The 72,089-nt window shown below is 39.2% G+C and overlaps 1 protein-coding gene across 2 annotated transcripts; it reads right to left on the minus strand.

The window, feature by feature from the left end:
- Positions 1 to 28,789: 28,789 nt before the first annotated feature.
- NABP1 (nucleic acid binding protein 1) lies at positions 28,790 to 37,744 on the minus strand. Of its 2 annotated transcripts, none has more exons than XM_060302126.2 (6): positions 37,711 to 37,744; positions 36,714 to 36,852; positions 34,021 to 34,092; positions 32,356 to 32,431; positions 31,628 to 31,694; positions 28,790 to 30,655 (listed from the first exon to the last, which is right to left on the minus strand). In XM_060302126.2, the coding sequence occupies exons 3-6, from the start codon at positions 34,080 to 34,082 to the stop codon at positions 30,486 to 30,488; spliced, it is 375 nt and encodes a 124-aa protein (XP_060158109.1). In that variant the 5' UTR covers positions 34,083 to 34,092; positions 36,714 to 36,852; positions 37,711 to 37,744; the 3' UTR covers positions 28,790 to 30,485. The 2 variants fall into 2 exon arrangements, with proteins under 2 accessions (XP_060158109.1, XP_030711867.1); XM_030856007.2 differs by having other exon boundaries at positions 37,150 to 37,728.
- Positions 37,745 to 72,089: the final 34,345 nt, after the last annotated feature.

The raw sequence follows: 72,089 nt of genomic DNA on the forward strand, positions 1-72,089 counted from the left end.
CTTTGCTTAGAGACATGCAGTTAAACTTATATTAAAGATTTCAGCTCCGGAAGAAACGGCCTGGCCCTCTACAGCCACGGGACACTGTATCACACGTATAAGACTCCTGATAACAATAAGTCTGACACATCCCTTTTTTCTGAACGTAAAAATCAGCCTTCCGGCTCTCGTTTTACAAAGCGAAGACATGCTTTGTAACTGACTAAACACAAAAAGGACAGAAGGTATGAACCTGGAGCTACTGTTTCTAAGTAGTTGAAATACATGAGGCCAAAAGCTACAGGAGATCTTTAATATACCTGTCCCCGGTTCACATATTCCGCTGCTTCTGACTTGCACCACAAAACACAAAGAGCCCAGCAACACAAGAAACCCAGCAAATGTGCAGACGGCATGTCCCAGCAGGGGCCTCAGCCTCTCACAGCATGGGGCTCTGCCTCTCAGCGATGTGAAAAACCCGTCACAGACACAAGGTTTCCAGCTGATGCTGCAGCCTTCTTACATTGCGGATAAGCAACTTCTCTACTGCTACTTTTTTTCCCATGAATTTCACAGACGGTTCACGTAAACTTGGCACAACCTCGTCACCTGAAATTTCCTAAGAAATGACATCTCTACCCCTGGACAGATGAAGTAAATGTGTAAATGTATTTGAGGATTTTGCCTTAAACATCATGCTACATATTCTAGTTACATTGTATCTTGGCCATCATAATGTGTTTCTTTTTATACATTCTAGATTATATAACATACACTCTCTAAAAAATGTATCGGAATCTCTAAAACTGTTACTTACTTCCATCCATTCCTCTTAAATTATTAAGGATTTATTATGTACTCAATTTCTTGAATTCTGTACCAGCACTAATTATTTATTCCATTCCTCCTCTTTTGTTTTTCTCCCCTTTCAGTTCCCTCCCCTTTTTATTCCCTCCCTCTAGTCCTTCCTTCTTACTGTTAAGTTCCTTCACTAGGCCCTGGATTACTGTTCTATGTGTGTGTGTGTGTGTGTGCATGTGTGTGTGTGCGTGTGTGTGTGTGTGTGTATGATAGAGTTTAATGAATCTATTATAGGTGCATAATCTGTTAGAAGTATATCAATTTACCCTAAGGTTTTCTTACTGGGGGATTTAGGAATGGTGGAGCAGGTAAATCAAGTCTATCTGCAGCAGGGAAAAAAAAGAATTTCCTCAGAAAAATTCACTCTAAGGCGAGAGTCAAGATGCACAATTTAGTGGTAGGAGTGAGGGTGGTGAGTCCCAGAAAAAAGGGCTACAATAAAAGAGTGAGAAAGCAGGTGATGTCACCATCACAGTTGAGTAGGAGACCCCAGCTTCCACCGCCAACAAAAATCAACAATTAGATAGCTATCCACGAGCAAAATTAGCTCTGGGAGAGTTTAGAAGTCCACTTAAGAAACTTCAGCAACACAGTGGAAGAAAATTTCTTCTGAGAATAACCACACACACACAAAAGGAAGAAAAAATAGCTTCATTTCCCCTACATCATCCTATCCTCCAGGCTGACATTGCACAGTACCAAGAGGGAACTCTCTGGCTCAAAAGAGTGCCCCTCAACAGGAAAGCGGGAACAAGGTAAGTGACCAACTTCCCCAGACTTTCAGGATGCTTCATGAAAGACCCTCTTCAGTCTCGTCCTATCTAGAGACTAACAAAGCTGAGATATGTAGAGATGGCTAGAAACAAGGAAGAAGAGAAGAGGCTAACAGGATCAGACATGCAGTGGGAACCATTAAGTGGGGGAACCATGAAGTGGGGGGAGCCATGCAGAGCAGATTCCCAGTGACTGGTTCTGCAGAGGACCCTAGCAGCTTTCACTGCTGAAGAAACCAAGGCAACACAGCTGCCGCAGGCCCCCTACAGATCTCACCACTGAGGTTTTCCCCCAAAGATTTTTCCATTTGCAGACACCAGCTCTCTCCTTGCTCTCTCTCCAACCCTTCCCTCCCCTTTCCCCAACAAACATGGGATCCATACTGGTAGCCAGCGCTGGCCTCTGCTACTGTGTGAGTGTGAGACACCAGCCTAGATGCTAGCAGCTGGCCCCCAGAACTGTATGTGCTTTGAGGACTACCCCCTCCAGCTGTGCACCTGCAAGACCCTGGCCCCATTCCTGTCACCAGTTTCCAGTGCCATGCACATGCCCATAGGGAGACCCTGAAGCTACACGAGTACACACAGACAGCCAGGGTCTCCAAAGCTGACTGTGGGTCCAGACCTGACACAGTCTCCTGTCACTGGCCTGTACTGCTGGCTCACCTGTAGCTAACCCCTCCAGCTGTACACCTGTTTGCCCCTGGCCCAACTCCCATCACTGGCCTTCACTACCGTATGCATACCTGTGGGGATACCTACAGCCATACGAGTGCACGCTGGCAGCCAGGGCCTCCACAGCTACTAGCATGCCCACAGGTGGCCCCAGTACTTACTGCTGGCCCCGGCCGCAACCACTATGTATATGTCTGTATCCAGCCCCTGCCACTATACAGGCACCTGAAGTCAGCCTCCATGGTCAAGTGTATGCACACCACCAGTGCCGACCACCACTGATGCCCTGTTCTGGTAACTGGAGGCCCTGCTAAAGACCCAAATAGGCCTTACAGCCACTGCAGAACTCCTTCAGTGCCTGCCGAGGACCACACAGTTGTCAATGCCATGGACCTCAGCAGCCTAAGCCAACAAGACATTATACGTCCCCCAGAACCAGAATCACCACAAGCCCCCACATTCGGTGACCTATACCACTAGACTCCAGTTTGCAGCATGCTACAACATGCACCCACCCTGAGGTGAAGTACTTTCCATACCAAAGTTAGTCTATAACATCTGAAAGAGGTGACTGCTTCTTCAAATGTGCAGATACCTATGCAAGGCTACAGGCATCATGAGGAATTAGGGAAACATGACACCACCACAGGAACAGTTAACTTACAGTAACTGACCTCCCAAAAATGGAGATATATTAATTTCCTGATAAAAGATTAAAAATAATTGCTATAAACATGTTCAGAGAGCTATAAATGAACAGAGATAAACAATTTAACAATTATCCATTTGAAATTTTCCAGTCAGAGGAGGAAAGAGGAAAAAGAATGAAAAGGAATGAAGAGAGTCTATGGGATCTATGGAACACAATAAAGAGAAACAATCTGTGCATTACTGGCATGGCAGTGGGAGAAGAGAGAGAGAAAGGGACAGAAAGCTACTTAAAGAAATAATGGCTGAGAATTTCGCAAAACTGGGGAGAGATTTGGACATACAAGTTCAGGAAGCTCATAAATTTAAACCCAAAATGATTTCCTCCAAGAAACATTATAATAAAACTGTCTAAAATAAAAGACAAAGAGAGAACCTTGAAAGTAGCAAGAGAAAATAAGCTTGTTACTTACAAGAGAACCCCTATAAGTTTATGAGCAAATTTCTCAGCAGAAACCCTACAGGTCAGAAGAGTGAAATGATATATTCAAAGTGCTAAAAGAAAAAAAAATTCCAACCAAAAACACTTTTCCCAGCAAACATTGTCCTTCAGAATGAGAGATAAAGACTCCCAAACAAAAGCTGAGGGAGTTCATCACACTAGACTTACCTTACAAGAAATGTTGAAAGGAGCTCTGTAAGTTGTAATGAAAGGATGCTAATTAGTAACATGAAAACATATGAACATATAAAACACACTGGTAATGGTAAGTACATAGCAAATTCAGAATACTGCAATACTGTAATATGGAGGTATGTTAATCACTTAACTCTAGTATGAAGGTGAAAGGACAGAAATATTAAAAATAGCTACAATAATTTCTCAATGGGTACACAATAGAAGAACATGTAAATTGTGACATCAAAAACATAAAAGTTGAGGAGGGAGTAAAAGGGTAGAATTTTTTAGTACAACTGAAGTTGCAATCAGCTTTAAATAGATTGTTATACCTGTAAGAGGTTTCATGTAAACCTCAGGGTAACTGCAAAACAAAAACCTGTAGTCAATATGAACAAGATAAAGAAAAGGGAATCAAAGTATACCACTATGGAAAATTATCAATTCACACTGGAAGACAGCAGGAGAGGAAGAAAGGTACAAAATAATTAAAAAACCAGTCAGAAAAAAATTAACAAGATGTCATTAGCAAGTCCTTACCTATCAATAATTACTTTAAATGTAAACTAAATTAAGTTCTTTAATCAGAAGGCATAGAGTGGCTGAACGGATTAAAAAACAAACAAACAAAAAAAACCCAAACTATCTGCTGCCCACAAGAGACTCATTTCAGCACTTCAGCTTTAAGGACACACATAGGCTCAAAGTGAAGGGATGGAAAAAGATTTTCTGTGCAAATAGAAAGCAAAAGAGAGCAAGTATAGCAAAAGCTATACTTAGATAAAACAGACTTTAAATAAAAAACTGTGACAACAGAAAAGAAGGTCATTATATAATGATAAATGGGTTAATTTATCAAAAACTTATAACAATAAATTATATAAATATATGCAACCAATATCAGATTACCTAAATATATTAAGCAAATATGTAAAATATCTGAAGGGAATAATGGAAAACAATGGAATAAGAGTAGGGGACTCCAATACCTCACAATGGATACATCATCCAGACAGAAAATCAATAAGAAGCATTGGACTTGAACTACACTTTAAACCAAATGAACCTAACAGACATATACAGAACATTCCATCCAACAGCAGCAGAATACACATTCTTCTCAAGCACACACTGAACATTCTCCAGGACAGATCATATATTAGGTCACAAAACAAACCTTAGCAAACTTAAAAAGATTAACATCATACTGAATACATTTTCTTAGCAAACTTAAAAAGATTAACATCATAATGAATACATTTTCTGACCACAACGGTATGAAAGTAAAAATCAATAATAAAAGAAACACTGAAAAATTTCACAAATATGTGAAAATTAAACAACACACTCCTAAACAATGAATGGGTCAAAGAAGAAATCAAAGGGGAAATGAAAAATATCTTGAAACAAATGAAAATGGACACATAATATATCAAAACTTATAGGACACAGCAAAAGCAGGTTTAGGTAGGAAGATTATAGCAATAAATGCCTACATTAAAAAAAAATAAAGATCTCAAATAAACAACCTAACTTTACATCTTAAGGAACTAGAAAAAGAAGAACAAATAAGTGCAAAATTAGCAAAAGAAAGGAGATAACAAATATCAGAGCAGAAATAAATTAAATAGAAAATAGAAAACAAATAGAAAAGGTCAACAAAACTAAAAGTTGATTTTTTGAAAAGATAAACAAAATTAACAAAACTTTAGCTAGAGTAACCAAGGAAAAAAGGAGACTCGAAATAATAATATTATAAATGAAAGAGGAGACCTTAAAACTGATAGCACAGAAATACAAAGTATTGTGAGACTACTATGAATAAGTTAAGTATACACCAGAAAATTGGACAAGCTAGAAGAAATGGATCAATTCCTAGAAACATCCAACCTACCAAGATTGAATCATGAAGAAATAGGAACTCTGAGCAGACCAATAATGAGCAAGGAGATTGAATCAGTAATCAAAAACCTCCCAAGAAAGGAAAGCCCAGGACCAAATGGCTTTATGAATGAATTCTACCAAACATTTAAAGAATTAGTGCCAATCTTTATCAAACTCTTCCCAAAAAATGAAGAGGAGGGAATGCTTCCGAACCCATTTTATAAGGCCAGCATTACCCTAATAATAAAGCCAGATAAGAAAGTGAAAGGAAAAGAAAAGTACAGGCCAATATCCCTGATAAATATAGAAGCCAAAATTATCAACAAAATATTAGCAAACCTAATTCAATAATCCATTAAAATGATCATACACCAGGTCAAGTGGATTCATTCCTGGGATGTAAGAATGGTTCAACATATGTAAACCAATACATGTGGTATATCACATTTATAAAATGAAAGCTAAATATCATGATCATTTCAATAGATACAAAAAAAGTATTCAACAAAATTCAATACCCTTTCATAATAAAAAAAAATCTCAACAAAATGTGTATAAAAGTAACACACCTCAACATAATAGAGGCTACATATGACAAGCACAACTAACATCATAGTCAATGGTGAATGGTTGAAAGCTTCCCTTCTAAGATCAGGAACATGACAAGAATGTACACTACCACCACTCCTATTCAACATAGTACTAGAAGTCCTAGCCAGAGAAATTAAGCAAGAAAAAGAAATAAAAGGCATCCAAATCAGAAAGGAAAAAAGTAAAATTGTGTGTTTGCTGATGACATAATACTGTATATAGAAAATACTAAAGATACCACCAAAAAGCTGTTAGAACTAATAAATGAGTTCAGTAAAGTTTCAAGATACAAAATCAACATACAACAGTTTTATTTCTATACACTAACAATAAACTACCTGAAAAATAAATAAATAAATAAATTTCATTCACAACAGCATCAAAAACAATAAAATACTTAAGAATAAATTTAACTAAGGAAGTAAAAGATCTACACACCAAAAACTATAAGAAATTGTGAAAGAAATTGAAGAAGACACAAATAAATGGAAAGATATCCATGTCCATGGATTAGAAGAGTTAACACTGTTAAAATGTCCATACTACCCAAAGAAATCTACAGATTCACTGCAATCCTATCAGAATTTCAAAGGCATTTTTCAAAGAAATAGAAAAAAAATCCTAAAATTTGTATGATATCACAAAAGACCCTGAATAGTCAAAGCAATATTGAGAAAGAAGAACAAACTTAGAGGCATTACATTTCCTGATTTCAAACTATATTACAAAGCTATAGTAATCAAAACAATATTGTACTGGCATAAAAACCGATACATCAACCAATCTAACAGAATTGAGAGCCTGGAGATAAACTCATGTACATACAGTCAACTAATATTTGAAAAGGTAGTCACGAATACTCAATGGGGAAAGGACAGTGTCTTCAATAAATGGTATTGGGAAAACTAGATATTCACATTCAAAAGAATGAAGTTGGACCCCTACCTTACTCCTTTCACAAAAAATTAATTTCAAATAGATTAAGGACTTAAGTACAAGACCTGAAACATAAAACCCTTAGAAGAAAATAAAGGCAAAAAACTCCTTGACATTAGTCTTGACAAGTATTTTTTGGATATGACACCAAAAGCACAAAACAAAAGCAAATATCAACAAGTGGGACTACATCATACTAGAAAGCTTCTGTACAGCAAAAGAAACAGTTGACAAAATGAAAAGGTAACCTATGGAATGGGAGAAAATATTTACAAACTGTATATATGATAAGGGGTTAATATCCAAAATATCTATAGAATGCGTATAACTCAAAAGCAAAATAATAATAATAATAATCCAATTAAAAATGGGCAAAGGACCTGAATAGATATTTTTCCAAAGAAAACTTCCAAATGTCCAACAGGTCCTTGAAAAATGTTCAATACCACTAATCATCAGGGGAATGCAAATGAAATCCAGAATGAGATATCACTTCATATGTGTTAGAAAACCTATTATCAAAAAGACAAGATACAAGAGTTGGTGAGGACTCAGAGAAAAGAAAACACCTGTGCACTGTTGGTGGCAATGTAAATTGGTATAGGCACCATGGAAAATAGTATGGCGGTTCCTCAAAAAATTAAAAATAGAACTACCATATGATCCACCAGTCCTACATTTGGTTACATAGCCAAAGAAAATGAAATCACTGTCTCAGAGCGCTATCTGCACTCCCATGTTTATTGCAATATTAGTCACAATAGCCAAGACATGGAAATATTATTCAGCTGTAAAAAAGAAGGAAATCCTACCATTTGCAACAACATGGATGGACCCTGAGGGCATTATGCTAAGTGAAATAAGTCGACAGAGAAAGAAAAATACTGTATGATCTCACTTATGTGTGGAATCGTATAAAGCCAAATTCATAAAAGTAGAGAGAAGAGAACTGTAGTTCTCAGGGGCTGGGGGGTGAGGGAAATGAGGAGATATTGGTCAAAGGATACAAACCTCCAGTTATGAGAGGAATAATGCATAGCATGGTAACCACAGTTAACAATACCATATTTTATAGTTGAGAGGTTTTATGCAAGTAGATTTTAATTGTTCTCACAACAACAACAACAAAATGGTAATTATATGAGGTGAAAGATGTGTTGACAAACCTTATTGTGACTAACCTTATATATCTCCACAATATATACATCTATCAAATCATCACAGTATACACCTTAAACTCACACAATGTGTCAATTATATCTCAATAAAACTGGGTTGGGGGGAGAATGGAAAAAGTAAGAAATGCTAAAACAGACAGAAGTTCAAGACAGCAGAGTGATTAGCATTGAATCCATCAGCCTCTGCAGCATCAGAACATGGCACCCTCAATGTATATTATGCATGCTCTCACAGTCCTGGCTGCCTTGAGTCCAGACTTAGGGACAGACCCAGAGGCCTCACTACCACCTCTGGCAGTGCCCAATACTAGGTACTAAGGCAATGGAGCCATCAACAAGGAAAAGTGACCGTCACTGATGGACATCAGTGGACAGTCCCATAGGCATTGACGTTTGGGCTCCCATAGCAGCAGGAACTATCACCATCCCCAGGGCCTAGAGTGAACTCTTTCCCAGTACTCATCGTCAGAAGCTGAGAAGGGCCAAACTGTGACTCTATTACAAGTCGTTATTATCCCAGCATCTACCACAATACCTGACACAGAGGAGGCATACGCTGAATATTTATGGAACGGATGCGAGAATAAATGGAGGAGCAATGAATGAATGAACAAACGAGAAAATATTGAAGTCACTGGATACACATTTTCAACTATGGGAATAAGCTTCAAAGACTGTCTTTAAAAATGTATGAAGGGAATGTTTGTGAACAGTTAAAACTCCAATCAAGGTGGCGGAGAGCAGTCTCAAGGAGGCAGAACTGTAATTGGTTGTAAGTAGAACCCTAATCAAGTATATCAGACTCATGTTTGAAAGAAAAACCACACGAAGAGAAGATGATCAGCCACATGAGCAGAGAAAAAACAGGATCCCAGAGGAAGAAAATGTTTACAAATAACTATGCAAGTGTTACCTAGAGGAAAAGGAATTCTGACTGAACACTAACATTTTGAACTTCTTGGTAACGGTACCCCAGTCTGTTCCAGCTGGGGGATACTTCTTGAATCAAATCCCTCCTAATATTTGGATTCCTTGCTCACCAATCTTCTAACAATCCAGGCATTTTCATTTCTTGACAGTTATAATGCTTCCTAAAACTTGACAAATTTATGCATAGGAGACAAGCCTCTGAGAGCCGGGTTAATGGCACTCTCTTGGGGTGCTGGAAAAATGAGATTTCTGAGCCCCAGAGCTGAGGACTAGCTATGCCCTGATGGTAGTGAAACTCCCAGAGTGAAGGCCACAAGCTGTGGAAAGTGGTTGGTGGCTGGCTGGTCTTCTAGAAGTCACTTCTCTTCTTTGCCCAGTGCCCTTGCCAATATCACCTGTTCCCCCAAGAGAGTCAGAGGAGGACAGTAGGAAAATGGTGAATGCCACTTAGCAACCAGTGGTTTGTAATAAACATAAAAAAACACCCTGGAGTTCCCAAAAAAAGGGGAAAGAATTTTTAAATCTCTGGATTTTTCTACAAAGAAAATAGAAGCGGAACCAAAGAAAATCCATTTGTGTCTGTCACTATGACGCTGTACTTTGTTGGGCCAGTGTCTCTGGGAAACTTTGTTTACACCATATTTATCCCAAATCTAATAAAATTCAAAGTCACTTAGTATTTGCTTCTGTGCATCTCACCAAGTCGCCAATTACTTCCAGATTACCAAGTTCATCTTGTTCATTGATTATCTTGGTACCTCTGAAACATTTGACATTGTAGATCACCAGCTCTTAATGGAAACTTTTTCTATTAGACACAATGATGGGGCAACATGCTGCCTCTCACCCTATCTCTTCAGTGGCTCCTTCACTAATTGCAATTTTTCCTCCTTATACCTACTGGAGTTTGAGTCTTCAGACCTCTACTCTCTATCTTTACTCCTAGCGAGTCCTGACCCATTCTGACTACTCTAACCACGCTCAACCAATATTTATTTATTGAGCAGCTCCTGTGTGGTATGCTATCTTCTTCGTAATTGTGACTCAAGCCCAGCCCTGACTGGTGTCTGGAACATTAGAGGAATGCCTCTAACAGAACTTCCGGACATTTACGTGTTGATGGCCTACCTTCACCTCCAACAAAGCACAGTATTGGATATGCAAATCAAAATAGCTTAAATATAAATTAAAATCATTTGCTCAAGCCCAGGTGTCGAGTGAGTTTCAGGATTCTGGCTTCTTTTTTCTGTCTCAGTTCTGCCCTCTTCCATGGGTTGAATTAATGCTCAGGCAGGCTATTGGCATTAGCACCATCTTCTTAGAAACCTCCATGCCATGAGAGCCAAGCGGAGGAAGAAGCAGATGTGCAGGCTGAAGCCCAAAAGAAAAAAGAAAGATGAGTTAGAGGTCCAAGTAAACCACTACCTTGAACACCCATAAAGGCCACAAGAGCAAAAATATGGAAGGCAGGTGGCCAGGCACAATGGTACAAGTTGTCAGATTGCATGCCTGGAACTTGTTTCAATGGATCTAGAACTTCCATAGCCATCTTGTTGCCACAGTCCCCGCTGAGAGGCCCACTTTGCACACACCGAAACAAACTCTCTTGGTTCTGTGACATTCTGGACTAGTTGTATTCTCAGGTGTGGCTGAGTGTAACACGTGTACAATAGATCATCTCTTCTGCTGCCTTAAAAAAAATCCTCAGGTGGACTTTCTCATTGTAACGAGCGGCTGCCGCAGTTCCGGGACTCAAATGTACATCTCAGATTACAGGAGAAGAGAGCCTCTCTTCCACAGCTGCTGAACAGAAGCTAATGGCTTTATCCTGACTGATGAATTGGGGTCAACATCTACCTCTTAATGGTCACTGTGGCCAGAGAAATACTTTGAGCTGTTGGTTTAGGTCACAGCTCCAGGCTCTTTCCTGAATCAGTTACTGGGGCAAGGGGATGTGATTATCATGACTAGTTTGAGCCAAGCAGAGCCTTTCTCTGGAGAGCTAGAATTGTGTCAGCCCCACCAAAAGTATGGCTGCCAACTAATGGGAGAAGGGTGGGATGGACGCCAGAGAGGCAACCAATGGTTTTAGCTACATCTTGTCTATTTGGAGCCCATAGAAAAAGAAGAATTCTGTATAATCAAGTTTCCATACAGCTAAGGGTTTACTTCATTCCTTATACATATTAAACAGCTTGAAGGACATAGTTCAGAAGTGTATTCTTTATATTTTCTACTATTAACAGAAGTATACCGAATATAAATTAACCATTTAATGAGGATTTGAGGTCATCATGCTGAAAATTTATTATTGTACCGATTACAGTACAGGGACTGACCCCAGGAATTACTGAGCTGTGCATGGCTATGGCCCATGAAATGGTCCAGAGCACTACGAGCTTTAACAAATTGCATCTACTTTTTATGACTTTTCTTTCTCTTCCCTCTCTTTAGATTGCTACTTCTAATCTACAGTGGAATAATGAAGGTTTTTAAATTGCGTATAAATTAAAAGTAAAAAGAAATTGCCTAGGTGGAAATACGCCAGAATGCAAACCACGGTTGCCTCTGGGAAGGGGTGTTAACTTGTTTTTATTCATCTTTGTTTCCTCATGATTGTTTTCTATAATGATTAAGAGTAACTTTTATGATCTCACACACACACACACACACACACACACACACACACACACACACCACACACCCCATACACACACACATGCAAAACTAAACAAAGTAAATAGGATTTGGGTGGTGCCTTAAAATTCCCCAAGTGGAAAAATGTCCCAGCTATTAATTCTTCCAGCCTGTGGCAGATCTTCTAGCAGATTTAAGGCCTTGTTGTTGATTCCCTGTTGCCTGGTGTTTTCTGGGTCAGGGAATATATATGCTTGAAGAGAAGAGATCATAGAAATGTCAAAACATACCAGGGGGAAGGTCAGCTACCTACCTACCGTGAGGCTTTGACCTGGTAGCTCTCCACCAGGCAGAGACTGGCCCTCCGCCTTACAGATGGGGAAACCCAGTTTTGCCTGTGCCTCAGGGTTGCGCAGTTCATGAGGATGATGACTCAACACTGTGGAAACTCATGATTGACATGTGTGCTTCTTACCCAGAATATCAATTTAATGACAGACAATGAAAAAGGACCTGCTACTCAAAAGGCATTTTTCTCCCGGCATAGAAACCATATGGGGAGCCAAATTATATTTAGAAGGTTGATATGGTGAGCATAAAATTAGAACAAATTATTAAGTGTCATAAGGTTAAAATAGCCTGGTACATCCATCCATCAACAGGCTGGGTCATATCTGCCAATCACACCAGACTGCCTAAGGCCTCAGACCATTCCAAACAATGCTTTTTGGACACTGCCAAACTTTATCTTCATGGCTCACCGTTTTATTTATTTCATTACCAAATAACCCCCTTTCTAATGAGTAATTCTTTCTTTGGATGAGTTAACACAGTCACAGGCTATGGATAAAGGTTATTGCTCTTAAAGTTACTTTTCATACTTCTCTTTACATATAGCTCTGGGAGAGCAGTTTTCAACTGCCAGGGCCACTTCATGGTTACCTCCTACTCTACATACTGTGTTCAACTTCTAAGAGAACCGAAATCCAAATTGAAAAGAGTACAAATAAATATAAAACCAAACTAATTACCTTACCCACAGCACCTCCACCAAACCAAATCAGTTCCCCAAACTAACTTATCTTTTTAAAAAATTAATGATAAAACTCATCTTTGACTCTTCTTGAGGTGGCCAAGTCTTATTTTCTCCTCCTTCTCAATGCCTCCCCCATCCATTGTTTGCTTTCCATTCCCACTGCCCCACTTTTTTTTTTTTTTTTTTTTTTGCAGTACGCGGGCCTCTCACTGTTGTGGTCTCTCCCGTTGCGGAGCACAGGTTCCGGACACGCAGGCTCAGCGGCCATGGCTCAAGGGCCCAGCCGCTCCGCGGCATGTGGGATCTTCCCGGACCGGGGCACGAACCCATGTCCCCTGCATCAGCAGGCGGACTCTCAACCACTGCGCCACCAGGGAAGCCCTCACTGCCCCACTTTTTAAAAAAAATCTCAACCTGAATTACTGCGAGTCCAGTAATTTCTTTCCTTGCCTCCTGTTTCCTCTCTTCTCCTCTCATCTGCATATCATTGGCCTATTAATCTTCTAGAAACGTTCTCAAAATATTTAAGGACCCCTCATGACACAAAGAATGAAGTGCGAATGCTCTGGACCAGTGCTCAAAGTTCTCCCAAGTTTGGTCTTTATGTTCTGTTTGGCTTTGCTTTCTGTGACCCCTCAACAGGACCCTGCATTTCAGCTTTGTATATTCACTATGGACAAATGAAAACGTTAAATACAGACAGTACTTATGTTTTGTAATGCAAACCTACCAGGAAGAAGTCTTAGAAATTAACACCAATAGATACAGTTTGCAGATTTTCATTTTAACAAATCATTCAACTTAAAAAAAAAAATTCCCTGTATTTAACTTCACAGACACATACATACTTTCATAGAACCATGGCTAGTTACCAGGTAATCAACGAGTATCCGCAGCTGCAGTCATGCTTTTGAAGGAAACCTAAACCTGTCCAATGTAGGTCTTAATCCAATGACAGCTTCAGACAAGCATCGCATAACTCATATTGACTTGTGACCTACCATCATTCAGAAATATCTCGGAACATAAATGTCTCTGGCATTTAATGTGATAGAAACTCTGCTTATTTCTTATGCAGGATGTGACCTTGAGGGACATAATATGATCTGTTGGGTTTAGTCACCTTTCAGTAAGAACCCGACACAAAGTGATTTGAGCAATAAAGGCAATATTTTGACTCATGTCATTCAAAACGTGACATAGCTATACTCAAGTATTCAAACATGAACATATCTCAGCTCTGCATTTCCTCATGCTTTATTCCCCAGTAGATTCTTTCCAGATAGAAGGAACGACCAGCAGCTCAGTCTTAGCAACCCCAGCAAAAAGATGGTGTCACTTTCCCAATACTATCAATAAACATGCTACGGTGGATTCTTATTGGGCCAGCTCAAGTCATATGCCCATTACTGAACCAATCATTGTGGCACGGGGATACATTGTCTTGATTACCCAGGACTGTCTCATGTACTCCTCCTCCCTGCTGAAGCCACAGGATGGGGTCAGCCCCACTGCACTACATGGATTGAGAATGGAGGAAATGTAGTTCTCCCAAGGAAAATCAAACGCTGTTATCAGAAGAAGCGAGAACAGATACAAAACAAACAGGTGAATACTAGGGGCAGATTCTTACATTAATGGGCATCCCTATTATCTCTTATTATCATATATTCATTCATGAGTCCCACAACTTTATAATCAAATTTTGAGATTAACTTTAGCAATTTGTATCAATATTTTTAATATACATACCCTTAACCCAGCAACTCTGTTTCTAGAAATGATAGCTCTGCTATTAAGTGTTTTCCTACATGTCCAACACTGGCCTGTGTACATTGCAGACGTTATTTCATTTAATACAGAACTCTAGGATGGAGTGGTATTATCTCTATTTTTGAGCTGAAGAAATTGGGCTGTTAAGGGACTTAAACAAGGTTGCAGAGCTAATAAGAGGTAAAGCCAGAAGTCAGCCTTCAAAGTCTTCACTACTATTAGTTACTTCCCTCAGCAGTCTCTGTGGCATATAGTCTCATGAATTTATTCTAAGCAAAACTATGACAGGTGAGAAAAGAGGTACATCCCAGGAGGTTATTTATAAATATTTGTCCACAGAACTCAAGTGTGAAATAAAGTTTCAATAACTTATGTCAACCTACATATTCCTCTCATTATCAGTAAATATATACTAAGTTCTTACTTTATAAAAATGATAAAAGATTAATGACTTTTTTGGTAAGGCTGTGAAATTACAATTTTGTTCAAACCAGCTGTCTAAGCTATGGAAACATCCACAGTTAATCAAACACAATAAGGCCTTGTGCATTGTTTCATATCTCTCACCATGTCAGTTTACCATTTAGGAAAAAGTTGGATACTGAATTTGTACAACTCAAAATATATCTTTATACATTGCAGCTGTCTATTATCAAGCCAAAGAGAGCTTTAGGCTAAATTATTTAACCTTGATGACACTCAACACTGGAACATTCCATCAAATTGGAAAGTGAGTGGCCTAGAAACCCACAGACCTGCTGGTTTTCACCATTTCACCCAAGAGTGAGAAGCTTCTGTTAGCAGTCAGAAACCTTCGCTCTGCGCTAGTCCCCAAATCAGGGCAAAAGAGGGGGCAGGACAGCAATGGCCCTGAAGCCAATGAAGAGCTTAGACCACTCTAAGGACAGCTGGAAAGGTAGCCATACCGGTCTAGGTTTCTGACAGCTGCCTGGACTAGGTGGGAGGAGAGGGAAAACTCAATATATAGAACTCTGTAACACACAGAAAGATCAGTTAATTTATAATCAGTCTCTTTTTCACCATGCCTCCATTTCTCATTATCCTCGGGAATGTATCCTCAGCAAATATAGCCCTAAAACACTCCTGAAAAGCACATGAAGGAGAAGCTCATTTGCACAAGAGTAATGATTTAGTCCTGTGAACTTTTAATTTGCATAATCCCCTTTCCTTTCCCCCTTTTGTAAAGGTCTTTGATATTTTTTTCTCCAAATGATGTGGGTTGGGGAAAAGAATTAAGCAAGCATCAAAGTTCTCCCTCCTGTGTTCTCAGCTATTACATTAATCTTTAAGATTTTTCTCTCCCGTTTATTAAAAATCAGTGACTCATCCAACTTTACACATAAATCCACATCAAAGTTAATTAGAATCTTGGTAGGCTAATGTTTGTCTCTTCCCTTATTAATTCCTAGAAGCTTGAAGCAAGGCTCTGTGTGTGATTGTGGAAGAAAGGAAAAGAGAAGCCAGTGGACTGACCTGCTAGGGCTTCATGGGCAGTGTTTGCATGGCTGGATTCAGAGTTGGGCCCAAGCCCACTCGCTGTGAAGAAGGACCAGGCCTCTAAGTAGCCCTGCTGATGGTCAGGTCAACCTCTCTGGAACTGTGGTGAACCCTGACACCAATCTGAAAGAGGGAAAATGGAGGTAAGAATTAAACAACAGAGGATAGAGCCTTGCTTGCTGACATCTTTTGCTCTCCCTCCTCTATAGTCAGGAAAAGCAGCCAATCATTCTTGTAAATTGACTTTCTCTCCTTCCTTCCTGTAAAGTTAAAAAAAAAAAAAGATACCATGCAGCTTTGTAGAACTTCTACTGGAAGCAGGAAAAAAAAAAACTGCAAGAGGTAAGAGGATAGTGCAAGATAGAAATGATCACACAGCAAGACATTTTTTTACGCGGGCCTCTCACCGTCGTGGTCTCTCTCATCGCGGAGCACAGCCTCCAGATGCGCAGGTTCAGCGGCCATGGCTCACGGGACCAGCCGCTCCGCGGCATGCGGGATCCTCCCGGAACGGGGCACAAACCCGCGTCCCCTGCATCGGCAGGCGGACTCTCAACCACTGCGCCACCAGGGAAGCCCCAGCAAGACATTTTTGTGTTTGGTTTTCTCGAAGTGTACCTGGAAACAGAATGTACGGAGAGTACATGAGTAGGACAGGGGATTCGATCTAATGTACCTATTAGTGAGAAACTGACAGCACCAGCTCCAGGATTTATTGCATATTGATTTTGCTTTAGGAAGTTTGTGTGGAAATCACATAAAACAAACTGAGAAAACAAACTTTCTTCCCAAACCATTCTTGAAATGTGTTGGGAAATCTTCCAAAGTATTTTCTTATTTTGAAAAATTAGTTACATTATTAACATTCCAAAGTCGAAAGTATACACAACAGGAAAGCCAAAACCTCATACTTCTGCCCCACAACAAGAGGCTTAAATTATCCACAGATAAGACAAGTTAAAGTTTTAGAGCATAATAAACTTATTTCACATTCATACTTTTGAAACTACTCTTTATAAAGCCACACAATTCCACATTATATGTAAGGAGATAATTTGAAGTCCTAGAAAAACTTAAAACCAAAAGAGTTCATATTGAGTTTAACCCACACTGGAGGGCTGATGCATTGTATTCAGAGCTTCCTCCCTTAGCTCTGATGACTAAGACTTTGTTCTGGGTCACATTCCATGTGCTCAGATCCTTTCCTCCCAGGAAGTTTCTTACCCTTTCCCACCACCTTCCTCTCCCCCTCAAAACACAAGTATCAGGCCAACTCACCAGCTTGCCCAGAGCCAATGCTCCTGAGCCCCAGCTTGAGTTCACCTCCCAGGAGGCTCTTCTGCCTCCAGAGAACAAGAAATCCAGGCAGGTTGAACCCGCAGAAGAATTGATAATTCCAGAAAAAGAACAGGGACAGTAACAGGCAGAATCAAAGGCACTTTCAGTCCTACAGAGGGGCGGCCACAAGATTGCTTTGGATTCTTCACACCATTATTCTGGATTCAGAGTTGGGCCCAAGCCCACTTGCTGTGAAGAAGGACCATTAGCCATGCTAAAATGTAGGGCTGGGGGTGGGCACAGATGCCTCAAATATGATAATCAGTTTATAATATTCACATTGTCACACAAGAGCAGGTAAACCAGACTTGGGTTTTGCAATTTACATAGCCAAGTTCACGTCCTTGAGGCAACTCTACCACATTTCTACCCGCTACTGTTCAGTCCCTTTGGGATATGAAAAGGGTTGTTTTCCAACATCCCTTGCCCCTTCCTTCCCTAGAGGCTACATTTAAACTTCATCTTCACTTTTCAATGCTCAACCCACCCTGCTCTTGAGGATCTATTGTTGTTTTGTATGAAATAAAATGATAAACATTGAATTGTGACACACCCTCTGTGCCACACTAATTCAACACCTACAAATGAGACATTTGTTTTGATTCATTATATGTAACAGAAATCATACAGAGGAGCCATGTTTTATGCAGGGATAGGTCTACTAAAGTCAGCATGTAAAATAAAATCACGTAGCAGCTAAATTTGTTATTCCCTTAAACTAATTTGGAATGCATAATTTTGTGTATACAGCCCTACTCAGTAATATATATCACTTTCAAATGATTCCACTTAATATAAGTGAAAAATATAATTTCCAACATTTTTTAATTTTGTAAGAAGAGAGAGTGAGAAGCTGGTATTCTTCATTGAGTTCTGAATAAGGTAGCTGGTTTGCATTTAGAGTGCATGTTCTATTAAAAAAAAAACTCATAAAACAAAAAACACAACCATGCCTTTAAGGGCTAGAATCCCACGGAGCAGCAAGACGCTCCTGAGACTCACACAAGAGCTAGACAACAGGGGAGCACCACTTGTTGGTGTCATGGTGGATGCACGATTAAAATAAATATTTTTGTCCTTCTCTCACTTTTACCTTGTTTTTTATTGTTGTGTAGGCTGTTGGTTTGCTAAGCCAAGCACTTTTAGTTGAATTCCCATAATTTAAATGTGTGTGTGTATGAAACGCAACTCCACTGTAGAGAAAAAAAATGTGTATCGGGTTGATTACCCAGCAGTGTTCACTTATTTGTCTATTTACTCTAAATATGAAGTTTGACTCCTTTTCACCGGGGGATTGAATCTCCTATTGCCACTGTTGCATGCAAAAAGATGTCCATATACACATGCACAGATGCATGCGGGCGTTACACACACACATGCACATACCACCACCACTGAGGGGGCAGTATATGAAACACCCTCCTCCAAAATCTCCAGTCAAGGTTTAATCAACTTCGTCCCACTAACTGTTAAACCCCTTGGCATCTACAACCCCACCCCACCCTTGCCATGTGGCCAGATGTCTCATCTACTTCCTTGTGCCCTGGAAGTTACCTACATGGTGCCTACAATGCCCCTTTGGGCACTGAGTTCCTCCGGGGCCCCATCAGTACCCTGCCCTGGTCCAGGGCCCCGCTGTGTGCTGCAGGCTCTGCTGCCCTCGCTGTGACCTGCACTTTTGCCGTGGCCACCTTTCTGCCCCCAGCACTGCTGGTAGTCTCTGTTGTTGCTGCATTTGCTGCAGTAACCAGTACTGCTGGCTGCCTCTCTCCTAGAAAAGCAAGAAAAAGAGGAAACCAAGACACTCTTGGGTACTAGTCAGCTCTCTCCTTCAACAGTTCAAGGTCTGAATTTCTGGGTTATATGAAGTCTTGAAGATACTACCGCAGGAGGGAAGGAGGGGGCCTTGTCAGCAAAGGGCATATTTCAGGTTAGTTGATAATGGGAAAATCATTAACATGAAATAATAGCAACAACAAACACTTACACAGCACTTAGAACACCCTAAGCACTGTTTTAAGTGCTGACACATCTTAACTCATTTAAGGCAACTGTTTTGGCCCCTTTCAATATTAAGAACATGTTGCTACCTGTATTGGCCTCCTAGCCCCACCCCAAACTTGCCAATAGGAGGGAAATCCCTTTCTCTCCCATTGTCAGCCAGAGTGACATTTCTGTCTTCCCAGTCAGGGCATACTCAGATTGCATATGGCCGATAGCTGGCTTCTCCCAAATTCTAGCAGTCCTAGCTTACTAGATTACAATATAAAGTGTAGGCTTCCTAGGAACAGATACTGTGTTTGCATTCACATTTTTAAACTCGTTTTATAATGAAAATGAGTAGGAAACGTTTATACATACATATATACATGCATATGCATTGATACGTTTATCTCATATATATGAGATACACATGAGAAAACAAATGTCATATATATATAGTCATATATATATGAGAAAAACATATATAAAAATTAGAGAGAAGAGTGTAATAAACCTTTATAAACCAGTCCTAATTTCAACAGTTATCAACATGTGAATAATCTTGCTTCATCTATACCCCACCCACAGAATTATTTTGAAGCAAATTGCAGACATCCTATTATTTCATCTATAAATACCTCAGTATGTGTGCCAGTTATCAGTTTAACATTCCGCAGCTCCAAACCCACCCTTCTTTGTTCCAGTGTGTGATTCTGGAGCTGGACCCTAGAAACATTTCTCTTTTGCCAGCTGGCAAGATGTTAAGCTTTATCGTTAGAGGACATCAGAGGGACCCTGGAGGCGGAAGGGGTGTCTCTTCCAGGCCTCACTGTGCTCTCCCCTGCCTGTTCTTATAGTCGCAGGCAGCCGCAGCTCAGGAGCCGCATAGGGGCACTTACCTCCCAGAGAGTTTGGCAGCACCCAAATGGGTGGCTTCCCGGTGAGTTCTGCTGGCATCTCAGCCAACCTCCCAGTGAGTCTCACATGTGCTCAGCTGGGGTCTTCTCATGATTTTATATATGTGTGTGTTTGTATACAGCTATATGCAAAACATTTCCATAATTCTAAAGTTATAGCTACAAAACAAAGAACATTTAGTGCAGTCCAGCTTCCATTTGTGTCCTCTTCCCTTTCCTTTAAGAAATCATTTTTCATTAATTTGTCAATTCTACCATTTTTAAAGATAAAAGCAAAAATATTCACATTCCCCTTTCTTTAAAAAAGGTAGCACACTATATGTACTATTTTGTACCTTGCTTTTTTCCACTTAACAGTATATCCTGAAAATCACTTCGTAAATGTAGAGATGTCTGCTGCAGTTGCTTAGTATTCCCTGAGTGAATGCACGGTATTCAACCATCCCTGACCTGGTGGACATCTGAGTTGTCTCCAGTCTTTTGCTATTATAGGCAATGCTTCAGTGAACATGTCTTTTCATTTTTGTATCAGAGTATCTTCAGTATTGTATCAGTTAGCTTTTGCTAACTATAATCTATAGCACATTACCTCAAAACTTAGTGGCATAGAGCAACATCATTTATTAGCTCAACATTCTGTAGGTCAGCAATTTGGGCAGAGCTCAGCCCTGTCCTTCCTTCTGCTGTTTTCACTCATGTGACTGAAGTCAGCTGTCAACTCAGTTGGAACTGGAGAGTCCAAGGTAGATTCACTCACATGTTGGGAGGTCGGTCGGCTGCTGGCCAAGAAGCCACGAGTGGCCTCTCACCCTCTGGTAGGCTAGCTAGCACTCACTTATACATTCTTGTCGCACTCTCAGGGTTCCAAGCACGTCAAGAGAAAACAAGACCCAGTGCACAAGTACTTTTCAATCTTCTGCTTGCCTTAACTTTGCTACTGTCCTAGGGTACTCAGACAAGCTCATTGTTATGGGGAAGAGGGTGACTACCCAAAGATATGCACACAGGCAGAGGTATTCTAGCAGTCATTTGCAATCTGTCACAGGGATAGATCTCCAAAGACAAGGTTGTTGAGCCACAGGGCAAATTCAAATGTAAAATTTCCAAATCCCCCAACCTCCTAACCCTAAGGATTAGACCATTAGTATTCCCTCCCACTATGAAGGAAAGTGCCTGTTTCTCATAGTGTCAGTGCCCATACAATAGTGTATGTTTTCAAACTTTAATATCTTTGTCAATCTAAAAGTGAGTGATGGTATCTCAGTGGCAATTTAATCTGCATCTCTCAATATGAGTGAGGCTGAGCATTCTTTCCATATGCTTAGGAGCCATTTGGATTTTATCTGTGAACTGCCTATATTTCTTGTCCATTTTTTCGCTATCAATCGCTACAGAGTGATTGGTCTTCTCTACTTTTACAAGCTTTGTATATATTAGGACTATTAGCCCTTTGTCAGTGATACAAATTTAAATATTTTTCCCAATTTATCATTTGTCTTTATGCTTTTTTAATCGTGCAATCTTTCCTTTGTTTCTGGATTTTGAGCCATTGTTAGAATAAGTTTTATCCATTCCCAAATAATGGGGGAATTCACCCATGTTCTTCTAATATTTGTGTGTGTTGGGAGGAGGGGATCTAAATATTCCAGTTTCCCTATCAAGATACCACCTCTGTTGTAAACTAAATTTCCTTAACTAATTGGGTATATATTCAGTTGACATTTAAAGTATGACTAATTCCAAGTGAAAATGTGAATTAGTCAAATTCTATATTCCTGTTCTCCATCTCCGCCTCTACCTACAGCTGAATTTACACTCCCTTTTAAAACCAATTCAAACCCCATCTCCTGTCCACACTGTCCAGTGAGTCAGCAGGAGCCTCCCAGTTTCCATATTGCTAGGTAGTTGAAAGTACAAATTCCTGGTTGTGTGATCTCAGGCAAATTATGTCAATCCTCCTAAATCTTAGTCTTTTTATCTGTAATCTGTGAGGATAACAAAACCTCCCTCACAGGGTCATTTAATAGAATCAATGAGATAATGTAGGGAACTCACTAGCATAGTACTGGCACATAGTAAGTGCTCAATAAATTATGGGTCACCCATTAGAGAAGTGGAAAGACCAAGTAATGAAAAAAGGAAAATACCTAAGACTGGGAAATGCGGAGCTTAATGCAGAAAAAGCTTTGTTGGCAGTGATTAACATGTGTGTATATAAACATGTGTGCACAAACTGGGAAAGAACACACAATTGTGTTTTCTTTAGTGTGTTTCATCCAGGGATGCTTCCCTATAGATGAGAGTGATGGGCTCTTTGCTTGGCAAGGAGCTTTTACACTCTTGAGTATAATAACTCTGAATTCCTACCTGTGAGAAGAAAAGGCAAAACCATAAGGAGCAGAAGACACTTCTGGTCAGCTCAAACCTTAAGAAAATCAGAGTTTTCGATTCAAAATGTGCTAAATAGCTGAGCACTTGACCTGCAAACACTGAAGTTCCAAGGTGCCTCTTGCATGCCTGGAACTCCATCCCAGAGGACTTCATGTCATGTCCTGCCAGAGGTTCCCCTTCCAATTCCTGACTCAGAGCTGCTTGGGGCAGATGGTATGTTCCAGGTAGCCAACTCCTTCCAGCCACACCCGTGGGACTGCAAGCCCTCCTACTCAGCTGGTCTTCATTCTAGCAGTTTCTACCCCAAGAATCTAGGATGTCAGATGTAAATTTTGAGGGGGAAAAAATAGATATTAGTAAGGGCAGTCCTGGAGCTAAATTGAAACAAGACAGAATACAAAATACCAAGGTCATGGAATTACACTTGTGAGGTGTGTGAGGGTGCTGGGTTTGGTAGCACTCTGGCATGGCTGGAACAGGAGTTACATAGCTCAGTGAGGCAATCTAGAGCTGCCCTTGGCACACGTGAAACTTTTACCTTTATTTAAGCTAAGAGTGGTTTTTAAAATATCAGAAAACTGACTGCCACTGGAGCCATGGGGAGGGGGGTTTGCTTGGGAAGATGCATGAGGGAAGTTTCTGGAGTGATGGCAATGTTCCATATCTACATAGGGGCTGGAGTTAAACAGGTGGCATAAGCATTTGTTAAAACTCACAAATGTACACCTGAGATTTGTGCATTTCTTTGTAAATTTTACATTAAAAACAGCAAAACCTTGAAATCTAGTGAACAGGCATGCTGAAATAGAGAAATATTTAGTGCACTGATGTCTGCAATTTATTTGAAATGTATTAAAAATGGACTAATGGATGTCCAGAATAGGATGAATAAAAACAAACATAGGGCTTCCCTGGTGGCGCAATGGTTAGGAATCCGCTTGCCAATGCAGGGGACACGGGTTCAAGCCCTGGTCTGGGGGGATCCCACATGCCGCGGAGCAGCTGAGCCCGTGAGCCACAGCTACTGAGCCTGCGTGCTAGAGCCCCCGAGCCACAACTACTGAGCCCTGGTGCCACAACTACTGAAGCCTGCGTGCCTAGAGCACGTGCTCTGCAAAAGAGAAGCCACCGCAATGAGAAGCCCGTGCACCACAACAAAAGAGTAGCCCCTGCGCGCTGCAACTAGAGAAAGCCCACTCGTAGCAACGAAGACCCAACACAGCCAAAACTAAATAAATAAATAAAATTTTAAAAAAGAAACAAAACATAGATAGTAATGGTAAAATCACTCTGGTGAGTACACAGGTGTTTACACTACAATTCTTTCAACATATTTGAAATTTTTCATAATAAAACGTTGGGGAAAGTTACTTAATACTTTATCAGAAGCAAACCAGCAAACTCTGGATACACAGCAATCCTGAGGACTGTCACTAGGAAGACAGAATTCCTTCCAGCACCCTCTGTTCTCCCCTTGGCCACTGACCTCCTCCCTGACACAAACCCTGGCCCATACATCCTTCCTCTTCCCCTGTACCTTCATAATCATGCCCTCACCCTCTGGGCAAAGGTGAATGGAAAAACAGCACAGGGTACTCAGGTATTGGGCAGACTTCATGATGAAGACTCAAGCCGACATGCTATCCTCATAATCGTGGTAAATTGTCAGCACACGTACTATTCTGCACCCAGAAGACTGTAAAATCTTGTTTTTCTTTCTAAAAAAAAAAAACCTAATCGCAGTTATATAAATTGCTTAATATTCCAGATCTAAATTATAGAAAAGATTGTCTCCTACTAATGGCATGGAGAAATGACCAGTATTCGCCTCTTATTTCCACTGCTCACGGGGAAAGAACATAACATTTGTTAAGCCCTAGATACAGAACAGATGCTTTGCATACATTGACTCACATAGTTCTCACAGCCCTGCCAGCATATAGCCCCAATATCCTCATTTCATAATGAAGCTCATGATTATAGAGCCAGGAAATAGTAGATCTAGGACTCAAACCAAGATCTCCTCAGTTCAAAACCAGTTCTTTTCACCAAAGCACATTGTCCCTGGCATTTAAAATAGGTTATGTTCTGCAAAGCTAACATAGCTCCAAGAACACCAGCAGTCACTTGGCCAGGATTTGACAAAATACCACTAGTAAAGGAATAAAATTTATAAGGGCAGTTGGTGTTCTACTTCAACTGTTTTTACCAAACCACCACCCACCCAAAGGTATTTTTAACAGTTTACACGTCCCACCAGTATTATTGTTAAATGTAACAAGCATACAAAACTTGGCACCTATTCCCATATTTTCTGTAGCTTTAGGGGCAGTTCAGGGTTTAATAAACCTGCTTAACTGAGGGGAATTTATTTTTGATGTCGGTACTGCCTGTTCATAAACTAGAATTAAACAGATAGCCCAACTTCTCCTTAATGATCTTCCATATGATGCTTAAACCATCAAAAACTCCTATCCGATAATGAAATAATGGAACCTTTTCCTCACATTAAGCCAGATTTCTATACTACTGAAACGATATAGTAATCACCCAGTAGATGGCACTAATTGTGCTGACTACCCTGTTTCTATTGGTTTTCTATCTTAATTAATCCAGAGACTTAGGTCAGAGGTCTTACTCAGCTCCCTACTAGGGTTATAAATATTTAAAACAAAAGACTAGCCCCACATGGCAGTCAAATCATACCTGGTATATTACTTCTTCATGTAAAGTATTTATGGTATCCATCTCTCTGAACAGAACAGGATTAAGATCTGTTAGTGGTAGGTTCTGTAGGCATTCTCAGTAATATTTATCATGCCTCCAACCCCACCAGCATCTCTCTACATAATAAAGTAGGAAACTGAGGAACGCTTTGGGGGATAGGAGGAAGGTAGAAGATGCTGCAAACAGATTTGCTGAAATAAACAACAATAAAACCTTTTTTTTTTTTAACAGAAACCTAGGGTGAAAAGGCTTATTTTCACTTTGATCTATATAGGTCCAAAGGAAGCCAGGCAATTCCACTATGGGTAATCTGACCTTAAAATATTCTATTTGAACCTAATTCAAAACTCAGTGCTCAGCTCACATCCAGAGGCCATACTCAAAACTCCATTCTGCTGGGAACTACTCTGCTTTACCCATCAATTCTGACCTTCATAGATATATGCTTCCAAGTACAATTCTTCCACATTTTATAATACAGAACCTTGGTATATTCTGGCCTCACAAAGATAAACTGGTACGTGTATGTGTGTACATACACTTCAAAATTAAGTTATTTCTTTGTTAATGGGAGATATCAAGGGTAGGGGACAAAAGTTTTCAGGGACTTTGTTTCAAGTGCAGCTCTCCCAGACCTACACTTATAAACTCTCCTCCTGGTAGAGAAATAATCCATACATTTAACAAGTTCCTGGGAAGAATCTCATATAGGTTTATAAACCATTCTTTGAAAGTTTTATTCAACATCTATTCAATTTGTGGACCAAAAAACTGGACTCTCTATGTCCAAAAGCATAAATTTTGATGGCGTGAAATATTTTTAAAGGTACTCAAATTTTTGAAAATGGTTAAAGACCTGATTTTTAAGGACATGTCAATGGTTCTTCAGTTGAGGCTGTTAGACAATACACATGGTATGACAGTGAGGACTGTGGTGTGTCAACAGCCTCAGGAGACCTAGGCTCTAATATAATTCAACATCTAGTCCCTAAGTTTTCAGGAGGCATGTTTTTAAAACTTTGGGAGCCACGGTAAGATTGTGTATTACCTATCAAGACCTTTAAAAAGACTTAAGTGATTAAATGTCTACTAGCCAAACTTGTTAAAATGTTCATCTTCTTTACATCATACTGATTACCTCATTGTGGTAAACAGCTCTTCGTAACATCTTTGGACGTAATGTTCTTAATGAGGAAACATACTAAATAAGGGGCTTGTCAGTCTGGACTTGATTCTCTTGCCTGTGATTAGTGCTTTAAGAAACATCATTATACCCTTTTAGCTCAGAAACCTGGAGTAATGTGGTCACAGTTCTGGAAGACAAATTCTTGTGCATCCCTAACAAAGCAAACCTTGAGGAATTTGGAAAAAACTTGAATACACCTGGAAAGTAGAATGTTTTTCTCCCTCGGGTCCTAACATACTATCATTCACGATAGTGCTGTTTTTCCAAGGCCACAATTAGATTTCCTCAGACGCATAACTTAACTGTTAGTCATTATGGCTACTTTGTGAAATGTGGGCTGTTTACTCCATTTACTTAATAATTGGCTGGAACCTCAATACACAGATTTTCACTACGGCCAAGTATATCTGCTTTTACCCCTGTCATTAAACCCATACCAGAGATCGACTGTGACCCTCTTCTACTAGAAATGTTCACCTTCATAAGACAGGGGATAAAACAAATTAAGAGAAGGAAAAATAGATTAAAAAAAAAAAAGAGGCCAACATAGGGCAAGTTTTCCCAAGAACAAGTCTAGAGGTAAGAACAGACTTTGGTGTGGAAAAGCGTTCCATGTTGATACTGCTTTTCACATGGTTTTCTGGTTTGTTGTCTCTAGAACTTTTGTGAATACATTAAAGTCTCTTAAGAGTCATGGCAGCCTAAAAGTGCTTGGAGCAATCAGTCATTATGGTACATTATGATACTTAATGGTATTATTAAGGTATAAGAAAAGGGAAGTCACGTCAGTAAGCAAACTGGAATGTCAGATCCACATAAACTTAAACTAACAACTGCTACTGTGTCTTAAGACTGATGTAAAATATTCTCAATTTGCACCTTCTGAGAAAACTTTTTAGTTTATCTTAAATCTTCCTATACTTTAAATGTTCTTTATATATCATAAGATTACTTTTTTACTAACCTCACATCTGTTTTTAGTATCACTCCCTTGGCATTATTACTCAACCCAGAAAATTAAACACCCTTAAAATGTTAAATGATAAAAATACAAGTGACAAATACTCAGTGATACAAATATTTAGGGTAGTCTAAAGCTAAACTGTCCTCAAATTTAAAACGCAATTACTAAACCTACAGGAACAAAGCAAAATTGAGTTGGTATACTATAGGAAAACCAGTCTAAGTAAGTGTCCATGGGAAAGCATACTGCAGCTTTCACTATTATACATCATCATCTGGGCTTATGGGTTTCATCTTTCCATGTCTGTACTGTAGCAACTCCCAAACAACCTGCCTAGACAGGAGGGGCCACCTGCCTAATGAGACTTCAATCCACTTCAGAACTGGTTTGTAAAAATAAAGTGGGACCCAAACCTAGCAGTGTATATTTCTATACTAAATGGCTTTTGTTTTCGGGAAGGTGTTTAAACTTATTTAAAAGTTGATAGCTGAAAGCACCAGGAAGGAGGAAGGTAGGAAACTTTCTTCCTCTTAACTTCTTGATGAGTACTGTCCAAGCAGGCTGGGAAGGCAAATGTTCATTATGGATTGCAACTCACTTTGCTTTGGTTTTGAAGGCTTCCCTTAAGAAAAAAGAAATTTGTTAATAAATGATAAAAAATACAGAACAACAAGGTTAAATGATTGAGGCAAATGTCAATTACAAAAGTAAAAGACAAGGTCTTTCTCTACTTAATCTCAACACAATAAAGTGTAACAATACTTCCACACCTAACCCTGCATTTTCTTCTGTTCTCGAGGTATGACTAGACAACAAACATTCGACTGCTTATTATGAGCCAGAAGTCATTCTACTCATTCACACAGGAAAATCTTAACTATACAAAGGGGTAATATTACTCACTTACTTGTTTTTATAGTTATGGAACCTGGCTTACAGAGGTTTCAAGTGGAATAACTTGCCCAACATCACAGGTGAAGAGAAAATAAGGCCAGGATTGGAAGCTCAGCAATCCATACCTGATTATTTTAATCTTCCAGAACTCCAAAATCCTTTCTTTTAAAATGACCTGTAACACTAATCTCCCACAAACAACTCAGTGTTAGTGCTCCTACATCTACTGAGATTTAAAAAAAAAAAATTATGTACTAATTTATAATTTTTTTTATTCCAAACATCTGTAATTTTGTGAACATCTTAAAAAAATACTAGTCACAAAGCCAAATTAACTATAATCATCAGTATATGAATAAAGGAAAAACTTATTTCTATAACATATAATCCCCAGTTACTGAAATACTATAAACAATAAGCTTCTTGAGATTATTCATTATTTCGTCTACCCCTTAACACTATCCACACAGTGCCTAATATGTGACATACTGAAATACCTGTTAGACACACTGGATTAGAGCAAACAAATATCTGGCACAAATTTTTATATTTAAACGCTATGGCACTTTCAGAAAACAAAGTCCACTTAAATTATTGTTATTTGAGGTGGGGAAAAAAGACACAGTGACAAATACAAAGCTAAGTAGTCACCAGGCTGAAGTCATCATTACAATTACAGTAAAAGGTACTGGCTCTCCATTGTAAACCATTAAAAGAGCAAAAATAAGGTAGGTCTGTTAACATTAACGCAAGTTTTATTCAAGAGATAATGTTGAAGAAGAGTTTAATTCCAGCAAAGGAAAAATTTACCAGTTACCCACCACACAGTAAAAAGTGGAACTGGACACCACTTACAACACATAAATAAATTCTACCTTTACATTTCTAAATAAAGCTGTATTTGCTTCTTTGAGAGAGCCATTTCTTAACTTTTGCTGATAAGGCTTTGTGAATTGTGTTCAGAAACTGACAATAAACACACACACACATACCCTCAAATAAAGTAAGAACCTAGGAATTTCACTCCAGGCTGAGTTTCTGCAAGTACCTAGGACGCCATAAATTAAGATTACATTTTTCTACATAAATTCAATTTGAATTGCCTTCACTATAATATTTATCTACCATAATTTGTAAAAATTAGATCAATGTTTATTATGACTTCATAATTCCCTCAAATTAAACTTCAATATTTGACATAGTAGTTTAAGAAAATAAACATTCAAGGCCTCAGTTTTAAATTTCCATTCAGTGTAATGCACGAAGCTGGTAAGTATTAACAGGACTACCCTAAGATAAAGGAAACGTAGCTTTCTTCTAAAAATTTCTTGTTATAATACAGATCACATTCTATTCCATAATTCTGATAAAGAATATGTTTTTTGGTAACAGAACAAGAGTTTAGGATGATTCAGTCCCTGGAAAATCTTAATGGCAGTCACTCAATGGAGAAGTCAATCATTCCTGGAGTCACAAACACTCAAAAATTGCTGTTAGCATTAACCATGTTTTTGCTTTTTTGGTGGTTATTGCATTAGCTGGCAATATCTGTTTTTAAGACAAAAGAACATCTCCCACTAAGCCTGCTTTAGTTGGCCATATCTGTTTTTAAGCCAAAAGAACATCTCCCACTAAGCCTTATTTTAAAAATTACAAAGTTTGTACAGAAAATAGACTCATAGAAGCTAAAATGCTGATGTCGTAAGTAACTCACCCATGAAATGGGTGCAGGTATTTTAGAGGATATCCAAAGATCTTTTTGCTCTAAAAATAAATGCCCCTATTCTTCAGTGTTCCCATTCTTCAATAGGATACTCGAGCAGCTTAATAGTTCTGCTATAAAAAACAAACCACTCTTGTTAACAAACCAAAAACATAAAAGGAAACCGATAAAGGACAGTTTTCACAGTTAACAATAAATAAAAGTGCAGTAAGTGTTCAAGTAGGGCACGTAGTTTAAAAACTACATGTGTGTATTTGGCATAGGTCATCTTTTAAAGGCTCTCCGAGGGTCCCTGCCATTACTTATTGTGGTCATGACTGTTTGATTATTAGCTGTTCCTGGTAGCTGTGGATTTACAGGTCCCCGGCCATTGCTTCTACCAGCATATGAAAATTGGCATCCCCTTGCTTCTGAGCCAGTTTGAACACCGTTTCCTAAAAAAGGATATAAAATATCATCACCATTTTCAAATAGAAGTACATCTATTTGAAGTTGTAACACATGCTATTAATGCTTACAAGTATTATGGAAAACAAACTCCTTTATTTATTTATTTAATTATTTTTTTAAACTACTGGAAAAAACTCAGCTTGAGTCCTAGGTTTTCCCAAATGTATAATTACTGTAAATATATTAACTTGATGCTTGCATTACTAGGGAGAGGAAAAAAAGAGCAACTTGGGTAATAGAATAAGAAATCAATAAAGTAGGAAAAAAGCATAGTTAATGCCCTACCTACATTATAAGGGAAAAAGCAAAAGCAAAATGGTATATAAGTATTGGCATTTGGTTCAAATAAGGTTAACAATGTTTTAAAAGAGACACGTAATTCTAACTTTTTAAAGGAAAAACCAAAGCGTCCCACAGCATAATGATCATCAGCTGTGCTCAAACATGTAGACAACAGGTCAAATAAAACTTCAGCCACCTTAATGAACTCCAATCACAAAAGACTTTTCCTCTGGTCTTTAAGAATAAAGGCTTCAAAAGACCTTTAACAAGGATGTAACAACCATTGACCTTTGAGAGTATTTGAGGGGTAAAGGCCAATCTTTTAAAGAGGCAGCTATGAGCATGTGAAAAACTAAGGTGAGCATCAATCTGAAGATAAACTGCTTTCGGTACACAAAAATAACCAGTTATTCTGCATCTATTATCAATAATCACTAGATTACAGAAATTTTGTAAAAATCAATGGAAAATAACATAATGAATCACCAAAACTTAGATTTATTATTAGCCAACGTTCACCCAGTAACTGGCCCAAATGTTTAAATATAGAATGTGCTCAATAAATTAGCTTAAGAGGGAATCTGCTTTCTAGAAAAATCAGTTATATTTTCATAAGATAGATTCCCTTAATTCTTACACCTGATCACAAATATACCAAAAAAAAAAAATCTTACCCACTGGTCCAAATGTACCTGTACCCATATTACTATTCATGGAATTATTCTTCTGTTCACTGTGTGCCTATTAAAAAAATGCCTTAATGTAATCAAATGAAGATTTTCAAAAAACCATATTATTATAACATGTTGTAGCCATTGTTTTTTTTTAAACTTTCAAGGGTTTTTAAACAATTTAAAAAGATTTATCCAAGTCCTTTCAATGTTAAAATATTCAGGAATGTTTCCAGACCTTTCAAAGCTTCTGTTACATCTTACACCTTCCTGATATTACTCCCTGCTCCTCAAAAGTGCTAAACTGCTAAATGGCACATACAGTCATCCCTCAGTATCTCAGGGGGATTGGTTCCAGGACCCCCCAGATACCAAAATCTGAAGATGTTGAAGTTTCTTGTGCAATATGGCATACTGTAGTCAGCCCTCTGTATAGGAACATTCTGCATCAGCAAATTCAACCAGTGCAATCCCAGTTGGTTGAATGATCCATGGATGTGGAGGGCTGACTGTACATTTCATATATGATACTACAGACACCTATACAGACTCACTCACAAAACATATAAAATGGAAAAGAATTCCATTAAAGAATCTTTAAAAAGATTCTTTTTAAAATCGTCTCCATTATACTTAGGGTATGAAAAGCTTGGCAACCTAGCCACAGATTTATAGTACATAGTCAAAATTAGCCTAATCATAAAAACAGACAATACATTTGGATTAATTACCCCTTTGTTCTGCTGTCCTCGATAATCTGGGTTAGGTTCACTGAAATTTGGCACTTCTGAATAAACCATACAAAATCTGAAAGACAATAAAGGACAATTTGAATGACTTCTGAAATAATCAACCTTTCTTTACATAACATGCATAACTTTCAGGAATAAAGAATGTAGATGTCAAATGAATTACCAAACAGCAATATGCTAACTAACTCTATTCATTTACAACAAAAACTTTCTAAATGCTTATGTTTCATTAAAAAAAAAAATCAAATATTTGATTGCCTACAATGTTTAAAACATTCTATTTTGTATTTTAATTCTTCTTCTGTCCTTATCAAAGATCAAGGACACAGAAACACATCTTTGTCCTGTTTTTCCACATAGGCTGATGGATGCCTCTGAACCATGTTTATTAGGGTTCCAGAGTTTTTCCAGCATTGGTGATGGATTTGCAATGATCCACTCACACACTTTCATCCCGTCCCTCTTTGACCAATCACTGTGAATCTGCAAAGATAATCATTCAAGGTTAAAAGTGGATTTTGCAGGCATGAATAAAGACAACTGGCTAACAAGACACGGTTTATCCCAATGCTTCTTATCAGCTGACTATGGTGTATATTGATAAACATTACACACGAGCATTTTCTTAGCTCCTCAACCCACAAATAAATCAGAATCAGTTTTGGTAACTCCTGGACTGACCCTGACAAAGTCACTATGTATTGAGTGACCCCCAGTGGTTCTTCACATAACTGACCTCCATTATTATAAATACCTCTCTATACGTGAAAGTCAGAACAGGATCCTCAATCTTTCTGTAATATTGATGCTAAGACCTCTCATAACACATTGCTCTACTACTACTCTAAGTACGAACATAAGTGAATCCTAATTTTCCTCCTAAGCGAAAGCAAAGTGTTACCAGTTTCTGATCTTTAAAAGCTAGCAACATTGCTTAGTTTTCCCAAAGTATCTTATTCCTGTAGTGTAGAACACATTCTTCCTTCCTTCCTTTATTTATTTATTTATTTTTGGTGCCATTTGTGGCTTCTCTCTTTAGATATCCTCTATTTTGACAGGCATTAAGTTGATGTCAGGCATTAACCAAACAGAATGGATTTTATGATTTGGCTCATTGCCTACACCATACTTTATGAGTACATCCCAAATGTCTAGGCCAGCATGGAGGCTGAATTACCTTTACACCCCTAGAGAGGATGGTTCCTCCAAGTCAGGGTAGAGATTACCACGGTAGTAGTTTATAGAAGCTTGCATTGTGGCTGCCTGTACGGTACCTAGACTGTGGATAAATACAGGACTTCAATTGTCATTGCTGCAAGTCCTTTTACATACAGAACTTACTTCAAATGGCATTTGTGACATCTGAAAGATATACATTCGCAAAGCCTACAGAAACGGTCCCACTGGGGATTGTCTCAAGTGCAGCTTCTTAATGCTCTTTGCCAGGAAAAACTGACATTCTCAACCACAGGAAACAGTACTGATAGGTGTTAAACTAGCACATACATGCAAAGTTAAGCTGCTGCAAGCGTTCAGTTTACAGTCAAAAAGTCAACAAATAGGTTGATCGTTTATACCTACCAGTTATTCTGTACATATTATTTGTAATTTATTCAATTATATGAAATGCATCTTGATACTTACTCCCCAATTTTTTGAAGTTCTCCACCCCTTCCAGTATAAAGTGTCAGACATCCTTTCCACATGGATGCATACCTAGAAAGAAAAGAAACATCAGTTCTATGGAAATATGTATATTTCCTTCTACTTAAATCAAATAAATCTTTATACTATTTTTTTTGTATTGGGGTGCAGGTGGGGCTCAAACCCTGTATCTACCATTGATTAACTTGTTACTTACTAAGGAATAATGCAAAGAAAACTCTACTGCCAAATTTTGACATAATTATATAAACGATAACTAACCCTAGAAAATAGAAGTCTTTTTGCAAAGCAAGCATTGTTATACTCCAAAGATCACATCTTTAGCCAATTAAGAAAGGGAGAACGTTCAAACTGCAGAGATTCAAGCAGAATTACTTTTCAAACACAGGGCATATAAAATCAACACCCTAGTGTTTACTTTTACACGCATGTACTTGGTCTACCAGATATTGATATATATTTTCCTTTGCCTCCATAAAACACATAGGCTAGTATGTGTTATTCCTAAGCTACTGAAAATTTAGTAAAATTTAATCAAGGGGCTAAAAAACTATGATCACAAATCTTTCGCTTATCTGCTTTTCCAAATTCCCAGTTTTTAGCAACAACTTGGCTGAACAATTATTTACTGAGAACAATTTTGAATGCAGGAAGCATCATTAGATAAAATAATCCTATTCACAAATCTAAGACAAATGTAAATTCATCAATAGTATAAAATAAGCCCAAGGCTTGGTTTTCAGTGGTTCTTTGTACAACTACTATGGTAACTTCATGATTTAGAAAGATAAATTATAACCAAATATTGCTTAAGTATAATGATAGTTCATCTTTTAATACAGGTTAATAAAATTTTTCTCATTTCACATTATATATTTCTCTTCATTTAGTAAAGGTTATTTATTAAAGACTCCACTCACCACTTTTAAGTTACACAAAAAGTGACTTAGGAGACAGTGCACTAATATTTCACCTTACTAAAGTAAAAATTAATGCCTATTTTGAGAGAAAATTTGAAGTTATTACAACTAAAACATTTAACTTTCACTTATTTCAGGAATGAGATCAATGTTTGCAGGGTTTTCTGATATGCATCCCAATATTCAAATTACCATTATTGAGATGTATACCTTTCTTCAAAAGCTACTTTTCTTAGATTCAACCAGAATTTAAGGGCCTTACAATGGGCCAGACTCTGCTAGATATGTTACTTTAGTAAGGTATAAGTATTCCCATTTTACAGAAAAGGAAGTTGAAAAGTGTAATAACTTCAAGGTTACACTGAAGTAACAGTAGAGTTTCTTTGGTTTTGAATTTTCCTTTAAACTGTACTCCTTGGTAACTATACTCCTTAAAATCCTATAGATACTATAAGGCTACTGACTTAGTTTTTCCACAGTTTTTTTGATGGACACATCTATGTATTTTCCGTGACTACAAAATATGAAATAATTGAAAAGAGATGCCGTTTACAGTGTATAAAATAACTTCTAATCACTGGATGAGATACTTTGGCAGCCAAAAAACTTTAATTATGCTAATTCTTACCATATCCTCCCAGGAAGAAATTCTCTTTTGTGCAAGTTAAAGATGTGAAAGTTAAAAAGACATAGCCAGTGTCATAATGAGTCAGTGTATAAGAAAAAAAATGTCCTGACTCTCACTTCCTTCTTCGATGATACTATGCCTCACTTCCTGAAGATGTTGTAAGACCTGTAAAATACTATCAAAGGGCTCTAAGCTCCTACTTTCAGGGTGATCCAACACTTTTCTGAGATTCTATGTACTTTGCCAACGTCAATCTCCACCCACTTTTCCTACAGTTATCACCAATGAATTATTACAATTCTACTGACCACAAAGCTTCCAAAATCTATTTTTAAGACCTCTTTCTGGCATTTTATCCTCCTAATACTTGGTAAATCTCTAAAGGCAGTCTAATTACTAATCAAAAAAAAAAGGTTGTACTAAATTATTTTTAAAAGCCAATCTGCCAACTAACTCTTTTGGACAGAGGTATCATAGACATCTTTCTGCCAAACATTTTCTGCACATCATTTTGTTTTTGTACAACATTGACCTTACAGCAGTAGGCACAAGAAATTATTTTCAAGAATGTGACTTCCAGATATTGTAAACTTCCTCTCTCAACTTTTACATCCGAGTACAAATCTGACACACTACAAAACCTACTAAATTCTCCAGCTACAATCTCGATTTACGTCCCCACTGTCTAAATGAGTATACAAATAAAATACGGGCAGGATCTCAAAAGTCATTAAAAAGGGGAAAAGGTTGGAAAAAAAGCTAAGTGACAACTATATTAAATAGTTTATGAAAAAGATGAAGTATTGATTATGTTAGTTTTAACAATCTACTAAAAAGACTCAGTAATCCCAGAACAGTATTTAAAAATCTACTTAATCTGTAAACTGAGGGTGGGGTTGTTTAGATTCGGCTGAAACTGACTGCTTTTAAAGATGAAGGTGTTACATCCCAATGCCGTCCATCACCTGAGGTTAACACTGAAGGGGCTTAAAAATCCTCGGGGTGGCCCACAGAAAAGATGAAATTTTAGAACTTGCCAAGGTCCCGGGCGTCAGCCAATTCCGATTCCGCAGACTCCTACTTGGGAGGCACTCTGATCCCCCAACCCTTTTATGCACACCTACCCTCTGGTCAACCGAATAATATCCCCTGGCTGTATAAGACCTCCGATTTCATCCCACACGGAAATAGTGATGCTGCCAGTTTTATCTGCTACTTTGCATGATCTCACTTCATGGCCGTCTTTGGTTTTGGTCACGCGTCCTGTGAGGATTTAAAAATCAAAATGGGGAGGGGTGTATTAGATAATGAGGACTTCCAAAAAGCTAACTCCTCCTCCGGGATCAAAATGCACCTGAAAGGTGGGAAGAGGTCGAGCCCCGGGTTCTCGCCGCAGGTAGGCTACGGCCCCAGCTCGGGCCAACGGGGCCACGTGGATGGGGGAGGGGAGAGGAAAGGGAGGAAAGGGGGACGGGAGCCCCCGGCTCGCGGCGGCGGCGCCCTTCCCTCCTGTCCCGGGACGCACACAGGGCGGCGAGGCGGGCTGCGGACCCCACTTACCTATCTCCAGCACAATAAAGACGACATTTAAGTTTTTCAGTCCGGGCTTAATATCTTTTATAAAAAGAGGGGGGTCGTTGACCCCGTTCATACTGAAGCAGGTGCTGCTACGCTGCGGAGACTCGAGTGGGCAGGGAGCCTGACAAAGCTTCCCACCCCCCGGGCCAGGGGCGAGGGCAGAGGGGCGACCTTGGGCGGGGTTGGCGAGAGAAGGGGCAGAAAGCGGTTAGTCAGGGACCAATGAAACCAGTCCAGACGGCACTGAGCCTAAAAAAAAGGGGAGGAAAAAAATAAAAACAAAACCAAAAACGCTCACAAGTTTAAAAGAAAAAAAGACGAACCACTCCGCACACCAACCCCGCTCCCAACGGGGCGACAGGAAGGCAAGCGCGAGAACTGCCCCCTTCTTTGGATAAAAGGAAGAAAAAAAGACAGCGAGAGGACGCCTCTGCCCTGAGTCCCGCTCACACACACACACGGGCGTTGCCCTGTCTGTCCCGGGCTCCGGGTAGTGACGGGCTGTGACAGCGAACCCAGAGCAGAAACCAAACTACCACGCACCCAGAGCACCAAACACCGACTGCGGAACGCGCCCGCGCGCCGGCTGGACCCCCGGGTCGCCCCGCCTCTTGTGACGTCCCATGGCGAGCCCCGCCCTCCAGGCTCCGGGGAAGCCAAGGGGCGGAAACTGGCAGGCGACGCCAGCGCAGCCTCCCTCTTTCCTCCATGGCATGTCAGCGCGGGCCCCGCCCCCTCAGCCGTCCAATCGGATCTCGGCTCCGCCCCACCCTCCTCCAGCTTCCGCCGTCGCTGCGCAGCGTCGGCTCTACCCTGCCTAGTCTTCCATCTAAAGGTTTCTATCACTTGCTGTCAGTCTTCTGGGTTTTCATGCATTTTTTTTTTTTTCCCCTCAGAGTTCAGTCCTCCCGCCCCCCTGCCCTTTAGTTTCGCAGTCACTGCGAACGGTTGCTGTGTTTTAGGACCCAGTGGGTACGCCAAAAAGTATGCAGTAGAGTAAGAACAAGGTTCAGGCTAGGGTGGCTGGTCTGGGTTGAAAGAAAAAAAAGGTAGGGATGGGTCCTTAGCTGTAAGGCAGGAATTTTAGGGCCGGAAAGGAAGTTAGAGATCCACTCAACCGCCTCATTTTAAGCATATTTAAAATTGAGATCCAGAAAGGTGAGGTAGTTTGCTGAAGGTCACCCAGGAACTTTGTGAGCAAGCAGGGCGTCAACACAAGTTGTCCAACCTAGTCTTGGTGCTTTTCACTCTATAATGCTAGGCAGATAGACAAGTAGTTAAATTCCTTTGCAAATGTATTATTTTTCCTTACCCTTCTCTAGATTACATCGCTTACCCATGTTGCTTTTCTTTATGCTTGTTTGTTTTTTAATAGACTATTTTTTAGAGTAGTTTTATGTTAGAGAGGAAGGTACGGAGATTTCCCTTATACTCTCTACCCCGACACAGGTATAACCTCTCCCATTATCAATATTCCCCCCAGAGTGGTACCTTTGTTGTAGCTGATGAACTTACATTAACACATCATCACCCAAAGTCCATATAATTTACCTTAGGGTTGGTTCTTGGTGTTGTACATTTTATGGTTTTGGACAAATGTATAATAACATGTATTCACCAATAAAGTATCATACAGAGTAGTTTCACTGCCCTGAAAATCTTATGTGTGCCACCTACTCATCCTTCCCTCTCCCCTAACCCCGGCAACTACTGATATTTTTACTGTCTTCATTTTCTAGTATGTCATATAGTTGAAATCATAACAGTATGTAGCCTTTTCATATTGACTTCTTTCACTTAGTAATATGTATTTAAGTTTCCTCCATGTCATTTCATGAGCTATCAAGTCATGCAGTTGTTTTTGTACATACAAAATAATTGTGTGACAACAGTGGGAGACCCTGAAACATTATAACCTGGGGAGGGAAAAGATGAATAAAGTTTTCTTTATGTTGTGTAGTGAAAAAGACATATGCTTTAGAAGCAAACCTAGGTGTGAACGATTTACTAGCTGTGTGACCTTTAGGACAGTTGATTAAGCTTTCTAGTCATAATTTAATCATCTGAAAATAAAAGGATGTCTACCTCACAGAGGATTGCATGGGCTCATAATAGTGCCTAGCAAATAGTAGATACTCAATAAATATTTTCTCCTTGCCTATTTTCTATGATTAAAGAAAAGGAGACAATAGTAGCTTAAGCTGTGATTACTTAATCTTTTCTACATTCTACTTGGTGATTGCTAATTTTTATACCCATTTTACAGATGATGAAATTCACCTGAGACCACATAGCCAGAGAAGGCCAAACTGAGTTTTGAATCTAGGCAATCTTGACCCCAGAGACTTCCGGCCTAAAGGTAATTTTTAGACTTAAATTGCAGTAGTGGAATTATGAGTCAAAAACAGACTAAATAAAGTATTAGCAGCAACATATATCTATAGGGCTTTAGAGAATCATGTAATTAACTATTTGAGATGGTAACAGATACGTTGAGAAGAGTATCAGAGAATTTGTGTGGCAGAAGACTTTTTCTTTGAATCTTTCTGAATATTTTTAGCTCAACCACACCACTTCCCAAACACCTGCAAACAAACAGCATAGATATATTACAGCACAAGAAATGAGTTTCAACGATAATCACAACATTAACAGGGGAGTCAATACATTCTTAAGGAAGCAGAAGCTTTCAATTCATGGACAAATAAGGTCCAGTGTGCCAAAGACACTGACGTAATGCTGGAAAATGGTGTAACATGATATTATAAGCATGATTTCAATATCCAGTAAAACAATGATGAAACATGTGAGTTAATGGCAGAACCACATCCAACGTCGAGGCTCCCATAGACTCCCAGTCTGGCCCAGAGTTTAGGCAAAGAAAGTTAGCCACTCCCTGAACCCTGGGTCATTTGTTCCCAGAAAGGGGATTAGGTAGGACTGCTCAAACCAATTTACAGACATTTAGAAAGAGGAACCAGACACTTGGGAAGCCAGCCCCACAAAAGTAGAAGCTTGTGCTCAGAGGCACAGCCCAGCCCAGCCCTGCACTTCCCCCACAGGACAGAATTCAGTCGAACATCTCTCACTTCCTTTCCTCCAAACTCAGCAGTTCTCAGAAAGGAAATGGCAACAAGTGCTTTCTCATTCACCAAAACTAAAGGCAGTCTTGAGAAACAAGATGGTGTGGGCAGTTTAGGAACTCTTCAACCCAGGTCAGTTGGTTTAAACTATCCCTGATCACTCCTCAAGGGTGGTGGTTAATTAAAAAAAAAAAAAAAAAAAAGAAAGGAGATGTCTAGAAGAGCAACTATTGCCACCCAAATAATCTTTCCTAATATTACCATTCAGTGAAATAAACAAAGATCCATCAATGCCCAGCCAGTTAGAGCGTAATGACTATATTGCTGCTTCTTACTGTCTTTGCAGGATTACTTCGTGGTCTTGCTTCTAAGACTGTTTGTGGGCTTTCCACATTTTCATAGCCCAAACATAGACTTATTCTGAGATGATGAGAGGTTTATGCCCAGAAGCTCAACACCACTACTCCGTGTAAAGAAGATATTGCTTGGTCAGATCCAGTAAAATACCGAAGGGCATCCATTAGAATCTTGTGCATAAGTTTGCCCACCACCCACTACCCGTGCTCACTACCAGCTTCTGGTTTCTGGGACCCCAGTGGTCATTTTCACTTTCTTTGTACTATTCGTCTATTTTAAACTATTACAAAATCAATAAACTACCTGGCCAAATACTATTTGATACTAGACATATTGTGCAGTGAAACTAACAATAAAAAAAATTAACAAGAACTACAGTGTTCTCACATTACAGAGATAATCCACTTTGTAGCATAATTGGCAACGTCAAAAATAAAAAGGTCTTAATCTTCTTTAAAACATTTAATCAAAAGCCTCATAAGTAATGTTTAGTAATATTTAAACACAAATCATCCCTAGAATGTTAAATGCTGACATGCCTTGAGGATTTGCTATGTACCAGGCATTTTACCTTAAAAGCACTGTATACTTATTTATATATTACTTAATAATTCATGTGAAGTGGGTTTTCTCATTTTATATACTAACTTATGAAGCTGGAATTTAAAACCAACTGTCTGTTACATACAATGACCTTTTTTCCAAAACAGGTTATTTTCCCTAAAAAGTGCATTTCTTTTTTTATTAATTTTTGAATTGTATTTATTTTTTTATACAGCAGGTTCTTATTAGTTATCCATTTTATACAGATCAGTGTATACATGTCAATCCCAATCACCCAATTCATCACACAACCACCCCCATCCCCCCGCCGCTTTCCACCCTTGGTGTCCATACATTTGTTCTCCACATCTGTGTCTCAATTTCTGCCCTGAAAACTGGTTCATCTGTACCATTTTTCTACGTTCCACATATATGCGTTAATATACGATATTTTTTTTTCGCTTTCTGACTTACTTCACTCTGTATGACAGTCTCTAGATCCATCCATGTCTCAACAAATGACCCAATTTTGTTCCTTTTTACGACTGAGTAATATTCTATTGTATATATGTACCACATCTTCTTTATCCATCCATCTGTCGATGGGCATTTAGGTTGCTTCCATGACCTGGCTATTGTAAATAGTGCTGCAGTGAACATTGGGGTGCATGTGTCTTTTTGAATTATGGTTTTCTCTGGATATATGCCCAGTAGTGGGATTGCTGGATCATAGGGTAATTCTATTTTTAGTTTTTTAAGGAACCTCCATACTGTTCTCCATAGTGGCTGTATCAATTTACATTCCCACCAACAGTGCAAGAGGTTTCCCTTTTCTCTACACCCTCTCGAGCATTTGTTGTTTGTAGATTTTCTGATGATGCCCATTCTAACTGGTGTGAGGTGATACCTCATTGTAGTTTTGATTTGCATTTCTCTAGTAATTAGTCATGTTGAGCAGCGTTTCATGTGCTTCTTGGCCATCTGTATGTCTTCTTTGGAGAAATGTCTATTTAGATCTTCTTCCCATTTTTGGATTGGGTTGTTTGTTTTTTTAATATGGAGCTGCATGAGCTCTTTATATATTTTGGAGATTAATCCTTTGTCCATTGATTCATTTGCAAATATTTTTCTCCCATTCTGAGGGTTGTCTTTTCATCGTGTTTATGGTCTCCTTTGCTGAGCAAAAGCTTTGAGGTTTCATTAAATCCCATTTGTTTATTTTTGTTTTTATTTCCATTACTCTAGGAGGTGGATCAAAAAAGATCTTGCTGTGATTTATGTTCAGGCGTGTTCTTCCAATGTTTCCCTCTAAGAGTTTTATAGTGTCTGGTCTTACATTTAGGTTTCTAATCCATTTTGAGTTTATTTTTGTGTATGGTGTTAGGGTGTGTTCTAATTTCATTCTTTTACATGTAGCTGTCCAGTTTTCCCAGCACCACTTACTGAAAAGACTGTCTTTTCTCCATTGTATATACTTGCCTCCTTTGTCATAGATTAGTTGACCATAGGTGTGTGGGTTTATCTCTGGGCTTTCTATCTTGTTCCATTGCTTTTTGTTTCTGTTTTTGTGCCAGTACCATATTGTCTTGATTACTATAGCTTTGTAGTATAGTCTGAAGGCAGGGAGTCTGATTGCTCCAGCTCTGTTTTTTGCCCTCAAGATTGCTTTACCTATTCGGGGTCTTTTGTGTCTCCATACAAATTTTAAGATTTTTTGTTCTAGTTCCGTAAAAAATGCCATTGGTAATTCGATAGGGATTTCACTGAATCTGTAGATTGCTTTTGGTAGTATAGTCATTTTCACAATATTGATTCTTCCAATCCAAGAACATGGTATATCTCTCCATCTGTTGGTATCATCTTTAATTTCTTTCATCAGTGTCTTATAGTTTTCTGCATACAGGTCTTTTGTATCCCTAGGTAGGTTTATTCTTAGGTATTTTATTCTTTTTGTTGCAATGGTAAGTGGGAGTGTTTCTATAATTTCTCTTTCAGATTTTTCATCATTAGTGTATAGGAATGCAAGAGATTTCTGTGCATTAATTTTGTATCCTGCAACTTTACCAAATTCATTGATTAGCTCTAGTAGATTTCTGGTGGCATCTTTAGGATTCTCTATGTATAGTATCATGTCATCTGCAAACAGTGACAGTTTTACTTCTTCTTTTCCAATTTGTATTCCTTTTATTTCTTTTTCTTCTCTGATTGCTGTGGCTAGGACTTCCAAAACTATGTTGAATAATAGTGGCGAGCGTGGACATCCTTGTCTTGTTCCTGACCTTAGAGGAAATGCTTTCAGTTTTTCAACATTGAGAATGATGTTTGCTGTAGGTTTGTCGTATATGGCCTTTATTATGTTGAGGTGGTTTCCCTCTATGCCCACTTTCTGGAGAGATTTTATCATAAATCGGTGTTGAATTTTGTCAACAGCTTTTTCTGCATCTATTGAGATGATCATATGGTTTTTATTTTTCAGTTTGTTAATATGGTTTATCACATTGATTTATTTACGTATATTGAAGAATTCCTTGCATCCCTGGGATAAATCCCACTTGATCATGGTATAGGATCCTTTTAATGTGTTGTTGGATTCTGTTTGATAGTATTTTGTTGAGGATTTTTGCATGTATATTCATCAGTGATATTGGTCTGTAATTTTCTTTTTTTGGAGTATCTTTGTCTGGTTTTGGTATCAGGGTGATACCAGGTGTGATACCAGGTGATACCAGGTATCTTTGTCTGGTTTTGGTATCAGGGTGATACCAGGTGTGATACCAGGGTGATACCAGGTGACCTCATAGAATGAGTTTGGGAGTGTTGCTTCCTCTGCAATTTTTTGAAGAGTTTGAGAAGGATGGGTGTTAGCTCTTCTCTAAATGACTGATGGAATTCACCTGTGAAGCCATCTAGTCCTGGACTTTTGTTTGTTGGAAGATTTTTAATCACAGTTTCAATTTCATTACTTGTGATTCATCTGTTCATATTTTCTGTTTCTTCCTGGTTCAGTCTTGGAAGGTCATAGCGTTCTAAGAATTTGTCCATTTCTTCCAGGTTGTCCATTTAATTGGCACAGAGTTGCTTGTAGTAGTCTCTTAGGATGCTTTGTATTTCTGCGGTGCTTGTTGTAACTTCTCCTTTTTCATTTCTAATTTTATTGATTTGAGTCCTCTCCTTCTTTTTCTTGATGAGTCTGGCTAATGGTTTATTAATTTTGTTTATCTTCTCAAAGAACCAGCTTTTAGTTTTATTGATCTTTGCTGTTGTTTTGTTTGTTTCTATTTCATTTATTTCTGCTCTGATCTTTATGATTTCTTTCCCTCTGCTAACTTTGGGTTTTGTTTGTTCTTCTTTCTCTAGTTCCTTTAGGTGTAAGGTTAGATTGTTTATTTGAGATTTTTCTTGTTTCTTGAGATAGGCTTGTATAGCTATAAACTTTCCTCTTAGAACTGCTTTTGCTGCATCCCATAGGTTTTGGATCATTGTGTTTTCATTGTCATTTGTCTATAGGTATTTTTTTGTTTCCTCTTTGATTTCTTCAGTGATATCTTGGTTATTTAGTAATGTATTGTCTAGCCTCCATGTGTTTGTGTTTTTTACATTTTTTTCCCTGTAATTCATTTCTAATCTCATATCCTTGTGGTCAGAAAAGATGCTTGATATGATTTCAATTTTCTTAAATTTACCGAGGCTTGATTTGTGACCCAAGATGTGATCTATCCTGGAGAATGTTCTGTGCACACTTGAGAAGAAAGTGTAATCTGCTGTTTTGGGATGGAATGTCCCATAAATATCAATTAAATCTATCTGGTCTATTGTGTCATTTAAAACCTATGTTTCCTTATTTATTTTCATTTTGGATGATCTGTCCATTGGTGTAAGTGAGGTGGTAAAGCCCCCACTATTATTGTGTTACTGTCGATTTCCTCTTTTATAGCTGTTAGCAGTTGCCTTATGTATTGATGTGCTCCTATGTTGGGAGCATATATATTTATAATTGTTATATCTTCTTCTTGGATTGATCCCCTGATCATTATGTAGTGTCCTTCCTTGTCTCTTGTAACATTCTTTTTTTTTTTTTTTTTTTTGCGGTACGCAGGCCTCTCACTGTTGTGGCCTCTCCCGCTGTGGAGCAACAGGCTCCGGACGCGCAGGCTCAGTAGCCATGGCTCACGGGCCCAGCCGCTCTGCGGCATGTGGGATCATCCCAGACCGGGGCAGGAACCCATGTCCCCTGCATCGGCAGGCGGACTCTCAACCACCGCGCCACCAGGGAAGCCCTCTTGTAACATTCTTTATTTTAAAGTCTATTTTATCTGAAATGAGTATTGCTACTGCAGCTTTCTTTTGATTTCCATTTGCATGGAATATCTTTTTCCATCCCCTCACTTTCAGTCTGTATGTGTCCCTAGGTCTGAAGTGGGTCTTTTGTAGACAACATATATATGGGTCTTGTTTTTGTGTCCATTCAGCAAGCCTGTGTCTTTTGGTTGGAGCATTTAATCCATTCACGTTTAAGGTAATTATCGATATGTATGTTCCTATGACCATTTTCTTAATTGTTTTGGGTTTGTTTTTGTAGTTCCTTTTCTTCTTTTGTGTTTCCCACTTAGAGAAGTTCCTTTCGCATTTGTTTTAGAGCTGGTTTGGTGCTGGTTTGAATTCTCCTAGCTTTTGCTTGTCTGTTAAGCTTTTGATTTCTCCATTGAATCTGAATGAGATCCTTGCCGGGTAGAGTAATCCTGGTTGTAGGATCTTCCCTTTCATCACTTTAAGTATATCATGCTACTCCCTTCTGGCTTGTAGAGTTTCTGCTGAGAAATCAGCTGTTAACCTTTTGGGAGTTCCTTTTTATGTTATTTGTTGTTTTTCCCTTGCTGCTTTCAATAATTTTTCTTTGTCTTTAATTTTTACCACTTTGATTACTATGTGTCTCAGCATGTTTCTCCTTGGGTTTATACTGTATGGGACTCTCTGTGCTTCCTGGAGTTGGGTGTCTATTTTCTTTCCCATATTAGGGAAGTTTTCGACTATAATCTCTTCAAATATTTTCTCTGGTCCCTTCTCTCTCTCTTCTCCTTCTGGGACCCCTATAATGTGAATGTTGTTACATTTAATGTTGTCCCAGAGGTCTCTCAGGCTGTCTGCATTTCTTTTCATCCTTTTTTCTTTATTCTGTTCCACAGCAGTGAATTCCACCATTCTGTCTTCCAGGTCACTTATCCGTTCTTCTGCCTCAGTTATTCTGCTATTGATTCCTTCTAGTGTAGTTTTCATTTCAGTTATTGTATTGTTCCTCTCTGTTTGTTTGTTCTTTAATTCTTCTAGGTCTTTGTTGAACATTTCTCGCATCTTATTGATCTTTGTCCCCATTCTTTTTCTGAGGTCCTGGATCATCTTCACTATCATTATTCTGAATTCTTTTTCTGGAAGGTTGCCTATCTCCACTTCATTTAGTTGTTATTCTGAGGTTTTATCTTGTTCCTTCATCTGATACATAGCCCTCTGCCTTTTCATCTTGTCTGTCTTTCTATGAATGTGGCTTTTGTTCCGCAGGCTGCAGGATTGTAGTTCTTCTTGCTTCTGCTGTCTGCCTTCTGATGGATGAGGTTATCTAGGAGGCTTGTGCAAGTTTCCTGATGGGAGGGACTGGTGGTGGGTAGAGCTGACTGTTGCTCTGGTGGGCAGAGCTCAGTAAAACTTTAATCCACTTGACTGCTGATGGGTGGGGCTGGGTTCTCTCCCTGCTGGTTGTTTGGCCTGAGGCAACCCAACACTGGAGACTACCTGGACTTTTTGGTAGGGACTCTGGGAGGGCTAACACCAAGGAGGACTTCCCAGATTTTATGCTGCCAGTGTCCTTGTCCCTATTGTGAGCCACAGCCACCCCCCCCCCCAGCCTGTGCAGGAAACCCTCCAACACTAGCACGTAGGTCTGGTTCAGTCTCCCCTGGGGTCACTGCTCCTTCCCCTGGGTCCCGATGCACACACTATTTTGCATGTACCCTCCAAGAGTGGAGTCTTTGTTTCCCCCAGTCCTGTCGAACTCCTGCAATCAAATTCCAGTAGACTTCAAAGTCTGATTCTCTAGGAATTCCTCCTCCCATTGCTGGACCCCCAGGTTGGGAAGCCTGAAGTAGGTCTCAGAACCTTCACTCCAGTGGGTGGACTTCTGTGGTATAAGTGTTCTCCAGTTTGTGAGTCACCCACCCAGCAGTTATGGGATTTGATTTTACTGTGATTGCGTCCCTCCTACCATCTCATTGTGGCTTTTCCTTTGTCTTTGGATGTGAGGTATCTTTTTTGGTGAGTTCCATTGTCTTCCTTTCAATGATTGTCCAGCAGTTAGTTGTGATTCTGGTGTTCTCACAAGAGGGAGTGAGAGCACATCCTTCTACTCTGCCATTTTGGTTCAGGGCCTCTCTAAAAAGTGCATTTCTTTGGTTATCGAAATGGGTAATTGGATTTTTTTGAAGGTTTATAGTTCACAGTGATAAGTGCAGTACCATTTTATCTGATCTTCAGTGTCTAATTGTGTGGGGGCAATGAAGTTAGCTTGTGAGGAATAAGCTTTGTAGTTTCCCTTGGGAAGAAATGCATCCCTAAATGGCTTAATTCAACTCAGCTACATTGTCTTTTTAATGACAGAGTGAATGACTTTGGCTTCTGTGTTCTAAAAAGTTTCTTTCAAGTGTGCCACACATGTAAATAGCTGCCTGAATTTATTGTTTATTCAGCTGAAAAAACAAAATATTATTGGCAACTGACCAAACTCAAAACTAATAAAAGAAAATTATTTCTTTATTGGTGGAAGATTTATCTAACTGGAGTATATATCATATACCTTATACTTAAAAGGATATTGTAAAAAATACTAGAAATTATGAGCACAGAGTGAGCATAAGAAGGCTTCTGTAGGATCAAAAGTCCTTTTCATACTATATACCTAGATGCTTTAAAAAGAATTACTTGATATTTGCTAATGTTTCTCAGTGTCTTATGTTGCTATAGACTGAATGTTTCTGTCCCCCGGAACTTGTATGTTAAAATCTAGTCCCCAGTGTTTTAGTATTTGGAGCTGGGGCCTTTGAGAGGTGATTAGGAATAGAAGGCATAGGGTCCTCATAAATGGGGTTAATGCCCTTATAAAATAGACCCCAAGGAACTCCCTTGCCCCTTTCACCATGTAAGGACACAGCAAATGACAGATGTCTTTGCACCAGGAGGTGGGCTCTCACCAGATACCAAATCTGCCAGTGCCTAGATCTTGGACTTCCCAGCCTCCAGAATTGTGAGATATTTATATTTCTCAATTTCTATTGTTTATAAGCCACCAGTTTATGGTATTCTGTTACAGCAGCCCTGACAGACTAAGACATATATAAAAATAAATAAACAAATGACAATTTAAAAAAACAGCACTCCTGGTTTCAGAGTCCTGTTTCTTGCTCTAGTTGGCCCTACAATAAGTATGTGACAGTTTCCCCTAACATCATGCCTGACACTTGTTGGAGTGGAGGGCTTGATGACTCTTTATGAAATTTTGATTATCTCGGTTTCTCTATAGTAAAAATATATACCTTTCTTATTTCAAGCATTATAAAGCTGATACATGTGCTCTTCTTTCACACACTCACACACACACACACACACACATACACACACACACACCAATAAATCACTAGAAAGAGACAGCAAATATTTCCTATAAGCCCTAAATAAGAGATTTTCCTGTATGAACATAGAGTATCCCAGTTGGAAGGGTGCTTACAGATAACGTACTCTAATGCCTTCATTTTGTATGTGAAAAAATACAGGCCCAAAGATGTGAACAGGATTACCATCTACAGCCTCTAATGAATTAATGGTTCTCAGTACTAATCATAGGCTGCTAATATCATGACAGGAGGGACAAGAAGTCCAAACTAATTAAATCAGAATCTCTGCAGGTGGGATTCAGGCAGCAGTATGTTTTAAAACCCCTCAGGTAATTATAATGTGCAACCAAGTCTGAGAACCAGAGCAGGTTAGAAGAGATTTTTGTTGTTGTTGTTCAGAATATTTTCTTTATTTTTCGTATACCCATTAATATTCTGGAACAGTACCTATTTCCTTTATACTAGCTTGGGAAATCCTACACTGAGATAAATTTCTAAAAGTGAAATTACTCAGTATATAAGTAAGACTTCTGATATGTACAGTTGGCCTTCCATATTTGCAGGTTCTGCATCCAGGGATTCAACCAACCTTGGATGGAAAAAAATATTCTTTTTAATTCCAGAAAGTTCCAAAAAGCAAAACTTGAATTGACTGTGCAGGGCAACTATTTACATTGTATTTTCAACTATTTACACAGCATTTACATGGTATTAGGTATTATAAGTAATCTAGAGATGATTTAAAATATATGGGGGGGTGTGCGTAGGTTATATGAAATGACATAGTATTTGCCATTTTATATAAGGGACGAGTATCCTCAAATTTTGGTATCCATGTGCAGTCCTAGAACCAATCTTCTGCAGATACCAAGGGACAACAGTATTGTTCAGTTATATTTTAGGAATTTTGAAGAGATTTACACTCCCATTTGCCCTTTGTATGTTCATTGAACATAATTCATTAATTTATTCAACAAATCTTTATTGAACAACTACTATGTGCCAGCAGTGGGACTGCATCAGTAAAAAATAATGCAAACAAAAATCCCTGACTTTGTAGAGCTTACATTCTAATGTCAGTAAACAGGCAAGAGACATAATAAATCAGTAAAATTATATAGGGCATTAGAAGGCGGTGAGTACTAAGGTGGAAAATGAAGCAAAGGAGGGCATAGGGATTTAGCAGGAATGGCTAAAAAGAGTGGGTGAGGAAGATGATATTTGACTGAAGCTACAAAGAAGGGAAGGGAGCCATTGAAAATGCTCAAGCTGTCTGGCTTTTTCCAGGAACAGTAAGCAGGCTGCTGGGACTGAAGTGGAGTGAGCTAGGAGAGAGTGTAGAAGATGCGGATAAGGAGGGGGCATATCGTACATGAGGGCTTTGGAACGTGTTCAGCAAAGACCTGATGTGCTAATCGGACTTAACAGTATCACTCTGACTGCTGGGTGGAGAACAAAAGGAGCAAGTGTGGAAGTAGGAAAATCAGTTAGGTTATGTATTAATCCCGGAGATGTGCACTGGCTTGCACCAGGGTGGCAGCAGTGACAATGGTAAAATGTGATCAGCATGTGGATATATTTTGAAGACAGAGCCAACGGGGTTCAGTCTGGTTGGAAGTGGAGTATGATAAAATGAGATGAATTAAATATGACTTTCAAATTGACGGTCTGAGCAACTGGAAAGACAGAGTTGTCATTCACTGAAATGGAGAAGACTACAGATGGAACAGTTTTGGGGGTTGTGGGAAGATCAGCCTGGCCATTTTAGACATGAAAAACAGGGAGGCAGGAAGAAGAGAGTCAGCAGAGTGGTGTTCTGGATGCCAAGTGAATCACATGTTTCTGGGAAGGGGTGATTGTTGTGTCAAGTGCTGCTGATAGATCACATGAGATAAAACTGAGAGTTGATCACTGGCTTTTGGAAAAACGAAGGTCATAAGTGATGTCGACAAGAGCAGTTGCAGTAGAGTTCGTGGGGGTAAAAATCTCAATGGGTTGAGTTCAAGAGAGAACAGAAGTTGAGGAATTGGAAATGTTAAAGCAAGTGTATATAGCTCCTGGACTTCCCTGGTGGCGCAGCGGTTAAGAATCCGTCTGCCAGTGCAGGGGACACGGGTTCGAGCCCTGGTCCGGGAAGATCCCACATGCCGTGGAGCAACTAAGCCCATGCGCCACAACTACTGAGCCCGCGCACCACAGCTTCTGAAGCCTGCATGCCTAGAGCCCATACTCTGCAACAAGAGAAGCCACCGCAATGAGAAGCCCGCGCACCACAACGAAGAGTAGCCTGCGCACCGCAACGAAGAGTAGCCCTTGCTTGCTGCAACTAGAGAAAGCCTGCATGCAGCAACAAAGACCCAACACAGCCAAAAAAAAAAAAAAAAAGAAGTATATAGCTCCTTCTAGAAGGTATGTTGCAAAGCAGAGAGAAATGGTGCAAAAACTTGAGGGAAAAGTGGGACAGAAGAGAGTTTTTTTTTAAGATGTGAAAAATAGTATCATGACTGAGGCTGAAGGGAGTGTTTCAGTAGAGAGAGGGAGAAATGGGAATTTCTGGAGACAATTCGTGTCCTTGAATAGTTGAGAGGGGTGGGAGCAAGTGCCCTTGTGAAGGGGTTAATGGGAGCATGTTAGATTTTTCTGTGACAGGAGGGGAAATACTAGTGGGTATGGTGGTGTGGTGTGTGTAAATTCTCTTCTGATTGCCACTGTAAGCAAGATCACCAATTTAGAGTGAAGATGGGGAGGAGATGATGAAAAGTGAGAAGATAGTGCTAAATAGTTGTTAGGGAACATGGGAGAGTGAGTGAGCTAGGGGAATGTATTGATATTACAGTCTTAGAACAAGACTAGGGACTTCCCTGGTGGTGCAGTGGTTAAGTATCCACCTGCCAACGCAGGGGACATGGGTTCTAGCCCTGGTCCAGGAAGATCCCACATGCCGCCCGTGCGCCAAAACTACTGAGCCCACGTCCCACAACTACTGAAGCCCGCGCGCCTAGAGCCTATTTTCTGCAACAAGAGAAGCCACTGCAATGAGAAGCCCGCGCTCCGCAACGAAGAGTAGCCCCTGCTCATCGCAACTAGAGAAAGCCCGTGCGCAGCAATGAAGACCCAATGCAGCCATAAATAAATAAATAAACACATGTACTAAAAGAGAACAGGACTAAAGTCTTCCTTGAAAGCAGTTAGCAGTATAATTTACAGTTAGACCAACACACGTGGTTTTGTATTTTTCTTCAGGCACACTCATCTGTGAAGGTTTAAGCACAGACTAGACTAAGAATTGGATTTAACCAAAATTAGAGTTTTGACAAGTGACAGTAACCCTGGTTTCTGCAACATATGTTGTACAAATATTTCCCAGTTTGGGATTTGCCTTTTCCTTTTATCTATATATTTTTTGAACTATGGAAATTTTATAAATTTTATATTTTTTTATGGTAAAATCTATTGTCTTTTCCTATGGTTTCTTTCATTGCTTTTTGGCTTGAGGGAGTCCTTCCTCATAAAGGGATGATATGAACTTCTATAGCTTCTCTAATTTTTTATGGTTGAATTTTTAACTCTTTAATCTATCCATATGTATTCTGTGATACAAAGTTTTAATAAAATAGTCATCAAAAAGTTCCTTTTTCCCTACATTAATTATTAAAGAAACAATTCCTTACCCTTAGGTTTGTAACTTCTTTAAAATATATTATCTTATTATCTTTTTATATTTTATAAGTTCTAGTCCCACATTATCACTTCTGGGTCACTGATTTATCTGTCTATTCTCAGTACTTAACATGCTTTAACTATTGTATATTTATAATTCTTCAGCATCTGATAAAGCAGGTACCAATCTCCAGCCCCTTTTATAAACATTCTCTAACCATTTTTGCTTACTTATTTTTCTAGAAAATTTTGTCATGATTCAAAAATAGGCCCCTCTCAGGGTTTGTATGGAATCGAAAGAAGCCTAAACATTAGTTTGGGAAATATAAATTTCTTTGTAATATCCAAGTTCCCCATTCAGGACCCACACTGTGATCTTCTATACTGGTCTTCTAAATTTTGCTGGATTAACTACTCATTCATGTTTTTATACATCTTAAATCCCCCTGAGATATAGTTTTGCTTTGATTTTGATTTTACTAGAGTGAGTCCTCAAGTAAATTCCCCAGAAAGAAAAGCAGAAGGTAACTTTCTGGTACTTTACGTACCAAAAATGTCTAATTTTTTTTCTCATATACATATCATATCTTGGGCATGTATAGAATCTTGATATTGTAATCCTTTTCTCTTAATAGTTATCCCTAAGTCCAATGGATAGAATGTTTCTTGAAACACTACTATTAGAAGGAAAAAAATGGAAAACCACCTAAATGTCAAAAAGGAAGAGATTTATTAAATGGTAGTGTATCCTTCGTAGGCAAGTCTATAAACTATTTTTAAGTTAGGTAAATATATATGCATGATAAGGAAATAAGTCCATGTGGAAAAAAGGACGCTGCATAACATGTATACTATGATTAGGTTTTTTGAAAAATAAAACCCTACATGGGTATATATTCATATATCTATTTTCATATCTATACATCTGGAAGAACATGAACCAAAAATTAACAAATCACTATGGGGATTAAGATTAATGTGTGTGGAAGGAAGAACTTTCACTTTTTATTTTATATACTCTCAATTATTTGAAGTTTTAGAATGATGTCTTATTACTAATTAACAGTGTAGAGTTTTATGCAGCCAATGTACACATTTACTTGACCTTTTCCATGCCTTTATTTCACTCTATGCTGTTGAACACACTCCCTCCTGTACAAACACTGGTTTAGGTGACTCTTCTGAGTCTTTCCATGACACACTATACTTATTCCAATTTAGAACTTTGTATTTTAATTTATAATTGCCTATTTATTTGTCTATTTTTTCCAACTAGACTGGAAAGTCAGATACTTTCCCTATTTCATCATTTTATACCTTATAGAGTGCCAGTTCAATGACTATTTGTTGAAAGTGTCTATGATTTGAAAGGGAATGCGTATTATCTGGTTCTCTGGAAAGTAAAAGAAACAGTGCTCAGAAGGTAAAAAGGGAAGTGATAGAGGCAGGATGGAAAGTCCTGAAGATGGGTTGTGTCCATTGGCTGAGCAGCTGAACTACCGAGGGAGAGGTTCCCTTAACTGCAGTCTAAGTAGATCAAAGGAACAAGGTGGAGATGTGTGCGAGAAACTAGGTAAAAGTGGTGAGAAGGTAACTGGCCTTCTCCTTTGGGGGAATTCCACACTTCAGTAGGAAACTATTATGTAAATGTCTGTCTCTGGTGATCTAGTAGTTTCTGTATCCCATGTGGATGGGATACACAGAAGTAGCATGGGACTTCTGAAGGGGAAGTTGGAAGGCAAATATCACTATAAAAGCAAGAGAAAGCAGGACTTGCTTATTAGGGTAAAGACTAAGCTGTCCCCCAAAAGAGACACCAAAAAGTATACATCTATATGCAGAGGCTTAAATAACATGTTTTCTCATGTTACAGTAAGGTGAACAGTCCAGCTTCACAGGGAGTCTCTGCTCCACAGAGTCATTCAAGGACCCATATTCCTTTCATTTATTGCTTCATGGTCAAAGTTAGGTTGTGGGGATATTCAGTGTTCCAGCCTGAGGAAAGGGAAAAGAGAGGAACTTCAAGGCAAGTCACTTATCTTTTAAGGTAGAGATGATCCAGAAATTACATATAACTTCAATTTACCCATTACTTCTACTTACATCCCATCAGCCAAAACTTAGCCACGTAATCACATCTAACTGTGAAAAGAGGATGAAGCTGTAGTCTTTAGCTGAGTAGCCATGTACCTAGTGTAACTTCTATTTCTATGGAAGAAGGGAAGTATGGATTTTGGAGAAAAACTAGTTTCTGCCATAGAAAGAAATTATTGTTTTCATAACCTGAGTAATAAAAGTTGTCTTGAAACTCTAGTTGCCGTCAGATGCTGGTCTACTACTACTAATGCACGTGCAGTGCAAAGACCAAGGACAATGGAAGAAACTTAAAGCTAAATGTATTCAACGTAGGAGATTGTCCTTTATTATGAGATAATGTTAAAATATCTTTAATGATATGCATAGCATTTTTTTTCTTTTTTTGTTTTTATTTTCTATGCATAGCATTTTAAATGTCTTAAAAAAAAAAAAAAAGTAAGATAGAACATGGGCAAAACTACTATCAGTATACCCATTCCCCAACTTCTGTGTGTGTGTTTGTTGAAATTTTACTGATTCTTGAAATCCTTATCTGAGACTAATGCATCATATTGCTGAGACCAAGCACAGAGGGTCAGCAGAAAGGCCAGTAGTTAGGAGTAGAGTCCCTACGCCTCCTTCAACATTGAAGGTGGCATCTCACCCTCAGAATAGGTTTCTTAAACTCTCCCCACTGGACCCGCCATCATCTCCCTCTCCATCACCAGTAAGGTCTCCCTCCTCTGGACTCCCATAGTATGCTTTACATGGTTCTACTGCAGCATTTATCACATTGCATTGTATCAAAAGTTACTGTCTCTCTCCTCCAACTTGAACATGATCACCTCAAGAATAAGGACCATCTGCTCATTGAAGCTACTAGTTCTTTTTCAAGATGAAAACATCTGTATTAATTTGCTAGGGCTACCCTAACAAAATACTACAGACTGGGTGGTTTAAACAGCAGAAATTTATTTTCTCACAGTTATAGAGTCTATAAACCCAAGATCAAAATGTCAGCAGGATTTGTTTCTTCTGAGGCCTTTCTCCTTCCAGATGGCTGCCTTCTCACTGTGTCCTCACATGGTCTTTCCTCTGTGCACATGGATCCCTGGTGTCCATACATCCAAATTTCCTCTTCTTATAAGGACACTGGTCAGATTGGGTTAATATCCTGCTTCGTACCAGTCAGACTGGATTAGGACCCTAACAACCACATTTTAACTTGTCTCTTTAAAGGCCCTACCTTCAAAAACAGTCACATTCTGAGTTACTAGGGATTAGGACTTTAGCATATCAATTTTGGGGGGCAAAATTCAGTCCATAACACCTTTATGATCTTTGTTGATTATAAAAGTAATATAATATTTTTAAAATCAAATCATACAAAAATGTATAAGTAGAAAGTCAAAGTCTCCTATCACTTCACTTCTCATGACAATATCTCCCAACAGTTAGGGGTAATCAGTGTTTCGTAAATGAATGAGTGAGTGAGCATGGGGTGGGCTTCATATTACACCTGAGAAAAATGAGCCACCAAGAGGCTAAGCAACTTTTTCTAGGTCATAAAACTAGTTAATGAAAAGAGAATCATACCCAGTTCTACCAATTTCTCATCTAACATTCATATTTCTCTTTAAAAGTTACCAAACTTGGGAATTCCCTGGTGGTCCAGTGGTTAGGACTCGGCACTTTCACTGCCAGGGCCGGGGTTTGATCCCTGGTCGGGAACCAAGATCCCGCAAGCCGTGAAGCACGGCCAAAAAAAATTAAAAAGTTACCCAACTTAATTAAGTGCTTTTCACTTATATTTGCCTTTGTCGTAGGCTCTTTCTGCAGCCAGAGACAGATATTCACTTGGGTTTTCATGTACTTATTGCTGCATCACAAACCTCGTCAAAATTTAGTGAATTAAAACAGCAGTTATTTCATTTTCACAATCCTGTAGGCTGGCCATCTGGGTGTAACTTCTGATTGCCTTGCCTGCAGTCACTCATGTGGCCTCATTCACATGTCTGCCAGCTGGTGCTGGCTCTGCCCTGGGGTGCTTCTGTTGCCCTCCACAAGGTTTCACATCCTCTGGTAAGCTACACTGGGCTTCAGAGCTTGGTGATCTCAGGATTCCAGGTGGTGAAAGTGGAAGCTGCAAAGTCTTTTGCAGATTAGACTCTGGAACGGGCATTATGTTACTTCTATCACATTCTTTTGGTCCAAGTCAGTCACAAGGCCAACCCAGATCCAGGGGGGTGGAGAGACAGGTTCTGCCTCTTCATGGAAGGAATAGCAACATCACATTGCAAAAAAGCATGTGGACACAGGAAGGTGTGATTCACTGGGGGGCATTACCATAATGCTTTTCCACAGCTGACATTTCCTACAGGATGACATTCTGTGTGTTGGCCTTCCTATCATGCCCACAACTTCCTTTTAAGAAAGTAAATAATTCATATGGTATCATGCTTTGTACTTTGCAACTCGCCACCTGGCTTCAAGTCAGACTGGAGATTAGTGCTTGTATTAGTTAGGATTAGAGCCAACTTCAAGTGAGAGAAAACCCCATATGGCTGGACTTAAAGCAGAAGTTTATTTCTGATTCTTGTTAAAGTCAAGAGGTAGGTTCTTCAGAATTGGTATTGGCCTCCACATTCTCTGGCCTCTTCTTTCTTGTTTTGCTCCATTGACTGTACCTTCCATCACCAAGGTTGCCTCATGATCCAAAATGGCTGCCAAAACTCCAAATATTACAGTCTGTTTCACCCAGCAGGAAGGAAAAAAGGGAGGGAAAATAGAATCCACTCTTATAATGATACTTCCTAGATGTTGTACATCTGACTTCCACTCATATCCCATTGGCCTGCACTTAGTTACAAAGCTATACCTATCAGCACAGGGGATTGGGAACCGTACTCTTTATTTCTGATAGCTCTGTGCCCAGCCAAAAATTAGGGGTTCTATTACTACAGAAGAAGGAAAGAGTAGATATTGATGGATAATCAGCAGTCTCTGCCACAGTGCTCAGCCTAAAGCCAGACATCAGTATGCTGCCCATGGGCATATAATGTGGCCTGGTATGAGAAATATGCCCAACAGATATGCGTTATTAATTCATTCCTTCTGCAAACATATTTATTTACTGAGTCTTTTCTATGTGCCAAGCACCTTTCTAGCTACTAAAAATAGAGCAGAGAACAAAACAGACAAAGTCACTGCCTTCATTTAGTTATACTCTAGTTTGGAAAGATAGGCAATAAACAAACAATATAAAGTAAAAAATTGATAACTGATATGAAAAATTCATCTAGATGAAGGGGTAGACAGTTAAGAAATGTGAGTGGGAGAGGATAGCTATTTTAGGTAGGTAGGACATGAATGAAGACAGCCATGCAGATATCTGGAAGAAAAGGCACAGGCAGAGGGAACAGTAAATACAAAGGCCTTGAAGCAGGAGCATGCCTGGAATGTTTGAGGAACAGCAAGGCATAACTAGAACAAGGAGTGGAGGAGTGGTAGGAATTGAGGATGAAGAGGTAGCCAGAGGCCAGACCATAATAAGGACCAAGTAGTGGATTGTCAGTAAGATACTCTTTCTTCAGGAGTCTGAAAGCAAAGATGTGTCAAGGTTCCTCAAGATCACCCCAGGTTCAGCGATTTGCTAGAAGGACTCACAGGACTCAGCTTATAGTCATGCTTAAGGCTATGACATCAACAGGATACAGAGCAAAATCAGCAAAGGGAAAAGGTGTATAGGGCAAAGTCTGGAGGAAGCAAGCTTCCAAGAGTCCTCTTCCAGTAGACTCACACAGGAGGTGCTTAATCCCTCCAGCAACAGATTGTGACAACATGTATGAAATGCTCTCTACTAGGGAGCTCATTACAGACTCAGTGCCCAAGGTTTTTACTGAGGATGGGTCACATAGGTACCCTCTTCCTAGCACATATCAAATTCCCGACTGTCAGAAGGAAAGCAGGTTTTTAGCATAAACCATATTGTTGGTACAAACAGTTTAGGCACAGTGAGCCATGCTTATCATTTAGCAAATGGTCAGAACCCTACTGAAACCTAAATTCTCAGATGGCAGTCAAGGGCCAACCTTGCAAGCAGATCTTTCTATCTTAGAAAGATAGCAGTCTTGGACCTGTTGTTAACTCTTTTCTACATAAAAGCACAGAGAGATATGCATGAAGCAAAGCAGAATATGAGCCAGGAAACTAAACAGAGACTAAGCAGACTCCATGGGTTAGTGGAAGCAATTCATAAATAGAATCCATGCGATAAATAAACTGAGACGTAGCCAGAGGGCAGAAGCAACAGCAGGAGGAAGAAGCAGAGAGCAAAGAAGCCGAATCAAATGAATAAAAGGACATCGTGTGCAGGAAGAACAAACATCCTTCTATGTGACGACCACCCCGGGATTCCTTTTGAGACATGAGAATTCCTAGATGATCCCAGAGACCAATAAACAGTGCTCTCCATGAGGCCCGATTGCTCCATTAAAATGACTTCCCATACTTGCCTCCTAATTTCCTCTTGTATCGTCGTATAGTAAATTCCCATCACCCAAGATCGGAGGCATGACTGTAACCTGGAGGCTTACAATCGGAGGCTCCTGGTAACCTGAAACCTCCTCACTAATATACCTGGGATTTCAGCCATTCAAAGCATAGACTTTAGAGAGGAAATTAGTACGGTGACCAAGGGATCACTGGCCAACTGGTTGAAGGACCCAGAGTTGTAATATAGCATGGACTACCCCACCCCTCCCCCCACCACATGGAGCCACGTTCCAGTCATGTCAAACCGCTCACAACTGGACTCAAAGGCTAAGTGGACTTTTATGCTTTTGAAATTTTCGTCATGTACTTCACTCTGTCTAGAATTTCTGGTTTTTTCATCCTCAGAAAAATACCTCGGCTGGATGCTGTTTGCATTCTCTATGAAGTGTCTCTGACCGTTTCTCTCCCCGCACTCTTGTCTACCGTCTTTTAAATGAATTCTTCCCTCTGCACTGCTCTCTTTGCTATTGGTCTATATTTCTGTAGTAACACTTATAAAACATATTGTAATCAACTCCTTATGCATCTGTCTCTGAAATGAATTATGTTTCTAGTACCTAGCATAGTACTTCACAAATGGTGATGTTTTAATAAATGCTTAGTTGGTGAATGAATGAATGAATGAACCAAGAAACAAATGCGTTGAGTCACGTATTGAAGAGTTCTGATTCCAGAAGTCAAGGACAAAGCTCCTATTCTCAATTCTCATGCTTGAAACAATAATATCTCTTATCTATTGGGATGCTTATTATTTTCCAAAATTATATTGCTTTTGCGCTACATTATTTCTTTGATGATACTGTTGCTTTATAGATGTTAAATAGCCATGTTAGCATTGATTCTAATCATTTCCCTAGTGAGGAAGCAAATTTTTTTAACTTTTATTTTTTAATTATGGGAGGACTTAAATATTCCCCAACTAAAAAAGCATGTGAAAAATATACCCAATGTTGTGGTTTCTGAGTATGTTTATACAAGTAAATAAACACACAGAATTGCTCGCCTGCTATGGAAGTACTTCCTATTACTACTGCCTCATATATGCATGTATATTTTTCAAATTAAACTTATCAGAGGGGAATAATTTCAAGAAATATTGTTTTTACAATCCACTGCTTATGGCACTGAAAGTGAATTCCTTAAGAAATTTAATAATAAAACCAGTTCTTAAAAGCCTAGTCATGGTCATAGCAAACATCAAATAAAATCTAAATTGTTAGTCTTTTCACAAGATCTCTTTTGAGTAGTGGCCCTTTAAAATCTAGTAGTATATTTTATAGCTTTCCTTTACTTCCCTATGGAGTTATCAGAATTATCAGAATGAAGGCCTTTGCTTGACTACTTTGATGACATGTCGTGATTGGCTGTTAACATGCAAGAGGTTGCAAGAGCCAAACAAAATGGATTCCTAGAAACTAAGGTCAGATTTTTAAAAAATAGCATCATCTGAAACTAAAGGTAATTAGAATTGATTTCTAAGTTCCACCATTAGCCATCTAAGAGAGGGTTTGCAAATATATGTGAATGAGATGGGGTATTGCCTGGTTTGCATGTGTTTTTGTGGGGGTGGAAGGGAAACTAATATTTTTTTATTTTCTTTGTGTCAGGCGGTTAACATACACTTTCATTTAATCATTACAACACCCCCTCTAAAATAGGACTCCGATCCACAGTCCATAGTTGGGAAAGTAAAGGTAGGAGAGAGAGGCTGCAGGCCACACAGTGCAGAGCAGAACTGAAATTCCAACCTAGTTTCTCTGACTCCAGAGTTTGTGTCTCTACCACCCAATATAGGAGGCCAGGTTATCACATCACAGCATATAAATGACTCTAATTAAATGTAACCTATCCTGGATATCATCCCCCAAATGGAATTTTCTGCTTGGAGACTGAATTAAAAAAAAAAAAAAAGAATAGAACAGGGGTCAGCAAGCTATGACCCCAAACTCGTTTTGGTAAATGAAAAGGTGCTGGAATGACGCCACACCCATTGCCAATGGTTGCTTCCAAGCAAGGGCAGTGTTGAGCAGTTGTGACAGAGACCACACGGTCTGCAGAGCCCAAAATATTTACTATCTGACCTTTTTTCAGAAAAACTGTGCCAACCTCTGGAATAGAACCTTTGTCAATCAATATGCAGTGCTGTCCCAGGGAGAGAGGTTCAGTGTTGGGCAGACACTTGGAGAGCTGTACTGCTGGGCAGGTGCGGGGATCTGCTGACTCTGCCCCATCCTGGAGGAAGTATTTTATAAAATGAGTCAATTCCACTTGCCCTGACCTATTGTCCATCAAGGAATTCCATTACAGAGACCATTCTCTGGGTACCATGATCACTGAAAACACGTATGAAGAAAAACATTAAATAATATAGTTGCTATAAAAACATAACCTAACAATAAATTAGTAGACTAGAAATAGAAAACTAATACATACAGAAAAACTTTTCAAGTTTGGTTTAGGCTGCCCATCCCTGAACCAATTAAACATTGGTAAAGGAGATGGGGTTATGGTGATGGGTTTAAACTAATCTTGGCCACCACTGGCCACCCAATATGACAGCTAATCTTAAAGGTGGAGTCAAGTGTATGTTGACAGACCAATCACCATATTCACTACAAACATGATTTTGTGATGAAGGGTCTTTTAAGACATAGCATAAAAATATACAATCCTAATTAAACAGTACAGTTGTCATTATTATTCTCCCATTTGACACACAGATTTAACTGATCATAAATGACCAAAAATTTTCATCATACAGTGTCATTGCTTGACATTTCTAAAGGGTATTTCTAGAAACTTTTGAAATTTGCAAAATTGAGAAAAACAGAAAAATTTCATATATTAATAGCTTTTTGGCTTTCTTCCTGTTCCATTGATAGACATGTCATTTCCTATGCACAGAATCACACCCTACAAATTACTGCCTTTTCTTTAATTCCTTTTTAAATAAAAAATTAATCTAGTTTATTTTTGAGAAAATAACATGTTCACATGATTAAAAATTTTCAAGGTAAATTGTCTCTAGTGAGACCTCTTTCCTATGTCTGTTCCCCAGTCACCCAGTTTCCCATTCCCCTCTACCACCAACGTTTCCATTTTCTTCTGCATCATTCCAGAGATAACCTGTGCCTTTATAAGTAAGTATGTGTATATATTGTTTCCCTCCACCTCTTTTTTACAATATTCTGCCCATTGCTTTTTTTCCTTTATAATATATCTTGGTGATCTTTTTATGTGATACATATCTTGCTCATTCTTTTATAGGTCTTCATAATATTCCATTGATGGATGTACTGTAATTTATTTGATTAATCCCCTATTGATGGACATTTGAGTTATTTCCGGTCTTTTGATATTACAAACAATGCTGCAGTGTGTAAGCTGAGACATATGTCATTTCTCACGTGTGGGAAGATATCGATTGAATAAATTTCTGCCTTTTCATCTTTCACCAAAATTTCATTTTCACTTGATGAACAATTTTTGCACCGGGAATGCTCACTAAAACACTTTAATCTCTTGTTTGTTTGATATAAAAGACTCATTCATGTCATAGACTGAAACTACTTCCAAATTATATATTCCACATACTAACTTACACCAAAACTCTATTGCCTGGCTAAGAACAATCATTTTCTTAGAGCTTCACTTGTATTGCCAGAACTAGCAACTGGGAGACACACACACACAAAATAATAACACCACTGACTGCCTATGAAACAAGTTGAGAACAACACCAGGAAGTTGAGACACACATGCCAGGCAGTTTCTGGCCTTGTTCATCAGCACAGCAACTGACTTACTGGCCTCAGAAACCTTTCAGTTCAAGTTGACATCTCAGCAAAGTCTCTAGGTTTGTGGCCCTTCTGGGGAAGCTTGTAAGTGTCCAAAACTTTGAAAAGTTTTCCTGTCAGATTTTGTAAAATTGTAACCCCCTGGCTATTTCACAGGATCCCATTAGTAAGGGTCAAGAAAGCTAACGGCATTGTTTTCTAGTTACCAGCCCAGAGCAGAAGCCAACAGACTCTGAGCAAGGCCCAAACAGTTTATTTAATGTGGATTCTATCACCCCCTTATCAATGAATGTTCAGTCAATGCCCTAGGTAATAGGAGCTAAGTGATAGGATCCATATGATAAAATTACAGTAAAAATACTAGCTAACATTTATTGAGCATTCACTATGTGCCAACCACTATGCTAAGAGCTTTACACGCATTCTTGTTTTCAAGTTCAGTCCATTGCAGATTTAAGCAAGGGTGTACAAGAAGCTCATTCCTTCCCCTTCTAGTCCCTCCCCCAAAGTAAACCCTGATCCCAGACTCTCTCATTTGTCCTAAGAGCTACTAAAATGAAAATATCCCTGCAAGAGGGAACACTGTAAACGGAACCAGGTTTTATACATCATTTTGCCTGATTTTATCGTATTCTTTACAGGACAACATTTTAATGGGAGAGCTCTATGGATGCGTTGTTAGGTGGAGAGAGACTGCCACGGACAGGGAGGCACTGATACACAGTAAAAGTTCAGTCTGCCTCGGAGTAGTCTCTGGAATATAATCACCATCATCGCCCCTTCCCAATTTTAACCCCCACTCCCTTATGAATGCATGGGAAAATCAAAGACCAGGATGGATTTTTTTACTCTGCATTGTTATAATAATTAACTTTACTTAATGGTTCATTAAGTATTGACATGCTCAAGGATCAGTAACTTCTAATCAGTGCATTAGACCATCTTCAGAAGTTGCTTATGGGTACTTATGAAGGGTGTTTGGGACTATGCCTTTAGTCCCAATCAGCTCTAAGAACAGTTTCATTTCATAGCAATTTCTTTTCCAAATAATTTTCTTAAGTGTTGATCGTGGGTCTTTAAGCACAGACTGAAGACTATCTCTCACAGAGACATAATTTATCAAGGCTTAAAACCACTCAGACTGAGGAAGACCTCTGACTAATTGTTGTGAGGGGTGGGCAAGTGCAGTGGAATACCTAAAAAAGTGGGTCACGCAGCTAATCACAGGATTAAGCCAACAATTAAACAAAAGGCAATCTCACTCTATCTCTTTGATCTGTATCCAGTCGCTGGCATTAACTTAGTTTTTGAATCTTTTGAGTTCCCACAGGGAACTGGGCTGGGCTGTATTATTTATGGCCTCTCCTGGCTCCAAGTGTAGCTTGCTGGGTGAGTGTCTGGGGCAGAGGGAGAAAAAAATTCTGTGGGTGTTCCACTGCATACAGCCCTAACTGAAAGCATAAAACTGGGCTGCAATTACCATGCCCTCTCCATTATTTCCAGAGAATTACCCAGGAACATTACTGGAAATGAGCTGTCTTGTCCAGTCAGCTCCCATTCTCTCAGGAAGATTAGAGCCTGGTGAATTTCACAACCCTTGCAGCTTCTTCAGAAATGCATTATGAGTTTCCAAATCTCTTGCTCAGCCTTGATAAAATTCCCAAGTGATTGCAAATGTGAAAATAAAACCCAAAGCTACTTTGTACCTTGGTATATATGAATAAGGCAGGGAGTGAACATTGCACATAAGTAACCTAGACTTCATAATCATATGGACTTTTGGGCACTTAGTGGAATCTGCAGTCCCTACGTGGCAGAAATAAATATTGTTAATGATACAGGCTAACTCTTGTCAGGTACCTCAGCAATTCATGGAATGTTAGAGCTGGTAGGAACTTAAAGGTCATCTACTTCATACCTTCATGTCATGAATTTGAGACCAGAGAGATTAAGTCACTTATTGATAGGCACTCAGTTCATATGGTAGAAAGAACACTTAGCTTAGAATGAGAAAACTTGAACTTGAGTCTTCACCCTGCCCCTTTCTGGTGGTGGTTTTCAGACAAGCCAGTGAGCCTCAATTTTATATTGGCAAATTGGGGTTAATTTATGCCCCAGACAGGCTGTGAATATTGCTTTGATGGGTAGGAACAAGGAGGTGCCACTAGGAACTTGGAAATAATTTAGCTCTTTCAAACTAGTAAAATTCACACAGTCACATGAAATTGTAAACTTATGACAGAAGAGTTGTTTTTAAAATAAGTCCATTTTTCCCCTGATTTTATAGAGTATCATGTGTCCATTGTACTGAAAAAAAAAAAAAAAGAATAAAGAAGGGCTTTCCTGGTGGCGCAGTGGTTTAAATTCCACCTGCCAATGCAGGGAACATGGGTTCGTGCCCCGGTCCAGGAGGATCCCACATGCCACGGAGCGGCTGGGCCCATGAGCCATGGCCGCTGAGCCTGCGCGTCCGGAGCCTGTGCTCCGCAATGGGAGAGGCCACAACAGTGAGAGGCCCGCGTACTGCAAAAAAAAAATAAAGAAGAAAATGCAGATTATGAGTAAATGCATGGTGAATGCATTCCAGATATATGCTGGAAGAATTCCTCATATTCATGAGGATGGGATCAGGCCATACATGCTTTTGACCTTTAGCGAGATATTGGTATAACCTTTCAATGTATTTGAGAGCACTCAGAATTCCAAGCAAAATGAACTGAGTATAATATCTGGGAAGCCAATCTTATCTGAAATGTGATGGTAATATGATAATCCAAGGAAAAACTGACTGAATAAAATAAGCACGACTGGCAAGAAGCAAAGCAAAAGGAAGCCCCCAAATGCCAGAATGTAGACCAGGCAAGGGGCTAGATTAAGCTCTACAAGCTTTACTTAATTTAATCCTCTCAACTACTCTACAGAATAGGTACCACTGCTGTTTTTATTTTTCACATGAAGAAACTGATGGTCGAGGAAATTAAATAATTTACCCAACATCATGCTATTAATAAGTGTTAGGAACTGGAATGTACCCAAGCAGTACACTTCCAGGGCCTGATTTGTCTAATTTATATTTTATTTTTACTAAAGTTACACATACACATATATTTTTTTTTAATATTTATTTATTTATTTGGCTGTTCTGGGTCTTAGTTGCAGTACGTGGCATCTTCGTTGCCGTGTGCAGGATCTTTAGTTGTGGTGTGTGGGATCTAGTTCCCTAACCAGGGATCAAACCCTGGCCCCCTGCATTGGGAGCACGGAGTCTTAACCATTGGACTGCCAGGAAAGTCCCACCACATACACATAATTTAAAGAGTCAGAGTCCTTCAAGGTTTGTTTGAAAACAACAGTCTCTAGTCCCTACCTCCCTATCCCATTTCTCACAATCTAGAGGTAATTATTTTCATTCCCTACCTAAACAGCAGATTCTTTTATTAAAAAATTTATTTATTTAATTTTGGCTGCTTTGGTTCTTCGTTACTGCGCACGGGCTTTCTCTAGTTGTGGCGAGAGGGGGCTACTCTACGTTGCAGTGCGTGGCTTCTCATTGCTGTGGCTTCTCTTGTTGCGGAGCACGGGCTCTAAGCGCGTGGGCTTCAGTAGTTGTGGCACGCGGGCTCAGTAGTTGTGGCTCACAGGCTGTAGAGTGCAGGCTCAGTAGTCGTGGCACACGAACTTAGTTGCTCTGCGGCATGTGGGATCTTCCGGAACCAGGGCTCGAACCCGTGTCCCCTGCATTGGCAGGTGGATTCTTAATCACTGCGCCACCAGGGAAGACCTAAACAGCTGATTCTTAAGGTATTTACCTCCATATTGCTAAACAACTTGTTTTAATTCTTTGTGGGTTTTACATTTTAGACATTCTCTATTGTCATTCCACTCTAGAAGATGAGGATTTAGCCCTCTGTCTCCCTCATTCCCCACTTCCATCATGAGCTCTCTTCCCCTCTGCCTGTTCTCTCTATGTAGTCTGCTGTGGACTGAATGATTGTGCCTCTCCAAAATTCATATGTTAAAACTTAATTCCCAAAGTGATGATATTTGGAAGTGGGGCCTTTAGGAAGTGATTAGGTCTTGAGGGTAGAGCCCTCAAGACTGGAAGTAGTGCCCTTATAAAAGAGACCCCAGGGCTTCCCTGGTGGCGCAGTGGTTGGGAGTCTGCCTGCTGATGCAGGGGATGCGGGTTCGTGCCCCAGTCCGGGAAGATCCCACATGCTGCGGAGCGGCTGGGCCCGTGAGCCATGGCCGCTGAGCCTGCGCATCCGGAGCCTGTGCTCCGCAACGGGAGAGGCCACAACAGTGAGAGGCCCGCGTACCGCAAAAAAAGAAGAGACCCCAAAGAGATCCCTTGCCCCTTCTGCCATGTGAGGTTATAGCAAGAAGGCGTCATCTATGAACCAGAAAGTGGGCGATCACCAGACACCAAACCTTCCAGTGCCTTCATCTTGGACTTTCCAGCCTCCAGAACAGTAAGAAATAAATTTCTGTTATTTACAAGCCACCCAGTCTGTGGTGTTTTGTTACAGCAGCCCGAACAGACTAAGACAGTCATACTGTGATTTTCATTATATCTAATATTCAGTTGTCAGAATTCCTTGTCCCTCTTGTTCTGGATTTTTTGTTTATTCTTCATTACAAATTTATTGTGTTCCTACTATGTGCCAGGCATTATTATAGGTTATATCAATGAAATCAATCGATAGGTTATATCAATGATAGCTTATATCAATGAAAGTTTATCGTAAGATTCTCAGGTGGGCATCTATTTTTACCCATTGTTCTGGGCAGTTGGTGGGCCCTTCACTCTGGAAACTGAGATTGTAGGATATTTTCATTAATTTTTTTGTTATGATTTACTATCCTCTGTTCTTTTCTTTTAGTAATCCTATTATTAGATATTGGACCTCCCATACAGCTCCTCTAATTTTCATCTTTTCTCTCCTACTATCCATACACTAGTCTTTTACGCTACTTCTAGGGAGATTGCCTTAGCTTTATCTTTTAGCCCTTATATTGAATTTCTCATTTCTATGTCATGTTTTTAATATCTAAGTTCCTTTTGAGTTTACTGACTATTCCTTTTATAGCTAACCTGTTATTGTTTCATATCTTCTCTTATCTCTCTAAAGACAAGATAGTTTGTTTTCTAAATTTCCTCTTGGCAGACCTTGTTTCCTTCAAGTTGCTTCCTTCTGTTTGCATTAATAGGCATTCCTCACATATCTGATGATCACTGGCTGTCTAGTTTTATTTTAAGAATGGGGCACTGAAAAGGGGATGCGCTGCATGCAGAAGGGGATTCTCCATTGAGTTTACTACAGGATGATGTAACATAGGCCAACATACTGGACCCATGTCAGTATCTTTTCTCTAAGGCTGATTAGATTACCCAGAGAATTCTTCCAGCCTTTTGCCAAGAAAACATAAGCCTGGCTAACAGTGTTCTGGGAACCAAGTGGAGGAAAAAGATTGAGGAAGTCTCAACACACAATTTAAATATTTACATTTAATCCCTGGTATTCAAAATAGTAGTCCTCTTCCTTTCCCTGATCTCAATCTAGAGTCCCTCTGTTAGTTCTTGGCATGGGAATAAGCCTTCAGTTTCATACTGAATGAGGCAGAGGCAGTCTCCTGCCTGCAAGGAATAGGAGTAGGGAATTAGGGATCTCCTAGCTTCTTAAAAAGACTTTCCACTAAATCTCCTGTGTTGTAATCCCCACCCTCATTCTCACTTCCTAAAGTATCTGTTGCTCCAGTTTTTTTAGGGCTCTGTATTGTAAATTGGGTTGGTTATCATCAAGTTTAAGATTCAGCTTTATTGACTATCCTAATTCAGTTAGTACTTGTCTCTCTGCTTCCTAGTTTCTAAAATTTTATTGATGTTGTTTCCTATCCCACTCCCTTTGTCCTTGTGCATTTTATTAAAATTATTCTATTGTTTTCTTAGCTGGGTGAAGGAAGGAAGGGATTTGAGTGCTCATGTTCAATCTGACATCTTTTACTGGACTGATCCAGACCCTACGGCACTATCAATACATTACAGAAAAGTTTGCAAGGTTTGTTCTAACTATTCTAGAAAGACAGATACTAAATGTAGCTAACATAAACACAGTCACTAAAGAACCATGATAACCATAGTTGGACGAAATGTCCATCAGGACTCTCCATCCTTTTTTTGTTTGGATTCCATGCTTACTGGAAATCTTCTAATTATATAAAACTCAATATGTCTGAGGTAAAATTCCTAATCTAACACCCAGACTAGGTTCTCTTACAGTGTTCACCATCTTAGTAAGTGGTACCTCATTCTTTCAATTACTCATGTCAGAAACATAGGAGTCATTCGAACTCCTACTTCCTTCTCAGCCCCCACATCTACCCATCACCATGTCCTGCCTGTAAATATTTATAACATGAGTCCATTTCTTCCCATCTCTACTCTGAAGACCCCTGTTCAAGTTACAAATATGTCTTACACTTCTACCGTTGTCTCCTAAATGATCTCCCTGCAACCATTACAGCCCCCTTACCTGTCCATTTCCCACACTGTAGTCATAGTCACCTTTGCAAAATGCAGGTCAGATCTTGTTCTATACGATCTGCTTAAAATCTTCAGCGATTTCCCACGACTCTTTAGATGAGGACAGCAATCCTTAGCAAGGCCTGTAAGGTCCTGCAGGGACTGGCCTGTCTCCTCTGGCCTTATCTAGTGGTATTCCCCACCCTTGCTGTCAGCTCCCCAGCCACGCTGCCTTTCTTTCTGATCTTCTTTTTTCCTGATGCTCTCCCTGCTACCCAGCCCTCACCACAGGCCACTTCAGGCAAAACAGCTCCCTCCTACAGCTGCCACTAACAGCCTAACTGCCCCATTCACTTGGTCCCAGGTTCTCACCTACTGAGTCATTAGGTCTTGGTTCTAGAGTTACTTCCTCAGGGAAACCTGGTGAGGTCAGACTTCTATTTAGTATAGGCACACAGAAACATGCTTCATTTCTTTATAGCACTTATTAATTAGGCCCTCATTTTTTATGACTGTTTTATTAATACCTGCCTCTCCCTCCAGATTGTAAGCACTATAAGAGCAAAGAGCATGTCTATTACTTTTCATCACTCTTTTCTCTGGACATGGCTAATTGCTGATTTTTCTTTTAAGGGTTGATTTAAAAAGGAAAAACTAGTATGTATCATGGTTGACCTCTTCCTCAAAGTAAGAAGAATTTCAGTATACTGAATATCGTGCAATATTTCCTTTAAAGATTCAAGGTCACCATTATAAAAACACGTAGTGTAATATAGTAAATTTCTTAGTTTTTTGAATATGTAGGGATATCAACCATGATGTTAAATAGCCTCAGACTGATTGTCCAGAAAAAAAGCAAGGCAATTTTGAAGTTTTCTAAAGGGAATTTGAATTTTTTAATGCTTAGAAGACTAAGAGATTGGTTCAATTATCACCTTCAAATATAGGAATCATTTAATAACAATTATTATTATCGTTATTGAATACTTAGCATATGTTTTATTATCATTATTGAATACTTAGCATATACTAGTAGTAATCAAGAACTTTAAAAACATTATCTCATTTAATCCTCACAGCAACTCTCTGAGGTAGGTAACTGGTAGTATTTTCATTTCACCATTGAAGAAACTCAGGCAAGTTAAGGAAGAGGTTAAGAACTAACTGTGGGTAAAGGTAGTCTGGCTCTAGAGCCTGCAGGTTTAATCCCTTTAATGAAAAAGGTGGTGAGCAATTCCTTTCAGGAGGCCAGAAATTTGACCAAGAAAAACATCTTAAATGAGGGAGAGCCTTCATTTGGACAGAAGGAAGAATCATTTAAAAGTATTAAACATTGCAATAAACTATTTTTAATAAATAAGTTGCATGTTTATTCTGTTTAGCTTTGAAAACTAGAGTGGGTAGGAATACAGCCCAGAGGGGTCAGTTAATTGTGTATTTAAGAACAGGGCAGCACAGGGAACTCTACTCAATGCTCTGTGGTGACCTAAATGGGAAGGAAATCCAGAAAAGAGGGTATATATGTATATATATATATAGCTGATTCACTTTGCTGTACAGTAGAAACTAACACAGCATGGTAAAGCAACTATACTCCAATAAAAAGTAAAAAAAAAAAAGAACAGGGCTTAGACCTGATTATCTTTTGAGGTCCCCTCTTGTTCTCCAACTCTGGAAGGTTGTTTAGTGCCAAGTTATCTTTTGTCTTCAACCTTTTCCCTGGTTGGAAGTTTGCCTAATGTAGTCAACTCGTTTATGGTATTATCCCAGGATAGCTTATCCAGGGCAAATCTTGCCTTATTGAGTTTAGCAATCACTTTGCTTAATGACTTGCTGTGTTAACAACTTGGCATACGCTTCATCCACAGTCAGCACCTACTCAGTTTAATTACTTGCTTTGTTGATGTTATACTGTGTTCAGGGAAATACTTTGAAATCCAAAACTTAACTGGCTCCTGTAGTACCAATCACCCCGCCCCCTGCCCCAAGTGAGATCATAAATGATGCCAAAGAGGAAGAAAAAGGAGAAGAATTTAAAGAAATTGACATGATTGTCATGAGGAATTTGATGAATACAAAATGAAAAAAGAGACAATCTGACGATAAATCAGAACAGCAAGAGTCTATAAGAATAGCGTTAGGAAGACTAAATCATTCTTTAAAATTATCTTGAGGCTTGCTAAAAATATGCTAAGGATACTTTGCAGAAATAGATTATATTTTTAAACACCAAGAGAGCCCAACTTTATGGGGCAAATGGTCTACGTGTTGGCAGATGCTGTGTAGAAGGAAAGCATGCTGCATCTCTTCCCTTGACTCTCCATGGAGCTGCCCTGATCCAGGAAAGCCTTTATTCTCCAATCCTCATGCAAGAGAAATCCCATCCTGTTGCCCTCACCAGGTGCTCTGCTGCAGGACTCAGACAAATGGCTCACACTTGCTTTGGGAGAATGCTTGTCTAAAGGCCTTAAAACCTTAAAACCTGTGTGCTCAACTTCACCAAATGCCATATGTCTGCCTGTCTTATCTTTAAAAACCTCCTTTAGTCCTCAGCTGAATCATTAGAAAAAGATGGGAAGTAACGGGTGAATTGTATATCTGTTTGGACTCTAGGCAAGTTCTCTGCAGGATTGTCTTTGGCTTAGTTAACTAAAAAAAAAAAACAACAAAAAAT

This window comes from Globicephala melas, chromosome 7, assembly GCF_963455315.2.
Source record: "Globicephala melas chromosome 7, mGloMel1.2, whole genome shotgun sequence".
NCBI classification, from domain to species: domain Eukaryota; kingdom Metazoa; phylum Chordata; class Mammalia; order Artiodactyla; family Delphinidae; genus Globicephala; species Globicephala melas.

What these genes read in the sequence shown, in the direction of transcription:
- NABP1 (XM_030856007.2), bottom strand. Translation starts at nt 37,240, where the DNA reads ATGAACGGGGTCAACGACCCCCCTCTTTTTATAAAAGATATTAAGCCC. An exon ending in GAACTTCAAAAAATTGGGGA is followed by an intron (nt 32,432 to 34,020) that starts GTAAGTATCAAG and finishes ATTGTCTTTCAG; the next exon opens with ATTTTGTATGGTTTATTCAG. An exon ending in AGGTACATTTGGACCAGTGG is followed by an intron (nt 30,656 to 31,627) that starts GTAAGATTTTTT and finishes ATCCTTTTTTAG; the next exon opens with GAAACGGTGTTCAAACTGGC.